The sequence below is a fragment of the Magnolia sinica genome, chromosome 9, assembly GCF_029962835.1.
Source record: "Magnolia sinica isolate HGM2019 chromosome 9, MsV1, whole genome shotgun sequence".
Classification (NCBI taxonomy): domain Eukaryota; kingdom Viridiplantae; phylum Streptophyta; class Magnoliopsida; order Magnoliales; family Magnoliaceae; genus Magnolia; species Magnolia sinica.
Genome location: NC_080581.1, coordinates 8,317,782 through 8,378,729, shown reverse-complemented (window position 1 = coordinate 8,378,729; position 60,948 = coordinate 8,317,782). Strand labels below are relative to the sequence as shown.

General features: G+C 41.9%; 3 protein-coding genes across 3 annotated transcripts; all 3 read left to right on the top strand.

Annotated features, from left to right (window-relative positions):
• The first annotated feature begins 6,312 nt into the window (after positions 1-6,312).
• On the top strand, positions 6,313-6,897 carry LOC131256421 (uncharacterized). Its single transcript, XM_058257325.1, has one exon. The coding sequence runs from the start codon at positions 6,313-6,315 to the stop codon at positions 6,895-6,897; it is 585 nt and encodes a 194-aa protein (XP_058113308.1).
• A 15,739-nt stretch (positions 6,898-22,636) lies between these two features.
• Positions 22,637-23,366, top strand: LOC131256812 (protein GLUTAMINE DUMPER 3-like). Its single transcript, XM_058257851.1, has one exon. It carries the CDS (start codon positions 22,692-22,694, stop codon positions 23,103-23,105), a length of 414 nt encoding a protein of 137 aa, XP_058113834.1. The 5' UTR covers positions 22,637-22,691; the 3' UTR covers positions 23,106-23,366.
• A 28,487-nt stretch (positions 23,367-51,853) lies between these two features.
• LOC131256123 (glutamate receptor 2.8-like) lies at positions 51,854-57,387 on the top strand. The gene is made up of 5 exons (XM_058257174.1): positions 51,854-52,112; positions 53,703-53,977; positions 54,226-54,538; positions 55,460-55,866; positions 56,704-57,387. The coding sequence occupies exons 1-5, from the start codon at positions 51,881-51,883 to the stop codon at positions 57,265-57,267; spliced, it is 1,791 nt and encodes a 596-aa protein (XP_058113157.1). The 5' UTR covers positions 51,854-51,880; the 3' UTR covers positions 57,268-57,387.
• The last annotated feature ends 3,561 nt before the right edge of the window (positions 57,388-60,948 follow it).

Genomic DNA, 60,948 nt, shown 5'->3' with positions numbered 1-60,948 from the left:
ATTTAATTTGTATTTTGTGGCACAATGAGAGATTAAATTTTTTTATTTTTTTAGTCTTAAGATCTATAAATTATTTTCAACATTATGGAAAGCTCAGATCTCAAACATATTTTCATATTTGCACTTATGCCTGCATGCGTGTAGAATTAGCAAAGCTCACGACTGAAATAAGAACAGAAAGAAGGAAAAGTTGGTGTCCTCACAGTGTCCGTCGACTGTGCGTGAGCCCAAATCTCCGACCATCTTCCAAAAAGAGATTTCAAAAATTCTTATTCTAAAAAATGTGCACACCGACTCTTCTGCGCGCACCGTCAGCCCAAAAGATGAAGAAAATAGAAGGGAGGGAACATGAACGGAGAATGAGTTTGCAAATGGGGGCCATGGGTTATTGATCCACACTGTAGATCTGATGGGCCCCACTACGGATGGCCCATTTACCAAAAATTTCCAATTTTGATTATTGAATTACCCCAACGTTGGCTAATTTTATATTGAATGAGGACCATTGCTGTTTTTTCACTTCAACTATTTGATAGAACAATTTTCTCTTCAGGATCGACATGTGGAATGGTAATCCGTGGTGGGCCATCATTTCAACGGTATGGATCATCTCAAAGTGGGTCACACTCGAGCTGAGGATCTTGGGCTAGACTACAAATGTTACAAATGTACCTTGTGCAGCAACTCATCCACTCTACATGCACGTGCATGATAATCAAGACCGTCCAAAAAGTTGGCCCAGTATTGATGGTGTACATCCAAAAAACCAACCTGTTGGATCATCTTAACCGCCAATCTTAAGGGGACGTTTGGCACATGATATTAGATGAGATTAAGCTGGATGGAATTGCATTTGGTCCGGTGCCAATTCCAGTGAATGATTGGGAAGAATGGAAAAGCTTGGAATTAGATTCGATGCAATTACATTGTCCCGTGCCAATTCCACTCAATGTTAGCAAGTTGTGTAGGTCCCACCATGATATGTGGGCTATATCCACGCTATCCATCTATTTTTCGAGATTATTTTAGAGCGGGGGCTAAAAAATCAGGTAGATCTAAAGTTCAAGTGGACCCCACCATAGAAAGTATGGGGATTGAATAGCCGCCATTGAAAACTTCTTTGAGGGTGTTTGGTGCATGGTATTAAGTGGGATTAGGTGGGACAGAGTTGCATTTGGTCCCATTCCAACTCAATGTTTGGGAAGAATGGAAAAGCTTAGAATTATATTAGATGGAATTGCATTGGCTCCAATGTAATTCCAGTTAATATTAGCAAATTGTGTAGGTCCCACCATGATGTGTGGGCTATATCCACACCGTCCACCCATTTTTTGAGATCATTTTAGAGCATGGGTCAAAAAATCAAGTAGATCTAAAGCTCAAGTAGACCCCACCATAGAAAGCAGTGGGGATTGAATACCCCACCATTGAAAACTTCTTTGGGCCATTTAAGTTTTGGATTTGCTTCATTTTTAGGCCTATGCCATAAAATGAAGTTACAAAACAAATGAATGGTTTGGACATAATACATATGTGTATCCTCAATAATTTCAAATGATGGTGAGTATATCCATTGAATGTTCCACCATGTTATAAAAATAGCATGAAATTAAGATTATCCCATGATAACAGGCACAATTCCTGCGCCATGTAATAATAACGTTTTTTGAATCCCATCCCACCTGATCCTTTCCAATACCATGCGCCAAACACTTGGATCGATTTCATTTTTAAGTTTGTTCCCATAAAACAAGGTTACAAAATAGATGAATGGTTTGGGTATAACACATACGTGTTATTCTCAATAATTTCAAATGATGGTGGGTATATCCATTCAATGTACCACCATATTACAAACATAGCATCAAATTAAGCTTATCCCATGATAACAGGTAACAATCCCTGTCATTATGTAATAATTACTTTTTTTAAAAATCATATCCCAGCTCGTCATTCCCAATACCATGCGCCAAACACCCACTAAGATTGCTAATCAATTCATTCTAACACTCCACTTATTAGGCAGCGCATCAGATCAAACGTCATTTCCAGGCCATGCTCAGTACACAATGAGATCCACGGATCGGATGATCCTGATCAGCGTCCACACTGCCACGTGGACGGCGGAAGAGTTTTCACAACTTAGCCAGAACTAACGAACGCACATTGTTAGCTGATGAAGAAAGATGAATTCTTAAAGCTTAAAAGCCATTAACGTTATGAGAGCTGAATCGCAACCCACGTGCGTATCTACAAAAACGTGTGAGATCAGAGCCATTTATCAGATAGATCTCTCTATTGAAGCAAAACTCACAAGGAAAATAAAAATCCATTCTACTCGTTTTCTTTTAAAGAGAAATTTATGCTGAAATAGGTCAACTGGTCATTTTCTTCATACTAAAGATAATCACATTATTATATTTTCTTTTATTTATTGTACATAAAGAAATAAAATTATCGGTCCAGATCTTAAACATGCATTTCAATTCTTCAGATGTTCCGCGATTCATGTCTACCATATCGTATCGCGCGAATATCTTGAAATGTACGAAAAGAACAGAATATCCGAGTTAGGGAGGTGGAGCGACTCAGCCGAGCCGCGTCGAGTCGGATGGGAAAGCAGACAGAGGTGGCCAGCTCGGAATGCATGATAGCGCAACGCCGAATGCGGATTGCGTGGACTGCAAGTTGTCCACGTCATCAGAACTGCTTCCATTCTTGGCTAACTGCCACGGAACTGCTCCGACGTACCCAGCACCTCCACCTTTCCTCCATTCCATAAATAACCATGACCTTTTTTTAAAATAACTCCTGTGTCCCTAGAGTAGCTTTTTCGGTGTGTAATTCTAAGGAAATTCGCGCGTGGAGAGATTCAATAAGAGAATCGCGGTACACGTACCCATATATCACGTGCATGCTAGATCTAGTCCGGTATTCAAGTGAATCCCAACCGTTAATGTTTTCTCACCCGTAATTCAATTTAATTGTCTCTTCATGTAGGCCATATATATGAGAAAATACTGAACGTTTAAATGAGTGGGCCGGGATTGATTTTGGGATAGGAAACTTTCACAAAGAGATATGTTTTTTAAGTTGTTATCTCTCGTAAACTGTGCTTTATTGACAAGTCTCCCGCGATTCACCCATTGGATCACTCCTCCTGCGAATCTCTCTTATCTACTACGAAAAGGTTCCTAGTTAATTCTCTATCCTGCACTGTCCTCCATACACGTAGCCTACATGTACAACATCCGTACCGTTCATGTACTAGATCCCTACCCTTGATGAAACATACTCTAAAGTCAGATCACTTGAATGATCTTATCCACCAATTAGATGATTTTCATTGATAACAAACGGACGGTTTGAAGAATGTCCAAACAGCAGCTGCAATTAAAAGTACGGGAGCGGATTAGGTGCAGCCTCGGCCTCACCCAAGATGGTGTAGCCCTCACCGTGGGACCCACCTTGACGTATGTATTATATATCCACACCGTCCATCTGTTTTGCCAGATCATTTTAGGATATGAGCCAAAAATGAAGCAATTCAAATCTCAGGTTGACTATACCATAGGGAATTGTGTTGATTTAACGTTCCACAATTAAAAACTCGTTAGGACCCACTGTAATCTTTACATCATGTTTAATTTCCATCCGAGCTGTTGATAAGATCACATAAACCTGGATGAAGTGAGAAAACAAATAACAGCTTGATTACGAAACTTATGTTGCCCATTTTAAGTTGTTAATGGTCATTCGCCACTGTTTCCTATGGCATGGTCCACCTGATTTTTAAATCTGCTTCGTTTTTCGATCTTATGCCCTAAAATGATATGGAAAAACATATGGATGGAGTGGATATAGAATACATGCATCAAGGTGGGCCCCACAGTAAGGGCAGCACCCTCTTGGGCAAGGCCGGGGCCGCGCCTAATCCGTTCCCAAAAATAAAATAAATGCTTGAGTGCTAGACCCAACAGATGAATGGATCAGATCTTGTCCCCGTGTCTCTCAAGTACCCATATAAAGAGTGCTTGATACCTAACTTGGATGTGATTATTTAGCCACGAATCTTTCTTTCTTTTATGCTTATTAATTGTAAGATTAAGATAACCATAGAAATTACTAATATAATCAATGAAAGTGATGGTTGAAAATTCCTAGTGTGGAATATGTTACAAATTGCTGATATCTTACACGTGATGTACCGACGCTTATAGCATAACATTTTTTTTTCTTTTTTAATTTGACTTTTTATATGGTTGCCACAGGTGAGGAATTTGTTAGTAAGCCACATTTAGAGATGATGAGTGGTCATTTTTTGAGCCGTACAATATTTTTTTTAAAGGGTCCAGCCAATCATGGCACCATGGTGTCACAATGGCACACTATCTATTTAGTTGCATGGGGGCATATGAACACTCTATTCAATCGATCAGGACCCTTCATTGGGTCTAGCCACTATTTATAGGTCAGCATGCAGAAAGAGCAGTGATCAATATCGGTGCTATCTATCCTATACATGTCTTCATTGTTTTTGTAACATATGTTTTCTAAACCATTAATGGAAAATTGATCCTTAGAAACCTAATCAATTTTGATGGGCTTAAACAATAGCTGGCATGTTTTTTAAGAACAATCTTGATTGTTTATTCATATAGGATAGTGGTTGGATGGTTAGAATTACCTGATCATTGTGGTGTTGCTCCATGGACTTGGAGAAGTGGCCGGACATAATGGACAATTCAGATTGATTGATTAGGTTGTCCACGTGTCAGGTGCAACTAGGAATAGTATTGTGCTTGAGGCGTTCACACATTTCACCTACATAAGAACTGTTATGGGAAGATCAGAGATGTCTCAACTCCGAGGTCCGAGGCTATTCAGAGCCGACTCGAGGCGCAAGACTAGGCTCAGAGTTATAAAAATAGTAGAGGGAAGGACTTCCAATTTGATATCAGTTGCGCTTTTGCTCCGAGGCCCTAGGCGGAATGATCTGGGGCCGGGACTGCCGACTCGGGATTTAGAGCGGGATCCTGGAATGATCTAAGGCCGAGGCAGTCGGTTCGGAGTGATCCGAGGCTTAGGCGGTCGGTTCGGGATTCGGATCAGAATCCACTAATGAGGAAAACCATGAGGTGTCCTACTACCACACGATTAGCGACGGTTACTCAACCACCCACGTCCGCATGACTACACGACGACTGGGTAGCCGATGTGGTAAATGCCCCAAGATGTGCCGAGTTATGCAGACATGCCCATCTCAAGCGAGGGGGTATAAATAGCATCTTGCGGGAAGGAAACAGGTACGCAATATTTCGTACTCTCCCTCCACAACTCAACTTAGACCCAAATTCCCTTAACCTGACTTAGGCATCGGAGAGTCCTCTATTTAAGCCAGGGTCTCCTTTGCTCACCATTACTGTGCAGGCTCAGGACTCTGAAGTGGCTCGGAGTTTGGATATCCGAGCGAAGGGTAGTTCAGATTTTGTCAGCAACATTTTTGGCGCCATCTGTGGGAATTCTTATACGAAAAGTCAGGTTCATATTCTCCAACACAGTGTCAAGAGGAAAGAAGAAATTCATAGCTGTGGAGTCGGAGCCGAACAATCAAACTCGGTCTTCCACTTCACGCCAAGTTGGCTCCAGGACCATCCCAGCGTTCCCGTAATCGGGCGAGTAAGTATCGAGCCATGCAGAACGAGATCCAAGCCTTACGTGATGAAATCAATCAGATGAAGCAACGATAAGAGCAGCAGTCGCATCCTGTCTGGGAAACGCTTGGACCGGTGGTGGAAGTCGAGTCCGCGCCATGGAGTATGAGACCCGAAGGGTCACAACATCAATCTGCACGGGTTCCAGCTTCAGTCTAGAACCCCCCTTCGACCCAAAACTAAGTTCCGGTTTGGAACACAACGGCTTGAGCTCCAACGAACGCTTCAATCACTTCGGCTCTGGCATCGACAAATCTCTGTCACGAGCTGGAGAGGAGATGGGGGGAGGACCCTTGAAGTAAAGGCTCCGTGGGAGATGGTAGCCGAAAATAAAGATCTGTGGGAAGCACGTTTCGCGAAACTCAACAATCGAGTTCTAATGCTACAGCAGAATCAGCAGCCCTCATCCGTTCCTACTGCCGTTCAGGCGATTATGGAAGAGACCGAACCTCCCTTCACCTCTACAATCATGAGCGAGGTGATGCCGTAGAAGTTCCGAATACCTCCCATCATCCAGTACTCTGGGTCTGGCGACCCGTCTGAGCATGTAGAGGCCTATCGCTCATGGATGCAAATCTAGACAGCTACGGATACGATGATGTGTAGGGGATTCTCGATCACCCTTACTAGATCCGCTCAAAGTTGGTACAGGCAACTCAAACCCAATTCAGTTGGTTCCTTTGCAGAGCTCAACAAATTGTTCCTTACCCAGTTCATAAGTGGTAAGAAGAGTCGGAAGCCGACTAGTCATTTGTTCACCATTAAGCAGGGTCCTAAAGAGTCATTGAAGGACTTCATCGCCCGCTTCAACGAGGAAGCATTGCAGGTGAAGGACTATGATGACAAAATGGCGCCCTTTGCCATGTTCAGCGGTCTGAAAGAGGGGAAGTTTACCTTCTTTATTGGAAAGAATCCACCTAAGACGTTGGCCGAGCTCGTCACCAGAGCTCAAAAATACACTAACGCCGAGGAATTCTCCAACTCCCGCAAAAATGTTCAAGTGGCAGAGCCGCCAACCAAAGGGAAGAGGCTGAGAAACGAAGAACCCCAGCCATCCAGCAAGAAATTGGATGACCATGTCCCTTGTGATCGTCCGCCGAGCAGGAAGCCTGAGGGTAAGTTCCGTTCCTACACTCCCCTCAACACATCTACAGAGAAGATACTGTTGGACATCAGGGGTTAAAAGCTCCTGAATTGGCTCATTTGCACGAAGGCCGATGCAGAGCACCGAGACAAGCACAAGTGTTGCCGGTTCCACCGCGACCATGGCCATAATACGAGTGACTGCATAGATTTCAAAGACGAGATCGAGACCCTCATCCGTAAGGGTCATCTGTGCCGATACACTAAGGAGGAGAGAACAGCTCAGAGAGAAGAGCAATAGAGCAAAGCTGCAGAAGAACCGGTTGAAATTCGTACAATCTTTGGTAGTTCGTCCGGTGGAGGAGACTCAAATAGGGCCCGTAAAGTCCACTCCCGGAAGTTTGACCCGGAGCACTACGTCCACATGACCGAGAGGCCGAGGAAAGACCTTCGAGTCAGCCCTTGCGGCCTGACCTTTATGGAAGATGATGCACATAGAATTCAACATCCGCACGATGATGCCCTAGTGGTGACTATGACCATAGCCAACCATAAGGTGTATCGCATCTTGGTCGACACCGGGAGCTCGGCTGATTTTATCTACTCGGATGCTTTCGAAAGAATGGGGATTCTAAGGTCACGCCTCAGACCTATGAAGACCCCTCTGCATGGTTTTGCCGGAGAAAGGGTGATCTCCGAAGGAGCCATCTCCCTCCCTGTGACCGAAGGAGAAGGACAGCATCAAGTCACCCTCTTGGTGGACTTCCTTGTCATTAATATGCCATCAGTGCACAACGTCATCTTGGGTAGACCCTACCTTAATGCAATGAGTGCGTCGTGTCCACATACTATCTAATGATGAAGTTTCCCGCCGATGGCAAAATAGGCTACCTCCGAGGTGATCAACGCAAGGCTTGAAAATGTTATGCAATAGCAGTGAAGAAAGGGTCGGTGAAGCAAGCTCTCACCATCAACGTCCTCGATCTTAGGGGACCTACAGAGGATTCATCCGTGGAAGACTTGGAGGCCGTGCCGTTTGATGAAACAGATCTGAGCAAAACTGTTCAGGTCGGAATGTCATTGAATTCCAAGCAACGGTTTGAAATATTGGCCTTCCTACGGGAACACAAAGATGTCTTCGCATGGTCACACGAGGATATGCCGGGAATCTCTCTTGATATCATAGTTCACAGGCTAAATGTGGATCCAGATCACAAACCAGTGAAACAATAGAGGAGATCATTCGACGTCGAGCAATATGCAGCCATAGCCGACGAGGTCTCCAAACTCCTAAGTGTTGACTTCATCGAGGAGGTGCACTATCTAGATTGGATCGCAAATGTGGTCCTCGTCAAGAAAGCGAATAGGAAGTGGCGGGTCTATGTGGATTCCTCGGACTTGAACAAGGCCTGTCCAAAGGATAGTTTCCCCCTGCCTTGGATCGACCAGCTGGTAGATAATACAGCTGGGCATGAACTGCTCACCTTCGTGGATGCCTATTCTGGGTATAACCAGATTGTGATACATCCCCGAGACAGGTAGAAGACTACCTTCGTCAACGACAAGGGACTCTACTTTTACCGGGTTATGCCGTTCGGCCTGAAAAATGCAGGGGCCACGTATCAAAGATTGGTGAATCAGATGTTCGCCAAGTTGATCGGACATACTATGGAGGTTTATGTTGACGACATGCTCGTTAAGAGCATCAAGGCGTCCAATCACCTATCAGATCTTGGAGAAACCTTCTCCATCCTCTAAGAATATTGTATGAAGCTGAATCCCACGAAGTGCGCTTTCAGAGTCGGCTCCGGCAAATTCCTCGGGTTTCAGGTTAGTCAACGGGGCATTAAAGCAAATCTTGACAAGATTAAGGCGGTCCTCGATATGAGCTCACCTCAGATGACAAAAGAGATACAATGTCTCACTGGATGAGTAGCAGCACTCGGGCGGTTCATATCCAGAGCCATGGATAAATGCCTCCCCTTCTTTCAGCAGTTGAAGGGTCATAAGAAGGCCGAGTGGACATTAGAATGTGAGCAAGCTTTCTAGCAGTTGAAGTAATATTTAGGCTCATCGTCCCTACTGTCTAAGCTTGAAGAAGGCGAGTCCTTGTTCCTGTATCCGTAGTCTCGGCCCTAGCCATCAGCTCCACGTTGATCAGAGAGGTGGGGGGTAAGCAGTACCCTGTGTACTATGTGAGCAAAGCAATGGTGCCTACCGAGACAAGGTACCGGGCTCTGGAAAAGTTAGCACTCTGTCTGATTGTCTCAGCTCGGAGGTTACGCCTATACTTCCAGGTCCATTCCATTATTGTCTTGACCGACTCTCCCCTCAAACAAGTCCTCCAAAAGCCCTAGGTGTTGGGTCGGCTAACTAAATGGGCAATTGAACTCAGGGAGTTCGATATCCAGTTCCGACTAAGGACTACAACTAAGGGCCAAGCTGTGGCCGATTTCATTGCAGAGTTCATTGCTCCTAATGAAGAGGGGACGAGCACCGAAGTAGAAGCAGCTCCTTCGCCCACTCCTCCAGCTAATTAAGATACAAAATCAGAACCGAGGTGGACCCTCTTCATGGACGGGTCATCCAACGCCAACCCGCTGGAGCAGGGATAGTCCTAGTTGCGCCTGACTCTACAACTATCTAGTACGCAATCAGATTAGGCTTCAAGGCCTCTAACAATGAGGCGAAATATGAAGCCCTATTGGCTGGGCTCAAACTGGTGGCCAGTCTGGGGGTCCAGTCCCTCGAAGTGCGGTGTGACTCTCAGTTGGTGGTGAATCACATCTCCACTGACTATAAGGTCAAGGAGACCAGGATGGTAGCTTATCTGGCCGAGGCCATAAAGTTGATAGAGAAGTTTTTGAGCTGCACTATCAATCAAATACCAAGAATAGAGAATTCCTGGGTCAACGCCCTCGCAAGGCTAGCCTCGGCTCTGGAGGGAAAGATTCATCGAGTTGTCCCTTTAGAGTTTATAGAGCATCCAAGCATTGACCGAACAGAATAGGAAGCGGTCAACCCAGTAAATGTCACACCGAGTTGGATGGACCCGATTTACAATTACCTCACATCTGGTGAGGCCCCTTTGGACAAGTTAGAGGTAAGGCGTCTAAGGGTCAGAGATGCACGGTACATAGTCTTGGACGGGATCTTGTACAAGAAAGGGCATTCATAGCCATACCTCAGGTGTCTTCGACCCGATGAAGCAGACTATGTGATTCGGGAGATTCACGAAGGCATATGCGGAAATTACTTTGGTGGCCGAGCCTTGGCTCTGAAAATACTCCGTCAAGGATATTTCTGACTGACCATCAAGGAGGACTTGAAAAACTATGTCCAAATGTGTGATAAGTGCCAGCGATATGCAACCGTGCCAAGGCAACCCGCGGAAGAGATGACCCCCATGAGCGGGCCGTGGCCATTTGCTCAATGGGGAATCAATATCATCGAACCTCTGCCCATTGGGAAAGGACAAGTCAAGTTCGCTATCGTTGTAGTCGACTACTCTACCAAGTGGGCCGAGCTGAGCCTATCGTAAAAATCACTGAGCAGAAGGTGGTCGACTTTGTCTGGAAGAACATCATCTGTCGGTTTAGATCCCACGCACCATTATTTCTGATAACGGCAAACAGTTCGGCAACGATAAGTTTTGAGGCATGTGCTGGGGGCTCGGCATTTCAAATGCGTATTCCTCACCTCGGCATCTGTAATCCAGTGGACAAGTTGAGGCAGTCAACAAAGTCATCAAGCATCATCTCAAAAAAAGTTGGAGAAAGCGAAAGGCAACTGCGCTGAGGAGCTCCCATTCGTCCTCTAGGCCTATAGGATTACGGCTCAGTCATCTAATGGGAAAACCCCATTTTCGCTATCTTATGGTTCTGAGGTGACGGTACCAGTCGAGATTGGTTTCCCTACATCTCAGGTCAAGAACTATCAGGAAGATTGGAACACCGAGCAGATTGCAACCAATCCGGACCTACTCGAGGAAGCTAGAGATGTCTCCAGACTCCAATTTGCTGCCCGACATCAGCAGGTGGCGCGATTCTACAACTCCAAGGTCAAGAGTCGGCGATTCCGTCCAGATGATTTGGTCCTTCGCCGAGTTTTCCAGAATACTGCAGAGCCAGGGGCTGGAATACTCGGACCCAATTGGGAGGGGCCTTACTGCGTGGTCCGATTGACCAAGCCATGCTCCTACCACTTGGAAGATCTTAAAGGGCGTCAGCTCCCCCATCCTTGGAACGTCAAACACCTGAAAATCTACTACCCCTGATGTACTGGCTGCTGAAAGCCCTCAATAAGTGTACACCTTGGAGCGGCTAACCTCTCAAGGCTTTCAATAAAATATATGTTCTACATATATACTTGAACGACTTGTCGACAAATGGAAAATGTTGCCTCTCACAAGCAGGGGCTGACTCAATAGACTGATCCTTGAGAGAAGGGGTTAGTATGTTAACCCATGAAAATTCACCAAGGGATCCCCTCATATCTAGAGGAAAAGCCCATGGACGGCCCGATCCCTTGATGAAGGGGTCGGCTCGTCGTACGAGCGACTGATCTACAAAAAGCCGCTCGCCATTCATGGGGAGGGTTGACTCGTCAAAGGGTCGGTCCTTATAAATTCAACATCACGAAATTCTACGAAATAACCAAGGGGTTTCCTGAGTACAGGAAGATGGCCCTGGGATGAGCTGACTTGCTAAGGAGTTGGCTCGTCAATCAACAACTTAACATCTAGCAATCATCGGTGTAATCATCATTTAAAAAATCGACTATGTTATATCGAGCCCTCTCTAGAGGGTGAAAAAGATCATCCACAAAATTATCCATCAAAATATTGTTTAAAAGAGTTAAAAGAGAGGGGATGTTAAAAACTATTCGGTCGGAGGAGGTTGAGAGGTGGGAGCCAGGCCCGGGGAGACGTCCTCAGTCGGTCTCTCCCCTGCATCCTTGGATGTAAGGGACTCAAGGTTGAGATCCGAATAGAGCTCCTGGACCACATCTATGCAGGCGTCATAGCCGCAGTTATAGGAACTTGTTAGCTTCAGTGGTCTTCTCCTCCGAGGACTTGAACGCATCCATCGCAACAGCAATCGCCAATGCCAGCGAAGCTTCATCCTCGGCCCGTTGTGCCTCCTTCGCTCTCGCCACTGCTCAACTCAATTCTTCCACCGCCTCAGTCTTGGTCCGCTCCAGTGCATCCCCCAGTCGGGCATTGTCCTTCGCGAGCGAGTCCGCGTAAGCCTTGGCTCCCGTCAGTTCGATCGCAGCAACAGCACATCATGATTGAAGGTCATTGAGGACCCATTAGAGCTGTAACTCTCGCGCCTTTCCATCATCAAGCAGTTGGTGCAGTTCGGCCTGCTGTATTAGGAGGACTGTAACCTCATCCCGGAGAGTCTCGACCTCGCCCCTGAGAGCCGCTATCTTCCTGTCCTTCTATGTGATCTCCCTCAACCTCTCCCGAGTTAACAGGAGCTTCGGGACGGACTGAATAAAAAAAAGAATATAAGCATATGAACGCGATGAGAGGAGAATCAAGACAGAAAAGGTTAGTAAAAATACTGAATAGAAGACAGAGGCTATATCGTTTATGAAGGACCCGTCCGACTTGTTAAGGAGGGTAGTAATCTCCTCCTCCGGAGCATGCTTCGCAGCTTAGCGAAATAAGCCCGACATATGATAGCCTGACGGAAGTCTGAATGCATTGGTTCCGACCAGAGTAGACTCTGTCGCTCCCCCTGCCTCCATCCTGCTGCCTGCCGAAGCTTGGGCCTCGGCTCTAGGATCATCTCCGACTTTGGGAGGAGAGAGCATCGGGTCGGCCATCCGAATGGCTTCCTCCCTTTCGGAAGAAGACGGGATGGCTATGCAGGGTTCGGGGGCTGGTGGAGACGGCCCCAACCCCGGTGTGTGCTGGAGCTGCAGTAACTGAAATTGGAGCTACAACAACATAAATTGAAGCTGTAATAGCAGGAGCTGAAACTGTGGCAATAGAAATTGGGGCCGAGGGGCCCCCGTCGCGAGGAGTCACCTACCACTTCTGATTCGTTGTCTTCGTCTGCTGTTCGAACCTCAACATCTCCTCGACTGACGTCGGGCCTTCCTCTTCTGAGATTTGGAAGCTTCGGCCATGCCTGCGCATGGGACAATAAATCACATTAATGTCCAAGTTGTGAGATCTTCAGTTTCGTCAAAGTAAAAGGTAAAGGGGCACTTATTGAATGAAGTGGGGAGCGGCTTAGACTTGCAGAGCCCGACCGATGAAGGTTGTCCGCGGTAATCAGGATCGACCAGGAGTGTAGATCTTTCGAACAGGCCCTGGCCTTGGCGATCTGATTCTTTTGATCTGAGGTGATGAGAGGCTGGCCTCTCAGGAAGTCTGCAAAAATGGAATGAAGACATTGATCAGACTACAACAAACAAGGAAGCATGACAAAAAGATTGTTCGGGATTTGACCTGGAAGAGTAAATCGGGTAGGAACCTAAGTCCTCAGATTCCTAAGCTTCATTGCCGGTGCTTCCCACTCGCTCGAAGCCCAAAACCATTTATTCTTCCAATCCTTGTTAGAGGGTGGAAGTTGCAGGACTAGCCCTGAGCCCTTGCTGCCGCAGGTTGCAAAGTAGTACCACGGCTCCTGACTATCGTGCATGATCAAATATAAAATTATCAAGTTTCGGTTCTTGACTTTGGCGTCAGATGATGTATGAAGATATTAAAACCCTCCAAGTATTGGGAGTAAACTGGCTTGAGGCCAGTCCCAAATAGGCTGTCAGGCAGAGTCCACATTGTAGGGCGCATCATCTGAGTCCACATTGTCAGGTAGAGGAAGATCGCTACTTCCCCTTCAACAGGAGCTCCAGCGGTGTCAAGGGGCTCTGACACTCATATCTGGACGAAGTCTGAGATCTCGAATTCTGATCGGACCCATTCCATCTGGGACTTAACCAGCACAGAGCCTCCTGGGATGGTCTCCACAGTTCACCCATTTGTGGGCATCTCCGTAAGCCCCCTTGTTGAATCTTGCGGAGCGCCCGAGCCCCAGCCTCTTTGTCCCTCCTGGGTAGAGGGTAGAGGGGTACTGCATCAACGGGGGCCTTCAGAGGCCTCTCGTTTACCATCCGAGCTCTCTGGCCCGGAATCATCTTCGAAGGCATAATCGCCTCGGACCATCTTCGAGTCGTTCGACATTTCATAGAAACGAAGAAAATAAGGGTAATCTGGAAGTGAGGGGGGACTCACCGGAAGCTGTCTGGAATGGTCATCAGAAATCGTTTCTATCGAAAACTGCTAATCGGTCGAAATCACCTCTCCTTCAGGTCACAATCGCCGAAAATCACCTTCGCCAGAAATCGCCTCCTCAGGCAGCTCATAGCAACGAGAATTCAGAAAATGAAAATGAGGGCGTCTCCGAGCGCTAGGGTTTTTTATAACCCACGAGTGATTCTCGCATTAATGGCGAGAAATGATGGTCGCAGCCGAACCGTCATGAGCCGACTTCAAGAGACATGTGGCTAAGTGCCACTGGCCTAGGCACTGCCGAGTCGCGTGCCCTTGGTATTGGGCGATGAGCTCCGATCAGTGGAAGCGTCACTTAGCTGTCCCTCTTGGCTCACGTGGCGACCCCTCATAATTACTCTTGACGATTCGAAATCCTAACCGTCGCCACGTGTCTGCCTGAGGTTAACCCGTAGACAGAAAACCCCGAGTACGTATCTTTTCGGATATGAAAACCATGACCATGGCTGCACGTGTTAGGGGCACAACGGTGGAGGCTGCTGATTTGCCGCATGGGCTTACTCTCTGAGTCCGTGTCTGAACTCGGAGAGTAGGGAGCTTCTGTTATGGGAAGATTAGAGACGTCTTAACTCTGAGGTCTGAGGCTATTCAGAGCTAACTCGAGACTTAACACTAAGCTCAAAGTTATGAGAATAGTTGAGGGAAGGACTTCCAATTCGATATCAGTTACGCCTTCGCTCCGAGGCCCTAGGCGGAATGATCTGGGGCCGGGACTGCCGACTCAGGATTCAGAGCGAGATCCTGGAATGATTCGAGGCCAAGGCAGTCGGCTCGGAATGATCTGAGGTTGAGACGGTCGGTTCAGGATTCGGATCAGAATCCACTAATGAGGAAGACCATGAGGTATCCCATTACCAAACGATTGACAATGATAACTAAACCACCCATGTCCGCACGACCACACGACAACTGGGTAGCTGAATCGCCCGTAGGATGTGGCAAATACCCCAAGATGTGCCGAGTTATGCAGACATGCCCATCTTAGGCGAGGGGGTATAAATAGCATCTTGCGGGGAGGAAACAGGTACGCAATATCTCGCACTCTCCCTTTACAACTCAACTTTGACCCAGATTCCCTTGACCTAACTTAGGCATTGGAGGGTCCTTTGTTTAAGCCAGGGTCTCCTTTGCTCACCATTGCTGTGCAGGCTCAGGACTCTGAAGCGACTTGGAGTTCGGATATTCAAGCGGAGGGTAGTTAAGATTTTGACAGCAACAAGAACAATAACTCACTTTGTGACTTAAGAATACATTTTAACACCCATGCATGAAAGTGTGTGTGTGTGTGTGTGTAGAGAGAGAGAGAGAGTCATGCTCACCTGTGCACCTTTGCACATGTGTCATGGGCGTCTAATCCGAACTGTCCATGTGATGTAGAATCCCATAAAACTCCGGGGAAAATTTTTCACCCAGATCTAAAATTCTAGTGAGTCATAGGAAAGAGAAATACAAATTAAGGGAGGAAATTATTTTCATCTTTCATAGCCCACCAAAGTTTTAAATCAAAGTAAAAATTGGACCCTGAGGGGGGGGGGGGGGTTCTCACGACGTGTTGCTCCATGTGGACCGTTCAGATTTTTGAGTCACATCATGTATGACGAGGTCTCAAAAAAGTTTGAATAAGTTCTGTGCGAACTGGTGCGTAGCTACAAAAGAAAACAATTTCCTCCTTTAATTTGAATCTCTCTTTGATATGGCCCACCAAAGTTTTTACATCAAGGTGAAAATTTGTCCCCAAGCATTTTATAAGGTGCCGCATCACATAGACTATTCGAATTTCAAGCCCATGACATGTGTGCACGTAGCTGAGGATGTCTCATATAACCCAATGCTCAGCCGTGAGCTGGTTCTTATGAATTCTCGTGAGAACTTTTTGAGAACTCATCAAATGTGATGTGAGCCCAAATTTGAATGCTCCACGTGATGTAGCACCCCATTAGACTCGTAGGGCCAAACTTTTACCTGATGGTCATGACAAAATAAAACAGTTTCCTCCCTTGATTTGCATCTCTTCGCTATGGCCCACCAAAGTTTTGGATCAAGGTGAAATTTGGTCCTCGGGGATTTCATGGGGTGTTGCATCACATGGACCATTCGGATTTTGGGCCATGACAACTGTGCAAAGGTGTGCATGTGCATAAGTGAGCATGAGGGCATGCCTCATATAGCCGAATGATGCCCAATGCGCACCACTTCTCATGAGTTCTTGTGAGAACTTTTTTTAAAACTCATCAAACGTAATGCGAGCCAAAAATCTAAATGGTCATGTGATGTAGTATCCCATGAAATCTTCAGGGCCCAAGTTTTACCCTAATTTAAAACTTTGGTCGGCAATGGCAAAAGAAAACAATTTCCTCTCTTAATTTGTATATCTCTTTCCTATGACTCACCAAAGTTTTGGATCATGGTGAAAATTGATCCAGAGGGTTTCATGCAGTGCGGTATCACATGAGTTATTCAGATTTCAGGCCTATGTTTAGGTGATCATGTGGCGCAGGGAAGGACGTGAGGTTGAGCACCGTCTTCCTCAAGAGGATAACTATTTCGAATCCATAGAACTTCTCTGGACTCCTTACAGAGACTTCTCGAATCCACGAGGAAAGAAAGCAAGAAAATAGAAATAAATTCAAATAAATTTGAAATTGATTAATTGAAATAAACGAGTTCACAACCCTTTAAATAGGGATACTAAGAAATAAGAGAGAAATCAGAAGCAAATTATAACTAAAACTCCTAAAATTCATAACTTACTATAAATAGTAAATTTACTTTTATAGTAAGTGTCCTATGTGGCTTAACTACATTATTCTCCTAATTATTATAAGAACTTTTCATGTTGGACGCAACTCCTAAAGCCTAATGGATGAAGAGTTATAATCAAACTAAAACTTATTATTTATAGTAAAAATGGAACTAATCATGGAATTCGGTCGTCGATATGATGGAATCTCGCAAATTCAGCATGGGTAACCGAGCATAGCCAGGTTGGTTGGATAAATTAGCTCGTCCTACCCCAAAATCATATATGGTAAATCAAGTAACTCATTCCGGTTTGCGAGATATACATGTTTTAAGGTTCTGACGGTCTTGATGACTTCTGCCTCTGATCGGGCCTCCTCTGGTCCATCTTGGACATGAAAGTGTCCGCGACCCGCTCTACATCAATCCCCTCTACTTTAAACGAACTCGTCCTCGAGTTCTCGTGCTACTTTGGTTCATAATACTCGGTCTAGTGCGCCGTAACGATACCCAGATCAAAAGTTATGATTAATTTACGGTTCACCTTTTTTTGGTCCAACCATACTAGGAATGTATCTGTGACACATTCTACATCAGACCCATTCGCTTGAAAAAAAACTTGTCCTCTAGTTACTCGAGGGACTTGTTCATGATTCTGAGATAACTTTTGATGCCGATGTTTATTAGCCCTTTTCTTGTACTTGCCATTAGGCTCTTGAGCTATCACAATATATGTATTCATGTTTTCCTTAACTTGACTAGTATCGATCAGATCCTTCACTCCTGCCTTTAAGATCTGACATTTTGTTTGACTCACCTGACAGTGAAGGCGGTTGGGCAAGATAGCCCCAGGGACAAGGCATATGTGATGTTGGATGTCCCTCATGGGGGGCAATCCATTGAGTAGATCTTCTATACATAATAACCTATTAAAACTAGAAAGTTCGGCCTTACCTCGATAGTGTCTTTCAACATGATATAGACGATCTCCTCTATGGACTGGTTATCGGGCAAAGTCGTCATCGAGGTCCTCATTGCTATAACTCGTATTATCTGGTAGTGCTCTATGAAAATCGGGGTTGCGTCGTACAGCAACCATGGGTGGTAGAGCAACCAAAGGTGGTGGAGCACTGCCTAGGGCTCGTGGCGGAATTAGCGTATCCGCAATACGGTTGAGGATTGCTTGCATCCCTTATATGGTCAACTGACTCTCTCGGTGGAAAGCTTCCATTGTTTCCGAAAGATAATGAATCCCTGGATCACCGTCTACAAGATTTTTGTTCATACCTTCGTTATTTGTCATCAACCCGAGGGGAGTCCTCGCTTTGATACTAAACTAACGCGGGGATGAATGTGATGAGGTCGAGCACCGTCTTCCTCAAGAGGACAACTATTCCGAATCTACGGAACTTCTCTAGACTCCTCACAGATACTTCTCGAATCCATGAGGAAAGAAAGCAAGAAAATAGAAATAAATTCGAAATTGATTAATTGAAATAAACAAGTTCACAACCCTTTAAATACGGATACCAAGCAATAATAGAGAAATCAGAAGCAAACTATAACTAAAACTCCCTAAAATTCGTAACTTACTATAAATAGTAAATTTACTTTTTATAGTAAGTGTCCTATGTGGCTTAACTACATTTTTCTCCTAATTATTCTAAGAACTTTTCATGTTAGACACAACTCCAAAAGCCCAACGGATGAAGAGTTATAATCTAATTAAAACTTACTATTTATAGTAAAAACGGAACTAAATATGGAATTCGGCCATCGATACGATGGAGTCTTGCAAATTCAGCGTGGGCTAAAGTAGCTCATCCTACCCCTAAAATCATATATGGTACGTTGAGTAATTCATTCCGGTTTGCGAAATATGCATGTTTTAAGGTTCTGACGGTCTTGATAACTTCTACCTTTGATTGGGCCTTCTCTGGTCCATCTTGGACATGAAAGTGTCCGCGACCCGCTCTACATCAGCATGCCTCTCTCTCTCTCTCTCTCTCTCTCTCTCTCTCTCTCTCTCTCTCTCTATATATATATATATATATATATATATATATATATATATGTATACACACACACACACACACAAATAAATACTATTATACATTAAGGGAGGTCCCAAAAATTTTGTGAATGCGAAATCTGATCATTCTAATAGGTTGGCCCCACCATGAGATGGATTAGATCATCCAATACCAATGTTTTGGTTTTTTTTTTTTTTTTGTTGCATGGTGGCCGTTAGATGCATTATGAACTTAACAGACAGTTGAGATCAATAAATTGATTAAGATTGATCATTGGACTGTCCAAGTAACCTGGTAAAACTAGGAACTCTGCAACCTATAGTGCTCTAAGAGCAGCGGAGCATTTCTTATATTTGAAAAGTTATTTATTAAGGAAAGGTCTCACAAACAACCACATGTAAAATAAAACAAGTTGGGGGTGTGGGGCCAGAGCGGTGTATGTGCATCCAGCTGTTCTAATATGAGTGACATGCCATAAAAATGGTATGCATGCCCTGAAAATCATCAAGCAAGCCACTGCGTTGTTGGGTGGTTGTTCATTAGCCCATATAATAATTAGATTAGCATGATTTTTGAGCCATTCTATTTTCACGACTGGGCAATAATTTCGGGAGGGTTGAATGACATGCATACACTATGATGGCCCCACCCACAGCTACTTACCACCTACAACTAGTTCCATGCAAGACATTTTCATTTATTATTATTTTTGGTACTTATTAAGTTGTAAGAGGGTGTTTTGGTACTTGACTTACCCAACCAAAAACAGAAGAAAACCTCTCTCTGGAACCCAACACCACGTAACTACATGTGTGAGGAGCGGAGGCCCCCATGATTTGATGTATGTGTTTTATCCACGCTTTCTGTTGTTTTGACAGCTGATTTTAGAGTATAAACTCCAAATGGATCAAGCATATCCCGAGTTCAAATTGTTCCCCCCACATGAAATGGTAAAGACAGTGACGTCCACCATTGAAACCTTCCTACGGCCCACCATCATGCTTATTTGTCATCTAACTTGTTTATAATGTCACATAGACTTCAATGAAGGAAAAACACAAATTTCAGCTTGATCCAAAACTTCTGTAGCCCTCAAAAAAATTTCAACGTTAGGTATTCAATCCCATCTAGTCCTTATAGTTTAGTCCATTTGAGATTTGGACATGCTTCAATTTTCAGCTTATGCCCTAAATTGAACTGGCAAAATAGATAGATGGTGTGGATAAAACACATACATCACAGTGGGCCCCACATATTCTTGGTATAACATGGCTGTATTAAACCGAGTTGGGCTCAGCACCCAAACCCCGTCAATCACTCTTCCTTGTTAATTCCATGCCCAAATGATTGCAATTTCCATCATCCACCTCTTCTACAGTGCATTTTTGTTGTGTTCTATATATATATATATATATATATATATATATATGTCTTAATTCCAATTCCAATAGGTTGGACCACAAGTTATGGTCTGCCCAGCGGATAAGTTGTCCAAAAGGCTGGCCCCTCACGAGAATTTCTATATACAAAAATTGGCCACTTTCACTAATTGAGTTAGTGACCCTTTTATTTCACTATTTATCAATCGCTAGGCATTGTTTTTTAGATGTGGCCCACTTGATGAGTAGATAGGAATGATTTTAGCAGTTGTTGATTCTCAAAGTGGGCCTAGCATATTCAAAGGGTTGGATGTCACATTCACTTAATAGTTTGAAAGATCTTGTGGTCCAGCCTATTGGACTTCACTTGAAAAGGAGGAGAGAGAGACCTTCCGGATAAAACCAACGTAAAAGCAAAAGAAAGAAATACTCACACGATGACAAGTTGTTGTAAAAGCCCAAATGAGAAAATACAAGTACTCCCTTAGAGTAGGAAATTTTGATTATTGTACTTTCTCCTACCGAGTATGATCTGTAAAGGAACAAAGCTGGCTCCAAATGACTGAAACAATAGTACGGTGATGATGATGATGGTAGAGCAATGGGCCATGTGAAACCATGGTAATGTAAAAGATAACATGATTTATTGTCATTGTCATGGAGATGGTTAGCTGGTGACCCCACTTTTTTTTTTTTTTTTTCCTTACATATATACACCCAAACCCGCCTTAGTGGGATTTCACCACCTGTGTGAGTTTTGAACCCAAGACCCCATGTTGAAACTCCTCAGAGTCTACCATTAAGGCCGGGACTGGGACCCCTACCTCAATGAAGGACCCAACCTTTCCATCCATGGTCCACTAGTAAATGGATTAAAATTAAAATTTTGACCATAGACCTACTTGGATAGAGAAATCCAAAATGTGAGCACAAAAAACCTACCGGAATTTCTCAGCTAATGAAAAATTGTAAAATCCAATTTTCATTTACATTATAATTTTTCTAAAAAATTGTTAAAAGACTAATAGTCAAACAATAAAAAAATGTCTCCTATGGCTTTAGAAACCATCTTTGGATGACTTTTGTTAAAGTCCCTTGTACACGTTGATACACCATTCTTTAAGCTTTCAGAGCAAATGGTTATTTGTTGTGGTGTGAGAGTCCCTTTACCCTTCTCTAATAACCAAAAATAAACTTTCTTACGATGTGAGTGTATCCTGTAGTATTAAAGTTTCTTAATATACGTTGACACACCATTCTTTAACAGTTTAAGCTTTTAGTGCAAGCGATTATTTGTCGATGTGATAATCCAAAAGACCCCTAGAACATTACTTATCACCCTTGGGCCGGAGACCGAATTGCTTACCAACTTACTCAGAGCGACTTTTCTCCCACCGAGGAAACTCTGCCAGGCCCACCTTGAATGTATGTGGTTTATCCACTGCCTTAATATATTTTTCAATCATTGAAGGGGTTAAGCCCAATATTGAAGCATATACAAAGCTCAGGCGTACCACACTACACGAAACGGTGGGAGTAATGATTCCGATTGTTGAAACCTTGCTAGGGCCCACGGTGATGTTTATTTGTCATTCAACCTGTTTATAAAATCACAAAGACATGGATAAAGAGAAAAGACAGACATGGATAAAGAGAAAAGACAAATGTTATTTTGATCAAAAACTTCTTCCGCCCCCAAGAATTTTTCAATGATAGATGTTTAATTCACACTATTTCCTGAGGTGTGGTCCACTTAAGCTTTGAATATATATTTCATTTTAAAGATCAAGCCCTGAAATCATCTGGTAAAATGGGTGGACAGAGTGGATTAAATACATAAATCATGATGGATCCAATAGAGTTTACTCAGTACGCAATATCCGCTTCAATTAACACACCTGATCACTTAGACATGCACCCATGGGTTGCAAATTTTATAGCTTCTTTTCCAACGGTTAGGATCACCTAAAAACTGTATGATCGTGCATAACATATCGATGATGGACCTGCCTCCTTACATAATCCAATCACCACCGTCCACATGGGTTTCAATACTCCCTAACACTACACCATCAGTGCGTAAACACAAAAATCCTATTAGTGGAAAAAAGCGTACCTTTCTCTCAAACCCACTTACAAAAGCTTCCATAACAAATGACGACATAAGCACCAAAATCAAATCAAATCAAAACACTCACAAAATAAAATCCCTCAATATTTTTTATTTTTATTTTTTAAATCCACCTACTTTTTTTTTTTTATAAATACCCACCACCTCTTCTCCCATTTCACATCTCTCTCTCTCTCTCTCTCTCTCTCTCTCTCTCTCTCTCTCAATTTTATTTATTTTATTTTTTTATAAATACCCACCACCTCTTCTCCCATTTCACATCTCTCTCTCTCTCTCTCTCTCTCTCTCTCTCTCATTTCAAAGAAAATGAGGCCTGTCAGCAATACCTTCAACACAACCGGTGCTCCGGCACAGCACTCCCCATGGCATTCGCCTGTACCATACCTCTTCGGTGGTCTCGCAGCCATGCTCGGCCTCATAGCATTCGCTCTCCTCATCCTGGCCTGCTCTTACTGGAAGCTTTCTGGGTACTTAGAGAACGGAGACAACAGCGAGAGAGAAGCTGAGAACAGCGACGAGAAGCCTTCAGATTCTCTGAAAATCCCACCCGATATGGAGGCAAGAGTGGTGGTGATAATGGCGGGAGACGAGAAGCCGACCTACCTCGCGACGCCGATTTGCAGCAGGGCGTCATCGTTTGCAGACAAGAAAGAGAACGAGAAGAAGGAAACTCAGAAAGAGGGAGATGAAAATCAAGAGACCCAGAATCAGAACCCATGAAATTCTTGGGTCTGTTTGGATGTTTTCTGATTTGAGTTTCTCCCTGTTTGGAGCTCGAATTCCAGGTTTTGGTTTTGGGCTGCTGAGACGAGCTCTGTGTTAGATGGTATGGGTATTTTGGTCTTTTTACAGCTCGTGTTTTGGTTTTTTTTTTTCTTTTCTTTTTTCTTTTTGTACTCGGCGAATGTAAATATGAGATGGAATGGAAGTTTTTCGTAAATTTTCTACTATTTGTTTTGACATTTCACCCCCTTATCGAAATTATAATTAGACCCTTGTTTCTTTTCTAGTTTTTGGTGAGACGGTGCGATTGTATTACCCAAAATGTTACATCCTATTTATTTGATGCAAACACCCCTATTTTTCTGCTATGGGTATTAAAATGGTAGAAAAAACAAACGCTTATCTACTGTTAGTACCCACAAGTGGGACAGATTATCTTATGCTGCAAAAACTGGGGGTTTGAATTGTGGGTCCCACCTACTTTATTCTCAAAGGAGTAGTGCTTCTACAGAAACTGACATTTTCACCCCCCACTTTTGATTGATACAACGCAGGCCTCTTTTTTGTTCACCTAAAGCAAGGGTCTATCATCATAATTCAGGGACCAAAATGTCATGTTTCTCTTTTTTTTGAAATTAAAATTACACCCTTCATTTTTTAAATCTTTTTCTTGGCATGCAAGGAAGGGGGTGAAGTAAAAAGGAAAATGGTGACACGTGGCAGGATTTTGTTGGATGGAGTTAGTTACATTGACAGGTGTAAGCTTATTCATGCTGTTTGCCTCTTGCGTGCGGCGACGAGGAGGCGCGTAAGACTCCGTTGGCGACTTGGCGTTGCCACGAGTAAGAGTAGCCGCCGGACTCCGATCTCCCGCATGCGCTAACATGGCACGTGCGGGAACGAGATCCATGCCGTTCATCACGTGTGCCTTGGCCTGAAAGTAAGGGCAATCTATTGATCGGATTGGAGTCGCATGATCGTCCAATCAGACCGTTTGCTACACAGTGGGACCCACCGTATGGATATCAGGATTCATAGGTAGGGGTGGGCACCTAGCCGAGTCGGTCGAGGTGGGCCAAGCTCAGCTCAGCTTGTCCATGCTATACTTGAGTTCGAGTTTGACTTTAAGCTCGGCCTCGAGCTCAATATTGTCGCTTGGCTTGTTTGTCAAAGTTGTCAAGTTGAGGTCGAGTCGAGCTAGTCGTTCGAGTCGAGTCAAGTTTACCTTGAGTCGAGCTTGAGTCTATTAGGTGAGAAAGTAATGAATTCTGTTTTTGATTATCCTTTATTGATTTAGAAAAGAAGTTAAATAAAAATTTTTAAAGAGACATTTTACATGACATTCTACCAAGCAAAATTGTTTTTTGATTTGGCTCGGCAATCGAAATAGGGTGTAGTCCATCTTTTAGCAGTTCAGAAAATCCATCTATGTGGGCCTTATGATAGAAGAACCATGAGGCCAAAAGCATCCTCAATTGTATATTCTGAATTACCCATCATCAAGGCCATACTTTCTAATGAATATGATTTTGAACAGACTTGGGACCACAGAAAAGTGAGACCTACCTGTATTGTTGTTGGTAAGATAAAAGCACAATTTCCGTTACCTTGCAGATGATTTGAGGACTTGTAGCTCACAACATATTTAGGAATAATATGTCTATTCATGTGAGTGCTCCATATAATATACCATTTTGGATTCAAGAGATCATCAACATTAACATCAAACTCTTCGCGGTTGGGGTGAAAGCAAAGAGATTTCATTTCAACTTTCTCTATATTCCCCACAACTTTAATATATTAATTAATCGAGCCGAGACGAGGTCGAGTTCGATCTTCGATTCGAGTCGAGTTGAAATACCCCTGGCCGAACTCGGCTTGAACTCAACTCGAGCTTCAAATAATTAGCTTGAACCGACCCGAATGGGCCATTCAAGTCGAGTCAATCCAAGTTGACTCGAGCCGAGTCGAGTGAGTTTTTGAGCTAGCTCGACTGGTGAACAGCCCTATTCATAGGGCTGTCAACGTGCTGGGGCTAGGTTGGCTTGGCCCAGATTTTGAACTGTTTCGGGCCAGGCTATTGGGCCAGCCCTATACAAAATTATGATTTTTAGGCCTGAGGCGGCCCATTGACACCCCTAATCAGGAAGCTAGCACACACGTGTACGAGTGCACTCTCGCACCTCGGAGCCATCAGATCTCTTCACTTCCCAGCACTGAATGTCAACCGTTGTTAATTTTGTTTTCCACCACTGCTTTGAAAGCAGCTCTGATCAGATGGATAATATCATCCATTGTCTGTGTATTTTTAACCATTTACAATCCACATTAGGTGAAATTGGATGGACGGTCCGGATTGGAAACTAACCTTTCTACGTATACTGTAGAGAGGGGGTGAGTGGTCTAGATTGCTACTCGCGATACTTTCTGCGAGTAGCTATTGCCTCTATCCGGTTAAGGTACATGACTCTCGCCGTTGCCGACACGGAAACGGATTTGTATATTATACACTCTGTCCATCCATTTTATTAGATAATTTTACAGCTTCAAACCAAAAATGAAGTGTATCCAAAGTTCAAGTGGGCCTCGCCATGGGAAACAGTGTGAATTGAAATTCTACCGTTGAAATTGTTTTGGGGGCCACATAAGTCTTCGATCAAGATGTTACTTTTTTTTTTCCCTTCATCCATGACTGTGTGATCTTATGAATAGGTTTGATGACAAATCAACATCACTGCTGGCCCTAGAAATGTTTCAACGGCAGAAGTCATTATTCAAAATGTTTCTTGTGGTATGGTCGACTTGAGATTTTTATATGCTTCAAATTTCGGATCAACCACTAAAATAATATGAAAAAACGGATGGACGGCATGGATGAACCCCCATACATTCACAGTGGGCCCTACTGAGTTTACTCAGTACGATAAAAGCGTAATAAGTAACTCAGTACGAAATCCAATTTCTGCTGCCACCGCATTTACTACATGAGATTCCCGAAATTACCCTTAATGTCATCTGTATTAACGGGCTGCACCAAGAGGTGGTTTTGAAATTTTAGGCTATTGGGTGGGGTTTTTTCTGACCATAAATGGCGACGGATGGGAGCAGTTATACACGTGGAGGGAAATACAGTCGGTGGATCACAGGATCTATGCTGCTGACGGCAATTTTCGAAGGAAAGGTGATGGTTAGTGCACGTGCAGAGATGACACACATGTGAGAGATAGCGACCCCTCATCAGATACATGCCATAGAAAACGTCTACTCGCTAAAAAAAAAATATAGCAGTCCACACATCAGGTGAAATGACATGGTAGGAGCTGCCTGTATAAATATGATGATGGAGTCATCTTGCACGTCCACGTGGAAGTCTAGACGGTGAATCAGGACAATTCACCTAGGGGGTTCTGCCCCATCCGTGGCTCTCACCTTTTGGCCCGTGAATTGCAAGGTTTACCGTCCGTTTGGAGGGCCACCAATCTTGTGTATGGAAGCATCATTTTGGGGGGGAATTTTAGCCATGGATCAACCATGATAGAGTCCACTAGATGTACGGTCCTGATCCACGGGTTTGTAAAGATGAGTTTGGTGACCTGGCACGTTTGCCGCGTTTTCATCTTCAGTCTCGACTCCCGCGAAATTCTGGTGCTGAGAGACGCGGCGAAGGTAGTTGATATCATTAATCGCAGTATTATTCCTTGAGTTCGTTTTCCTCTGTCGCGACTAAGCAGGCATAGTGTGTCGCTGCCGACAGAGGCCCACATTCTGCGTAGGTCAATGATCGAAACCGTTCATTGTGTGGAATATATAAAATAGTTTCTAATTTATAATTTAAACAGATAAGTGTGACCAACACTATCTACAGATGTATTTGAAACGACGAAAATAAAATTTTCAATGGGTCATATTCATCTCTAAAATTCAAACGGTGGGATCATCTCTGAAGCTTTATTATTGAATAATATCTTTTTTTTTTTTTATAGTAAAGAGAATGTGAATCGCTCAAATCCTTGAACCATCTCAGATTATGGACCCGGTACGTGGCGACACACGCTGTAATCTGAGTCGCGAGAGACGCGACAGTAGCTCCATTTCCGTCCGGTTGCTTCCCGTTTTAAAATTTATGTTCGCACCCAAAAAAATGGGGATATTTCTACCCTATAGGGTACTTTCGGTAAATGTAATTTACCTTTGTGGGGGTGGAACCTACAATTTAAGGTGGAAATGTCAATATTTCGACGCCAAGAACACGATCGGTCCCAATAGGTACATGCACTGGCAGGTAATGTGAAAATCCGCGCCGTCCATCTATCTAGGAGATTGATCTACACCGTCCATCTGACGGCTATCCAACGAATGATCCTAGCTATCAGTTTCTATCGTCGAATTCAATCACATTTTGACCGTCCATTCAAAGGCCACTATTAATGTGGATGGGATTGTCTGTGTTGTCATTTTCAACCGCAGGCCACCTATGTAAGGGAGCCTGTAAATGGAAGTTCTTGATCTGCTGCTCGACCTTGTGTGTCAAATAGGCGGAAACGGATTGGTTACTCCCCCTGCCTCCAGCCAATGGCTAGTGGTCGGTGCCCTGTGGGCTCCACCATGATGTATGTGTTTCATCCATTCCGTCCATCTATTTTTCTCGATCATTTTAGGGTATCAATCCAAAAATGAGTTATATCTCAATCCCAAGTGGACCACATTGCAGGAAAAAGTGTTGAATGAACGTCGACCATTAAAAACATTTTGGGGTCATAAATGTTTTGGATCAAGCTGACCTTTGTTTTTTGCCTTCATCTGGGTCTGTATGACCTAATCAACAGATTGGATTTCAAATAAACAGTATAGTGGGCCTTAGGAGGATTTTAATGGTGGATATCCAATAGCTATTGTTTTCCTGTGGTGTGGTCCACCTGAGATTTATATCCCTCTCATTTTTTGCATCAGGCCATAAAATGATCTGTAAAAATGGATGAACAGCATGGATGAAACACATACATCATGGTGGGGCCCACAGAGCCCCGACCATCAGCCACCGGCAGGGGGAGTAGCCAATCCGTTTCCCAAATAGGCTGGGTTGGATGGCATGTACAGGCTACAGTGGGTCCCACACAACATCTTTAAGGGACGCGGATTTCCTGCGAAAGGCTTTCGCAGGAAGTTCCTGCGCTGGGATATAAAGCGGGGTCCGCCGTGATGTTTATTAGAAATCCAACCCGTCCATCCTGTTTTTGAGCTCCTTTTAGGACATGTGGCCAAAAATGAGTAGGATCCAACACTAGAGTGGGCCATATGAGATGAAACAGTGGTGAAAGGAATTCCTACCGTTGAAACCTTCCTAGGCTCCACCTTGATGTTTATATTCCATCCAAACCATTTATAAGGTCATTTTCATTGGGTTGAAGTAAAAATACCAAAAATTAGACCAATATAAAACTTTTGTGGCCATATAAATGTTTCAACGGTGGTCACTAAATCTCCACTTTTTACTCTCGTGTGGCCCATTTGAGTTTTGGATACACCTTATTTTTGGCCGCATGTTCTAAAATGAGCTCTAAAAACAGATGGACGGAGAGGCTTTCTCACAAACATCGCAATGGGCCCCACCCAAATTCCTTGCGCAGGAACTTCCTGCGAAAGGCTTTCGCAGGAAATCCGCGTCCATCTTTAAAGTCTTGTGCTGTTGTGGGTCCCAATTCCATTATTCCCTGTGGTTTGGTCCACGTGAGTTGTGGCTTCGGATTGATTTTTTGGCCCCCGGACCTACTTTGAGGGTGCACCTGATAGACAATGGACGGAGTGGATGTCACACGTGTGTGTTCTCGAGAGTGTTTGATTGTTTTGTTTTGTTTTTTTTTTTTGTTTTCTTTTTTAAGATATAATTGGATATTATATGTGGTCCACCTGAATTTTGAAATGGCCTAGTTTTGGTCTCCAAGGAGAGGGCGGGCACCAGATATAGATGGACTGAATGTCCTTCCCACATCATGGTGGGCCCTAAGTACCAGCCTTTCAAGTTGGTATAATGGCCATGACGTTGCCGCACTTTGCGCGAGATAGTTACGGCTCCCAAATCTAGTCTCATTCGCAGCCACCCCATCATTTGGAGTAGTCGATTTCTCAGCAACATGAAATCATAGACCATTAGCTCTCTATACCTCTCATACATGAACCTTGTCATGCTTACTTGCAATTGGCAACCATTCAAATCGTGCTTTCTGCATGTGGCACCATGGCCATAAATCAAGTGGGACCTACCATGAACATGCCTTCACCCACAAGTTAGGCATGTCCATTCATCATGTGGGCCGTACTGCACCTCACATTGACGTCACATAAAAAAAATGGATAAACCATAGTTATTATTAAGTGAGTCGTATATATATATTTCGTAATAAAAAAAAAATTGAATATTAGTATTATATTATATTATAAAATCAATGATTTTCTTTATAATTGAAATAAAAAATAACTTCAGGTCCTTACTCTTACTCTGGTGGTGGATTCTCAGGAGTTTAACACCTGGTTGAGGATTCCAGTGCCCATAGGTGGTGAAATCCTGCTATGGCGTGAGTGTGTGGTGGTGTGTGTGTGCGTGTAAAATAAAAAAAAAAAAATATATATATATATAAAATAAATATATAAAAAATTACTTAATATAATAAAAGATACTTTTTTTTTTCAAAAATTCAGCAATCAAATCTCTAATGCCACTATACATTCGAGTATCACCCGGTGGAAGAGCCAACTTCGGAGAATTTAATGGGCTGTCCTATGTGATTTGAAATAAATGTTGGGTGTACATTTCTAATTATAAATATAGATAGAAGAATAAAATTAGAAGAAAATCATACTCCGTGTGGTTGGAGTGGCCATGCATGACTTTGAAAAAGGATAGTACATTCTCCCATTGCAGCGACATGCAGCACTAGGTCTGCATCATAACACTGCCTACCAATAACGTCTGCAAAAAAGGAATGATTACCACTTTTGATTGGAATGATTAGTGGTTCATTCAGAGAGATTGTTACTAGCACTTGGATTTCTTCCTCTAGAATGTGTGGATCCGAGTGGGCCAAATAGCCTAATTTGACTCTATGAGATATCCACTTGTCAAAATGAAGGTGGTACACGTGTAGATCACTAGATGACTGATCACCTACAACCGGTTGTAGGTTAACCTACGAACTGTTTTCTACAATCATGTTACCATTTAAACAGGTGGTCTGAGGTCGAACTAGTTGGACCACAATTTTTTCGGCCTGCGATTTTCTCTGAAGTGTTTGGACTTTGATTCTTTTTTTTTTTCTTTCTCAGAATATTATTGGAAAAATATCACTGATAATAAAATATCAAAGTATTACCAGAAAATAATAAATTGTTTAAATTTTTTTAATATATAGGTATAAAATAAATCATTTTAGCTTTCAAATAATTTTTTTTTTATTTAAATCATGATAATTTCACAATAATAATAACAACAACAACAACAATAATGATAATAATAACTACCAAGATTTTGAATATCTTATGATAATTGTGATAATATCATTTGACCAGTTTTACACAAAAAAGATCTGGGCAATATTTGTGAGCATGCTAGCAAATTAAGCAAGTGGAGAAAACCTAGTTTAAAAATCCACTAGAATGGCTGACTCAATGTTAGCTGCAAACCCAATAGTTAAAAAAAAAAAAAAAGAAAGTAAAATAGAACTTTTAGCAATAATAAAGAATTTAAAATAATCACATCTCATTTAACAAAGGAATTTTGATCATACTAGCCTTGTGGTATTGAGAAAAGCTCTGAAAATTTGCTTTCTTGAATATATTCTTTGGTTGGTCTTCTGGTCACTTTTTGAAGATTTTGTAGATGAAAATGCCCTTGTTTTAGAATTTGGTCCCATATGGAGTTTCTTTTTCTTATTTCTTGTTGTTTCCATGTGTCTTTTTTTTCTTTTCAAACATGTCTTCTAAGGAAGTACTCCCATTTCGATTGCATTTTCCAACATAGGTTCACTACCATCAATTTCTCTTGTGTATAGGCACCGCTAACAACTTTTAAAGCCCTAAAAAAGAATTGTTTTTACCTCAATGATTACATTTCTTATAGATAGAAGCCATGATACGTGGAAGATATTTTAAATAAAATTTTTATTTTATTCTTTGTAAACTAACATTCTAATAGAGACGGAAGACACTTTTGGTTGTAGATAGAAAATATATATGGTTGTAGTTGTTATTATCATAAGAAGAAGTGACTATTAGAAGGAATTTAAGGTAGATAAAGATGGTTGTGGTTATCATGTGGAAAACAATATTGAAGGTGATAAAATTTACATTTTATAATGTATTGCCTTAGTTGAAGTGTTTGTCATGTGTTAAGGGTCTGGGTTGTCTGTGTTAAGGGTCTAGGTTGTCATGTGTTAATGATTTAGATATGAGTTGTCATGTTTTAAGAGTTTAGGTTGTCATGTGTTAAGGGTATAAGTTATTATGTGTTAAGGGTTTGAGTCTTTGTTGTCATGAGTTAAGGGTTTAGGTTATCATATGTTAAGGGCTTGGGTCATGGATTTCATGTATTAAAGGTTTAGATTGTCTTGTGTTAAGAGTTGAGTTTGACACAGTAACCTAGACCCTTAACACAAGATAACCTTGACATTTCAAAAACAATGACTACGGACTAAAATTCTAGCTATTGCTTTTCGTTACAGACTGATTTATTTTTGATAGTGAATGCATGACAACCTTGACCTTTAAGACATGACGACTTCAACTCTTAACAAATGACAATTTCAACCCTTCAAAAGTAATAGATAAAGAACTATTACCATAGTTATTTTCATAGTCTTTGCTTCATTTTTGGTAGTGAATGCATAACATGCCTCGACCCTTAACACATGATAACCTCGACCTTTAACATATGACAACCTTGACCCTTAATGCATAATAACCTCAACCCTCAATACATGACAACCTCGATCGACACTTAACACATGTCAACCTCGACCCTGACCTTTAACACTACAAGGAAGTTGTTTGTAGGGCCCACTATTGAGTATGTGTTAGGGGACTAGGTTGCCGTCATGTGTTAAGGGTCTAGGTTGTCATGTGTTAAAGGTTGTGGGGCCCACCATGTGATATATGTCAAAGATTTACTTCGTCATTGGATTCAAAATTTATTTAATGCCATGGTAAGTTTTTAATCTCACTATTTTTTTTTTTTTTTAAATAACCAAAGAATGAGTTATATCCACATATTGGTTGGCCCCACCACAAGAAAATAGTTAGGAGTAAATGACCATTGACCACCATTATTGGTTGTTATGGGCCATCATGATGTATATAATTTATCCGTGCCATCAATCTATATATCTTAACAGAACAATTCAGAATATGAACCCCCAAAGGAGGCAAACTAAAGGCTTAAATGGATTACACCATAAGAAACAATGGTGATAGAACTCCTACCCTCGAAACTTTCTTAAATGGACTACACCAAAGACATTCCCACACCGTTTATAGGGTCCACCATCGCATGTGTGTGGAATCCACTCCATCCATTTACCTCAGAATTTTATTGAAGGCCATGGTTAAAAGCATGTTTAATACCAGCAAGTCACATGGACCATATCACAAGAAAATAATTCTTATCGAATGAACACCATTATATGATATTAAGTTTTGTGGGCCACATAGAAATCATGTGAGTAAGAAGTTATCATCTTCCTATATAAATAGAGAGCTACAAAGAAAATGAATGGCTTGGATTTAGGTTCTAGTAAGACCAATAACAAATCCCGTCCGTGTCACTTTCTCGGTTTGAATACTATGTAACTTGCTCTTCACTCAAAATCCATATAGATGCTGATTTAAGGACATGAGCAATTTAGTCTGAAAAAATTTTAAAAACTTATTAGTGGGCTAACCTCAAAATATTTGAAACTTTTCTTTCTTTTTAGGATTTTGACCTTATGACAATGTTAGTATCGTCAAATCTACATGGCCAAATTGGGCATGGTTTTTTGGGCGGGAATATATGCAATGTGAGTAGAGGACATGAGCTTAATTACCATCTTGTTCTTTTTATATTTATTAAAAATTACCTTGACATTGTGAGTGACTTGGACTGATTCATCGTGAATCAACCGGGTCAGGGCTGAGTCACTATCAGCATCGAGTTTCCTCAAATTAAACTCAGCTCAAGATTTCATTAAGTCGAGCTGACGCATCCAAGTTTCAAGCCGAATGAGTTTTATTGATGAATTCCGCAAGTCGTTGAGTTATCAAATTCTCTCAAATTTCCATTTGATATTGTGCCAGATCACTAACACTCATTAAGTGGGGCATACCACCACTATTAGGTGGGGACCACACGAGTGGCCATGGTTCTTCCATACCTCCTGCACGATGAGTGGGTCGGTTGAATGTTAGATTGTTTGGCTGTCAATTTGTTGGGGCTCGCTTCTCATGTGGAGGTGGACCCACATGCAATTTACTCAAATCAATGGGGTTAACCGTATAAAAGATTTAATAGATGACAATCACTTCAATACCTATCTACTCAATTTTCTAAGAAATTTGGTCCATTAATGATAGAAATGACCTGATTATTGGTAGGTAGCATTTTAGTTTGGGATCCACAACTATGGTTTATAAATATGTGATCACTGTAAATGAGTTTAACTAATGAATTTGGATGACTTATCACATTCTCTCAAATTTCCATTTAATATGTGCCAGATCACTACCACTCATTAAGTGGGGACGTACTACCACTCATTAGGTGGGGACCACACATGTGGCCATGGACCTCCAGTGCGGTGGCTCGATTGTATGGTAGACTGTTTGGCTTTCGTAGAGGTGAGACCCACACATTTTTCTTCTATGTGTAAGTCAATGGGATTAAATATAAAAGATTTGATGAATGACAATTACTTCCAACACTCATCTATCAACTCAGTTTTTTAAGACGTGAGTAGAATGACCTGATTAGTAGTAGATGGCGTTTTAGTCTGGGACCCACAACTATGGTCTAGAAGTATGTCACCATCGTAAATGAGTTTTAGTGATGGATTTCAGTCAGTTATCAAGTTTTCTCAAAATTCCATTTGATATTGTGCCAGATCATTACCACTAATTAAGTGGGGGTATACTACCACTCATTAGGTGGGGACCACACGAGTGGCCATGGTCCATACATACATTGTGACAATGAATAGCTCGGTTGAAGATTAGACTGTTTGGCTGTCTAACTTGGTGGGACTTCCTACTTAGATGGAAGTGAGACCCACCATCCTATATGCAAATCAATGATATTAGCAGTATAAAAGATCTAATAAATGATAATCACTTACAAAACAATTATCTATTGGCTACTACATGTGTTCAATTGACCGGTAGAATGACTTGGATACGGTTGCATGGTTGATGTAGAGTAGGTTGCGGATAATTTCATGGCTAGGATGGACCAGAAAAGGCTTGATCGGAGACAGAGATGATTCAAACTGTCAGAATTTGAAACGGACATATCTTGCAAACCGGAATGAGTTATCGGACATAAAATATATGATTTTGGGATAGGATGAGCTACTTTAGCCACCCAACCCCAATATGCGGGGTTGCACAAGCCAGATTTGCAAAATATCATTGGATCGACGGTCGTTTCTATGTTTAATTCTGTTTTTACTATAAATAGTAAGTTCCAATTTGATTATAACTCTTCATCCGTTGGGCTTTAGGAGTTGTGCCCAACATGAACAGTGCTTAGAATAATTAGGAGAATAGTAGGAAACTATTTTTAGCCGAAGAATGTCTGTAAATAATAAGTTTACTATTTATAATAAGTTGTGAATTGTAGGAGTTTTAGTTGTATTTTGATTCTCAAATTTCTTTTATTGCTTGGCATCCCTATTTAAAGGGCTTCGGAGGAGTCCAAAAAAGTTACGTGGATTCAGAATAGTTATCCCTACAAGGAAGACGGTGCTGGACCTCATGTCCTTCCTGCATCTATGGCATTTTAGTGTCTGATAAACGACAAACCCTAATTCGGGACCCATCTATGGCATTTTAGTGTCTGATAAATGGCGTACCCTAATCCGGGACCCACCTGATAAATGGCTCCTATCTCACACGTCTTCCTTGCATTTAGTGTCTCTTCCAAACAGATGCATGAATGTAGAGAGGAATGTATAAGCAACAGGCATACATGAATTTCCATTATATCTCTACCATAGAAGCTTTATGTAATGGGATCAAGACCATTGGCAATGTACATTTGGGTGGACTGATACTGAAAAGTTATTGAGATGGCAAAAACAAGAAAGAAAATTCTGCCTGGGAATCGAAACCACAACCACATGGTTAAAAGCCATGCGCTCTACCAGCTGAGCTAAGACGGCAGACGTTTAAACAACCTAGTTTATTATATAAATAGTATTGGAATCTTATCCACACTTGTGTCAGTCGGGAGGGTCCCAACATATGAACAGTACATCTGAACGATGTTCTTGGGATGGACGCTGGCCCAAAAGTAACACTAATGAAATAGTCACCCATTCCTGGCCGTTGGATCTGCGGCCTACAAGGTACTGATCTGTGATAAAATGAGCAACCATCCGTAGCCAAAGCCAGTCCCTTAACCGAATGGTTTTTTGTAACAAGCGAAATCGACATCCCATGGCCCATTTTTCAGAAATGGACATGATGAACGGTCTAATTATTTGCACGTGTACCATTTAAGTGTCTCACGTCCAAGAGCTGTCCTTACTCTTACCGTTTTTTAGAACTCATCTCAAGTTCCCAAGTCACAACATCAGCTTGATCATGTGTCCACGTGCTAATTTTCGTCTCATCCGCTCGTTCGGAATCTACGCTTGAAATTCTGCGCCATGACATCAGACGCAAGCAAGGGGCGCCATGTAAACTAACAGCTAGTATCACGATGACTCATCTCTCGAGGGAAGACAGGAACATGCACACCATCGATCCCCACTTGGTTGCACGTGATCCTTCATGCCGTGCCAGGACTTGGTAGACTGGTAGTTAATTTGCTAGAGACATGGCGATTACACTCGGCTCGGATTCGATAGTGACCCCTCTGGCACCAATGTCAGTGCTCGAAAAGTTCTGTGGGCCAACCAGAATGTATGTGTTTTGTCCATGCCATCCGTCCATTTAACCAGATCGTTTTATGGCATAATTGAAAAAATAAAGCAAATCAAAAGCTTAAGTGGACCATATCACAGCAAGTAGTGTAGTCCACTTTTGTAGTGGACCATATCTCAGGAAGTAGTGTAGTACACTTGATATTTGGAGTGGGAATTTCACCTCTATAGGTAGAGTTGGGCATTGAGTCGAGTTGGAACGTGTTATGGCTGACTTGACTTGATCCGATTTTGAAATAGGCCTGACCCAAACTTGATAACTCGATACCGAGTCTAGCATGCTTGACTCGATCCGAGTCCGGTCTAGCTTGGATTGATCCGGACTGAGTCCGATCCGGTCAGAAGTACCAAGTTGGGTCGAGTTGGCACCGAGTTGGTTTGAGAGATGAGGGAGGGAGAGACCAAGAGTGGAGAGGAGAGAGAGGAGGAGGAGGAGGAGGGTGATGGTGGTGGGTGGTTGCCGGGCTTGGAAGATGAGGAGGATGAGGGAGGGAGAGAGAGATTTTGGGTTCGGGTCGAGGTGGGGTGCGATGGGTAGGGTTAGAGAGTTGGGTCGAGTTGCTAAGAAACTTGAACTCGACTCGGTTTGAGTTCGGATTGGGCGAAGCCTACTTGGTTCAAACTGACTCACCCATTCGGTTCGGGTCGAGTCGGATATGAACGAGTCGGACAGGTTGAGTTAGCTAGATTGAGTCGTCCAATGCCCACCTCTAACTATAGGTACCCGAACCCTTAACCTAGTGTTGAAACTCTCGTGAGTCTATCACGAGAGCAAAAGTAAGGTAAGGGTATATTAAGTGGGGATCTATATTTAAAGGGGGCAAAAGTAAGGTTGGGATGTATGCAAATATTTTGCTTGCCACAAGCAGAAAAATCCAGCTTGTTGCAATTTAATTGGACCACATTATCACATATTGCATGTAATGCAGTAGTAATGACAATGTTAGTGATGAGGTAAACCAATCACAATATAGGAAAGCAATATTTTCTTGCTAGTGGCAAGCAGAGGATCCGAATTGGATTTGGATATACTAGAGGAGATTTATATTTAAAGGGGAAAAAATTCTTTAGTAGTTGGATATCCCTCATCTAAGGTGAGGGCCATCACGGTTTGGATCAGTCAAGATTTAGGGCATGGACTTGTCTATGAGTCACACCTCCAATTACCCCAGATTTCAGGTGAGTCATGACTCGACTCGAGGCTAAACGAGTTGGGTTGAGTTTCCAGGTTTTTTTTTTTTAACCATGATTCAGGGTCGGTCAGATGGGACCCCGATCTGACCCGTCTGAATCCAAGTTCGACCTATACCACACAAATAAGGATCAGGACCTTTAAATTCTATTTGGGTCCATGTATGGTTGGCTATCAGGTCCTATGGTTCAATGCCACTCTAACCTTCTAATTCACATAGTAGACTTTTCCCTTTTGAATATGGACTATTAGGCTGCATTTAGTTGCACCAAACACCAAATATCACTAGGAATTTCATGGTATTTGGTCCAATGGGCCTGCTAGCCCGCCCCATGTGAAGAGCCTGACCAGGATTTGGGCCAGGTTTGCATGGATGGTCTAATCAATTTTCAGGACAGGGCTGGTTCAAGTCATTTTACCCTAACCTGACCCGACCTAACACAGCCCAACTAGAGTTTATATGTACATGTGTTATACCATATAAATATGCTACTCTCATCCTTAGCTAGGCAACCATTTATCTTGAATGTGAACCCTTAATTTCATTCATCTAGAATGTTTATTTCTTTGAACATGTCTGGCCCACTTGATTAATGAATAGATTACAAAAATTCAAAAGGGAAATAGAGATTTTACGAATTTTCAAGTAGGTCACATAGGATCAGGCCCGACCAAATTTTCTTTGGTTGGGCTTGAGCCTACTATGTTAGCCCATGTTGGGTTCGAACCTTGGGTCTTAAGTGTCAGGTTGGGCCAAAACCTAGCTAGGCCTAACCATTACCACCCCTACTTGTTATCTACGGGTAAGATTTTTATTGCGCGGCACATCTATGGTGAACCTCCTTAGATGAAAGGTCTGGGTCATCACATGGCAGGGTAGAAGTGTGAGCAGATCGAGCGAGCCGCCTCCCCAAAGCCAGGCTAGACTGGGCTAGAGCTGACCTGCAGGCTCATCCCACAAACTACAGACCTCAAACCAGGCCCATTCTAACCCTTGAGCCAAGGAATTGGGCTCTTGCTAAACTAATCAGTCAAATACATATGAAGCTTGAGAAGATTTGGGCTGGCCTCACTTATTGATGATTTTGGTATGTGAGATGTCGCACGCAGCCTAATCTCTCATCAGACCTCAGACCAGGCCTGATTCAGACCCATTTGACTTGTGAATCGTCCAAACATGGCTACAGTCGATTAGATGACATTCCTCTATGAGACCCATCTCTTTCTTCGGATTCTCCATCTAATTCAGAAATAAAGATTCATATTGAACTTTTGATGGAAACTTCTTTAAGGCAATGATATGTTGATTGGGTTGCCACGGGAGCCATAAAGGACTGGACGCGGATTGCGTCCTACCCCCGCCCGGACGGTAATCCGTCCAGACAACGCTTTGTGGGGCCCAAAGTGATGTGAGTGTTTTATCCACACTGTTCATAATTTTTCTCAGATAATTTTAATATATGATAAAAAAAACTGAGATAGGTCCAGGGCTTAAGTGGACCACAAAGTAGGGATTTAACTTCCACCATTAAAAACTTCTTGGGAGTTGGAGAAGTTTCGGATCAAGCTGATATTTGTATTTTCACTTCATCCACGTCTGCATGACATTATTAATAGGTTGGATGGTAAAAAAACATCATGGTGGCCCTTATAAAGGTTTCAACGATGAGATTCATTATCACTGCAGCTTTCTTTGATGTGGTCCACTGGAGCTGTGGATCTGCTTCAGTTTTTGTATTATAATTTAAAATGATCTGAAAAAATCGATTAATGGTGTGGATAAAACACTCACATCACTTTGAGCCCCACAGTATCCTGCCCGGACGGATTACTGTACGGGGGGTAGGACGCAATCCGCGTCCTAGACTATGTAAATCGATCATTTCTACCAAAGTGCTTTTATAGTGGACGCGGATTGCGTCCTACCCTCGTCTGGGCAGGGCTCTATGGGGCCCAAAGTAATGTAAGTGTTTTATCCATGCTGTTCATCACTTTTCTCAGATTATTTTAAGGTATGAGATAAAAACTTAAGTAGATCCACAGCTCCAGTGGACCACATCAAAGGAAGCTGCAGTGATAATGACTATTACCATTGAAACCTTTCTAAGGGCCACTATGATTTTTTTTTTTTACCATCTAACCTATTACTAATGTCATGCAGACGTAGATGAAGTGAAAACACAAATATCAGCTTGATCCGAAACTTCTCCAGCTCCCAAGAAGTTTTTAATGGTGGAAGTTAAATCCCCACTTTGTGGTCCACTTAAGCCTTGGACCTGCCTCATTTTTTGTATCATATACTAAAATTATCTGAGAAAAATTATGAACGGAGTGGATAAAACACTTACATCACTTTAGGCCCCAAAGAGCCCTACCCGGGGGTAGGACGCAATCCACTTCCTTTTATAGTAATGTTTTGATGGAAACTTCTTTGAGGCAATGACAGGTTTTATAGTAAGGTTTTTCGTTAATTCAGAGTTTACCAAAGTGCTTTTGGATGTGTGGAAATTACCAAAATGCCTCATTTCTTTATTTATTATTATTTCTTTAAATAGTATTGAAGTTAAGAATTGTGAGGCTTAATTGGCATGTGGATGATATCCAAGGCATCTAATAGATGCACCCTGCCATGATAATTAGATGAACGGAAAACATAGGCGTCCAATAGATGCACCCCACCATGATAATCAAATGAACAGAAAATATGGTGGATCCAATCATTAGATGGGCCACACCGTAGATTTTTTTCTTTTTTTTTTTGGGCTAGCTTCTTAGTACACACAACTCTTAGTTCACGCTCCACTGTTAGCCACCCCCACCAGGGAATCGATACCAAGACCTCGGTGTTGAAACGAGGGTATCTTCACACAGTCTGCTACTTGAGCTATGTATCAGCACCCAAAAATATCTAAAATTGCTTATAACCCATCCAATAATTTGATAAGCTATTTTTTTTTTGGGTGATTATCATGTTCGAGTGCATATGGTAGGTAGGTTTGATGTCATACACAAGCCACACGGACCCTACAATTGTCAATTTTATTGCTTTTTAAGAAAAAAAAGTTAATTAAGAGCATTTTGGTAATTCCCTCCCACTCAGACTTGTTTGCTAAATGCATGAAAATAAGTTCATCTTATTTTAGTTAATCATAATTATGTGTTAGAGATTATGATTCTTAATTTTATTTTCAATAAATCATGCATTATAGATCACAATCTCTAATATAAGATTACAATTACCTAAAATGAGATAAACCCATTTTTAGGTGCCTGCCGAACAAGGTCTTATGTTTATGGTCCATTGTTTCATTTTCATAGTTTTTCCATGAATACTCTATACTCTTCACCTTTTGGAAAAGTTGGTCTGCGCCATTTTTTTTCTCTTCATGTTTTTCTTTGTTTCAATAACTTAAACTTAGGATCTCTCTTTCCCAAAACACCAGAATTATGAGATGATAAAACAATGAAATAAATTAAAGCATAAACCATACGACACAAGAGATTTTTACTTGAAAAATCCTTAAAGAGGAAAAAACCATGGGACCTAGTCTAGAGTAACAATCCACTATGAAGTAGAATGTTACAACCAATCACAAGCACACCTTGCTTGGATCAAACCTTCTTCACTTACACAGAAGTGGATAAACAATAAGAGAATAAAGAAAAATGAAGAGATCTCACAGATTACGATGACGTAGAAGCGCTGAGATATCGAGTGCACAGTAGATCACTTCTACGAACAAAACATCCCTTCCACAAGCTTCCTTTCTCTCTTTATCTCTCTCTCTCTCTCACACCTTTGATAGCCCTAAACCCTTTAGCAAACTCTTGAAAAGCTTTAGAAAACTGTTTTGCATTACCTAGAAAAGCCCTAGGAATCCCTATTTATAGTTTAGGCAACTCCCTTTCGCACATCTTGCAAAACCACCTCAAATTTACGCAGTCTGCACAAAATCTAGACATGAATCTGCGTAACCTCAACTAGTCGAGCAGAGTCCTCGATCGGTCGAGCGGCCCACTCGACCGGTCGAGCACCTCCCTCGACTGGTTGAGCACCACAAATTTCCAAACTAAATAACTTGCCGGACTTTGAGTCAAGCACTGTTCGACCGGTCGAGCGGCCCACTCGACCGGTCAAGCTGTGCCCTCGAGTAGTCGAGTAGCGTGGTAATGCCAAGCTTTGTGGCATTCGAACTGCACCACATCTCCTCTGAACTGAGGAGGAAAACCCCATAAAATCTTCCCCTTTCCGACTCAGGAGGAATTTATCTTCTTCAAGCCAGCTAGGTTTCTACAAACCTCAAACTTGCCCTTGAGTAAAGCCTTGGTCATCATGTTTGAGCCATTATTGTTCGTGTAGACCTTCTCAAGCTGTAACACCTTCTGCTCTTGCTCAAGTGTATTGCACTTTAACTATCATAATAGACCACGTGCTGCTCCTGCTTCAGGATAAGTTCCTATAGGAACCTCTTCATCCAAAGCATCTCTTTACATGCCTCTGTAACTGGAATGTACTGGGCCTCTGTCATCGACAATGCTACGACCTTCTGTAACTTGCTTTGCCAAGAGACTGCTCCCCCTGCAAACGTGAACCTGAACCCCGATGTAGACTTCTTAGAGTCTATGTCACTTGCCATATCTGCATCTGTGTAGCCCTCTAACACAGGTTTTCCATCACCATAGCATAGGCTCAACCTGGATGAGCCTCTTAGATACCATAGTATTCATTTTACTATATCATAGGTGTGGTTCTTATGCAAGGATCACATTTCCTCTTGCATAGCTTTCAACCACTCTCCCTTATATATGCTTGTTGGCTAGGGCCTCAGAATAATCTTCTGGCTCTCCCCCATCAGTGAATATAATGTACTCATGTGGTGAGTACCTCTTGGATGGTTGTTTGGCCCTAGATGACCTCCTCACCTGTGGCTCAATAGGTGGATCAGGTGGGGGCTGCTCCCTCGATTAATCATCTATAGGAACTCCCTCGTCCTCTGCACCCTTGTTGTACTCCCCCATCATCAGGCACCACAGGAGGAATAAATAGATCCATATCCTCTAGCTCACTTGAATTACGCTGGTTCTTCTTTGGCTTATCAATGTGTAAATTATCTCATCCTATTATGAGTAGTATCACGATCTGGTTACCACAACTGACCGAGTAACATATGATATGCCTATATATCAGATACATCATATACTACTTAGTCATTGTAATGTTTACCAGTTGAGAAAGAAATAGTGATTTGTTCAGTTACCTTCATCTCTCTGACCTTCTTAATCTAATCATTTGTGTATGGGAATGAATGTTCTTCTGTTTTCAGTTGCAACTTCTCTACCATGACTTTGAAGATGATATTCTCGCTACTTCCACTGTCTATAATCATATCATAAATTTTTTGATTCACTGTAAACCTTGTTCAAAAGATGTTATGTTATTGTGGGTGTACTTCCTTCTTTGGCGTATACAATAGCCTTTTCACTACTATAGATTCACTATGATCTTACGGAACCCAATTTCCTTCGGCTTCATCATCCGTTGCACGCTCAAATTCATCAACATCTGAGTCTTCCTCTGCATTTTCAATGCTACCATCATTAATGGTGAAGTTAGCCACTTGTCGCTGGGGGGAAATCTTTGATAGGTGACCCGATTGGCCACATTGATAGAAATGGTCGGGCCTTGGCTAACAATAAGGGTTTAAGATCCTACTTAGACCTGTTGTAGTAGTCATGCCCCTTTGGGGTCTAACTTTCCCACTTCTTGACTCTAGGTTCACGGGTATAGGAGGTTGAGGGTGTTCCCTTATAGGTTGTTTCCTCTTGGCCTGTGAAACTCCCTACGAATGACCCACAACGGCTGCCTTAGTGGTAGGATGGATCCGTGTGTTGGAACGCTCAAGTTTCTCTTCTGCTTGGGTGGCCAGCTTGATCATCCAAACAGGCTGCATCTGAACCCGATCCTGTATCGCACACAACTCGCCGTTGAATCGGGTGACTTGCTGTGATTCAATTTTTACCAAATCGTTTTATACTACCAAACGGTAGAACTCCTCAACATAATCTCTCACCATTTAACTACCCTACCGATAATTTTATTACTACTGGAACAACGCTTGATCGTAGTAGCTGGGGAAGAAATGTGCGCACATTAGTTTCTTCATCCTCTGCCACGTGCGGATTTGTGCTTTCATTTTACCTTGTCCATGAGAGCTGAAATTGCTCCAACCAAGTCGAAGTTCCACTCTTCAACTTATATGCCACCAATTTGACATTTTTCTCTTCAGGGTTTTCCATATAGTCGAAGAAACGCTCGACTTCAAGTAACTAGAGGAAGTCCTCGATGTGGAGTTGGCCATTGAAATTGAAAAGATCAACTTTCATCCAGAACTCTCAATCCGTCCGATCTACCCGATCGCCGCTGCCTCATTCGAGATGCTGGATGATCATGTCATCGATCTCCTCATGGCTGAACCCCACCTCCTTAGGTGTGATTCTACGATTCACCGTCGGCATTGGCCTGCGATCAGCGCGATTGCGAATTCTAGCTCCTACCAGATGTGGATCATCGCCACAAACATTGAGTTGTCCTGGATCCTCCATCATGCGATCGATGGCAGCCTGCAACCCTTTCATGACTTGTCGTTTCTCTCATTGTGCTTCTTTGAAAGTCGTTGTTATTAAAAGACAATTCCTTAGAGCACCGTCCATGGGATTGTTGCCCAACCTGTCACTAGAAGCCATTAATTTGAGGAAAAACCCCGCTCTGATAGCAACTGACGTAAGGAAGGATGTGATGAGGTCGATCACTGTCTTCCTCGATCGATAAACACCTTAAATCCAAAAGGCACTCTTGAATCCATAAGAGAAAGTTTTCGAATTCACGAGAAATAATAAAAATTGCTAAGAAATAATTTTGATTGATAGATAATAATAAAAATGACTTTAGCATGCTTAAATAATCATAAAAAAACCTAAAAACGTAATAAAATAGAGTTCTAATTGAATAAGGAAAAAAAAAATCTTGAAAAAGCGCAAATTCCTTTGTCCATTAACCAATTGAGTTGATCGGTGGAACGGGCTAAAAAATGTCCAGATACTTAAGTTTAAACTTTTGTGAATTTTGACCTGTCAACCAGATCTGTCGACTTGTCGAGACACGCATAAATTGTCCATAAAAAATTCTGAAATTTTTATCAAAATTTTGACCTGTCAACCCAATTGGTTGGTTGATCAAACTATGTTGAATGATGTTGATCCTTCTTGGCTCTTTTTCTTTGGTCCATCATAGTCATGCATGAACAAATTTACGGCCGTTATACATGATTTCATCGGTACTAGCTTTTTTTCGATGGACCCGTTCTAGAAAAAAAAAAAAAAGTAGGCATATCATTTTTTATTTTTTTTTCCAGGGCTTATCTTGGTTTTTTTTTTTTTTTTTTTTTTAGTGGACCCATTCAAAGCCCTGGCATCTACATGCCTAAGTGCTATCAGTTATAGAGGAACCAAATCAAGCATGTCTTTGGAGCATCTGTCCACGAAGAGAAACCACACAAATTATCTTCGGGCGCTTAATAACAATAACGAGCTGTTATTGCTCATTGGTGGGCCTGGGCCACATAAGGGTATTGAATGTGGACCATGGTCATTTCTTATTATTTATCACCTTCAATACGGTGGTCCCGATGTTATTAATGGACCAGCCGTGATTTTTTGAAGCCTTGAGTTCTTCATCATGGGCCCACCTGATGAATGGCTTGGATTTCATGCATGTGCAGGGACACAAGCAAGTTGAGATCTTGCGAGTGTACATCAACGGTGGTCAATAACTGGAAAAGAGAAAATACTGTCATGAGGACGCCATTGGCTCGCCTGCAGGTTCGTTATTTTCCGCGAGATGTCTCTCGAATACTACGGAGGTTTATTATAATATGATATATCCGGGCATTATCTATTGGAATTGGTATCTTCTTTTTAATGACAGAAACAATTTATTATTTATGTGATGGGGCTCCCCTTGGACGGGATAATTTCTGAAACGTTTATCTGATTGATTATGTCAACCCTTCCATTACACAAAAGTTATGGTGACCGTACATTTTCAAATTAAAATTTCCAAATTCCAAAAATGATTCAAGCAGATTAATTTAAGAGATTTTACTTGTTTTCTGTCCACCATATAAGTTGAGACTCATCATATAAACATTTGGGATCATTGTAAGATGATCCAAAGTGAAAGGCTAACGTACGTTTCCGGTGGGTCTCTACTCATGGCTCGGTGGTAGATTCACAAGAGTTTCAACACAGGTCATGGGTTTGAGTACCCATTGTGGTGTGTGGGTGTGAGCGTGTGTATAAAGATTTATTATTATCATTATTATTTTAAAGCCTAATGTACCTTTTAAGTGGTTTGCTCCATCTTTTAGGTTTTTTTTATTTTTTTTAAAAAAGATATTGAACATGTTGTTTGATTCATTATGTAGTGTGTCAAACTGGCTAACAATGATCACTATCATAAACTGTAGTTATTCGGTCACTCACTGACAACAACGGCCTTTACATCATATTCTAAATTATTGTCAAACTCAATCCATACCTGTCAAGAGATGGAAGAAAAATTTCATGCTCAGTTCTTTTCTAAAGATAAGGAAATGGCAATGGCCGATATCACACATTTTTGGCTGTTACCAGGAGAATCTTGCAAAAGTTACATTACTTGATTCAAAAGAGCAAAGAGCCGGTGTAAGGCCGTCATGACTGAGGTCAAATTTGTGCAACTCACACAAAATGATCTTGAATACAAACTCCATAAGAAATTTACGAAGGTCTCTAGGTATGATTCTTTAAGAATCGGCTAGGCAAAAGAATTCATCAATAGGGACATATTATCATGATCCTAACTACGAAGTCACGATTGCTGAAGAAGTGGCAAAAAAGTCACTCATATGCTTAGTACTGGTCAAGGCAAAATTGACCGCATCAGCAATGCAAAAGGCTCAATAAGTATATACTTTTGACATTACTTGGGTTGATGAGATATTCAAAATCCTATTAGCCGAGAATTTTATTAAGATTCCTAGTAATCACAAAATACTCACAGCTAACAATTTAAAAACGATTGAGTATTGTAAATGGCACGAAACTTGTTTCCATTTGACTAACAAGTGTTGTATTCAGGAACGTCATTCAGGATAATATATATTAATTGGGGATTGTTGAGGTTTTATGAAAAGGACGAAAGTAATATTGATCAATACCAACCCATTCCTGCCTAACTTGATGTCAATATGGCTACAACAAATCTACGAAAGGTGGTTTAACTGTGACAAAAGGTTAATTTCGATCCAAGTAACCACGATGGCACATCACGATGACCAAGATGAGGGTGGTATCAGCCTTCTACTACGACCACACCATAAGGTGGCTAAACACGGCACAATATGATGGTCGAGGATCGCAACTATACGACCAATGTGCCAGAATGACCGCCCAAGGTTGGGGGGTCTGCCTTGACTAATGAGATAGGTTCGATACGCAACTCTGATAATGGCTGAGAGGGGGAATCTCCATCAGACATAAAGAATGTTTTCATTACTTGATTGCTGGCCTCAGGAGAGAGCTATTAGTTAAAGGATGGTCAAGCCTTCATCGACTCAGAAAAGAGCCTAAAAAAGGGTCACACATCCCAATTTTCCAACGCCCCTAAAACAATGACCCGAACTCAAAAACAATGTTGGCAGTGGCATTAAGCGGCTATGAGGAGGGAATTAGCAAAGGCTAAGAGCGCATCTCGGTCAAGAACTATGTCGTCATGCCCATTCTGGAGATCAATTCCTTAATTGGAGGAATAGTTGACCATGAACATGGTTTTACACCTTGTCATGTACGATCAGGGCATGGAAGATGCTACCTAGCCCAACAGTTCAACAAAACAGGGAACCACTAATAACTGTGATAATTTATCTGCTTATCTCAGCAATAAATTCTTCTCAGAGGATGATTGGTTGATAAAAGATCTAATATCAAAGGCTGAAGTGTTACAAGCATCTTCACTTCTAATCATCTAGATAGAACTGTCGACGGAAATGTTGGGCGTACCGATGTGAATTCTGATGAGCAAGTCAGTTCAAAAACACTAAGGGGGCAATGTCCAAGTTTATAAATTAATTTTGGGTCATTGTTACTGTAGTGTTCCATTGCAACATGGTACTCACTCTACCATCTAGTTTTCGGGCCAAGTTAGCCCAACCAAGTGAGATGATAGGCAACGTAAAGGAACTCAATTATCCTGTGGTAATACAGCACGCTTCCTTTCATCCAGAAGATCATCCAGAATATGTGATTGAAGGAGCTAGCACCGGGAGTGAGTGAAGTGCCACAGGTAAACATTGTCATAGGGTAATTAAAGGCAACATGTGAAATTGTGATCCTAGAAAGGCCCACTTATGGCATGACACAACATCTTAAATCATTCTATATATCGACTCATTTCGAGGGTTGCCAGGTCACCACGATTTTGGTCGACAATGGAGATGCCATAAACAATGTCCCAGCAAGATTGATGTCAAATTTAGAAAAAACCCACTCCATATGAGGTAACGGTACGTAGCTTCGTCCAACACGTCACATATTCAATTTTTTCCATGCAAGCTGGGATGCTTGGCCATGGTGGGCCTAGGCCTCATAGCATTGTGGGCTCGAATGCCTGACTGAAACGAGTACGCGGTGCTCGGTTGAATACAGCACACTAGTATCATACTCAGGGGGGTGCGGATTAGCCGTTACCTGCGTAACAACTTAGTGGGTGTTAGGCTTATCTCGTGTGGGGTCCACATTGATAAATATTTTTCATATACATGTGGTCCATACGTTTTTACACTTCATTTAAAGCAGTTATACCAAAAATTAACCGAAACCAAATCTCAGGTGGACCAAACCACTGGAAAAAGTGGTGAATGACTGTTAAAAGCTTTTTGTAGGCAACAAAAAATTTGGATCAAGTTAATATTTGTCGTTTCCTTTCGTTAAGTTCTGATTGATCTTATCAATGGCTTGGATGGAAAGTAAACATTATCGATTTTCTTATGGTGGGCCTTGGGAAGTTTTTAATGGTGAACATTCAATCATCACTGTTTATCATGGTGTGGTCAACCTGAGATTTGGATATGCTTAATGTTTGGTAATGTGTCCTAATATGAAATGGAAAAATGGATGGACAGAATGAATATACAACACATCATTAAGGTGGGCCTACGGTAAGGGTAACACCCACAAAGTTGTTACCCTGGTAACACCTAATCCCCGCCCTACGCTCAGATGGAAGGAACGGATGGATCGGTTATGATGATCTGTTATTGAAGTGAATCCGGTGGGGCCCGCTATTAGCAGAAGAAGAAGTTGTCTACCTGGATCAAAGCTCACAACTCTCAAGCGGTCTGGATAATTGAAATTACGGGATGCCTGGAGATCGACGGCGAATGTTGGAGTGGCTCGGATGAGGCCTGCCTCATGGCCCATCTGCACTGGACTTAAGCAGATGAATGGTCTGGATCACTGAACCATGGGCTTCCACCATACAACCAGAAAACGCTCTAGAAATCCTCTAGTGGACAACGTTGACTTCGTTTGTGTCGGCCATCCTAAATAGGGATGCGAATTTCTCGGAAGCGGCATGGATAGGTACGTGTCATGCGAACACGAGTGCTGACGCTCCTCGAGCTCCGAGTTGTACGACCGGTTCGAAGGAGATCAAAATTACGTGGGCCCCACGCTGATGTATTTATTATATCCACACCGTTCAACCATTTGGCGAGATCATTTTAGATCATGGCCAAAAAATAAATCATATCTAAAATTCAACTAGACCACACCACATATACCACATATAGCAGCTGGGATAATGATTTTCACGGTTAAAACATTAGTAGGGCCCACCATAATGTTTATTTTTCATCCAATCTATCCGAAAGGTCACAAAGGCCCGGATGAAGAGGAAAAACAAATATCATATTGACTCAAAACTTGTGTGACCGCAAAAGGGTTTCATTTTTAGACGTTCAATCTCCCTATGCTTTTTTCAGCGTGGTCCAATAGATCTTTAAATCTGTCTCATGTTTTGGCTTTAGCCTTACCATGAGCTCAAAATGTATAAACGGTTTGGATATAACACATACCTCATAATGGGACCTACAGAGCTTGCTGACGTATACACCAGCTATATAACTGGTGTGGTACACCAGCCAATCCACTTCCGAATTTCCTGGAACAACAAGGCGGGCCCACCTTGGACGTGGGGCTCTGTGGGGCCCGCCATGATGTAAGTGTTTTATCCATGCTGCTAATTGCTTTTCTCAGATCATTTTAAGGTATGAGACAAAAATTGATCAGATCATTTTAAGGTATGAGACAAAAATTGAGGTAGTTTAAGGGCTTAAGTAGACCACAAAGTAAGGATTGAACGTCCACCATTAAAAACTTCCCGGGAGCTGGAGAAATTTCGGATCAAGCTGATATTTGTGTTTTCACTTCATCCAAGTCTGCATGACCTTATTAATAGGTTGGGTGGTAAAAAAAAATCACCATAGCCCTTAGAAAGGTTTCAATGGTGGGTGTTATTATCACTGCAGCTTCCTTTGATGTGGTCCACTGGAGCAGTGTATCTGCTTCATGTTTTGTCTCGTACCTTAAAATGATCTGAGAAAAGCGATAAACGGCATGAATAAAACGTTTACATCACGGTGGGTTGCACAGAGCCCTGCCCAGGGGTTAGGACGCAATCCGCGTCCGCCCACCTCACTGGGAAGGAAAAGCCGAGTGTAATGGGAGCAGATTGGGTACTAACCCCACCGGCCACCACGACCTAGCAAGAGACGGACGGTCCTGACAGGGGTTCCGGGGGGACCACCGTGATGTATGTGTTTTATCTATTCCGTACATTTATTTTGACAAATCAGTTTAGGGCAAGCAGAAAAAAGGAGGCAGATCAAAGGCTCGATTGGAGCACACCAAAATAAAAAAAATGATTACCATGCCGCTAACTGTTGAAACCTTCCAACGGCCCACCTGATGCTTATTTGCTATCCAACCTGTTCGCAAGGTCACATATACATGGATGAATGGAAATCATAAATATTAGCTTGATCCAAAACTACCGTGGAAGTTTTCAATGGTAAGCTCCACTGTTTCCTGTAGTGTGCTCAAACTTTACCATTCGATCTACCTTATTTTTGGGCTCATATCCTAAAGTGATCTATCAAAATGGATGGATGGCATGGATAAAACACATACATTATGGTGGACCCTACAGAGCCCCTGTCAGGGCAGTCCATCTCTAGCTAGATCCCGATGGGTAGTACCCAATTCGTGTCCGAATATAATAATCCTGATCCTAAAATTCGGTGTCCTATCCTCAATGGTCCGGGCTTGGACAGAGCTTGGCGACCTAATTAATTGGGCCCGTTGACGAAGAGAGACATTCATACTCCGGTAGAGTGTGATTGATGATACGCAGGCACCTGAAAATTGCAGAGGTGGCATACAAGTAGCCAGCTTAAACAGTCCAATTCACGTACCCTATGTGGACGTATCATGGACATAAATTATGCTTATTTGAATATTATTTCATTACCGGCCGGATAGGTGTACATTTTTCTAAGGTCAAAAATAGAGAAATATTCAATGATATTATTTCCACAAACAAGTTTCCATGAATCAGAGGTTAGGATTGTTCAAACAACCCAACCATGGGATCTTCACTTGAAGACAGTGGCCTCCACAATCTAGATGGTTTTCTATTAATCCACGTCTTCTACATTTCTGTGTGCCTGTGCATCAACGTCACACGCGGAATGAGCATGCTTTGGATAGAACAGTGAATCGGGTGTAATGGTGGGGCCCGCAGAGCGTCGACATGATGGTGGGGCCCGCAGAGCATTGACACCAGCTAGCTGGCTGATGTTGGGGGGTCAATGACCAAACCGCGTCCAGCTGTGGTGTGGTATAACACGAAAACTGCACTAGGAAGATGATATTAACTATCTGACTTTTTCTTTAGCATTTGGACCACTCATTCTTTCACTAATAATTGGATGGTTAGGATTGCTTAATCAGTGTGATTTTGGAGACAAACTGCGTCCAAAATGGGCCCCACAATTTGGATGGTCTGGATAGTACACACATTTGAGGATGAGTCGCCATGTGGATCCATGGGACGGGAAGAGAGAGAGAGAGAGAGAGAGAGAGAGAGAGAGAGAGAGAGAGAGAGAGATTGATTCTTTCACGTAACCCACACACGGTTAGCCATGTGGTCAAAGTCAAACTTCTACTTTGACCAAAGCCGAAGTTCCGTTGTATATGTTCATGTCCGAACCGTCGAAGTAGATAGGACAGAAAACAGGCTCTCTTCAAACGAAGAAATGAAGCTCCTTTACATGAACTTCTTCTCATTGCTGCTGATTCTTCATACAACATCGATGGTAGTGGACGTTGCTGCCATTGAGTCTACGAACATCGATAACAACCAAAACGTTCGCAATTCCTGCATGTCCGTGGCACTCCATGATTTCTACTCCATCGCAAGCAATGCACCGCAAGCGTCGAAAAGATCGTGTGATTATCAGAGCAATGATACCGGAGCTACCTCTAACGGTATGATCTGTGTCCCCCATCTCTCTCTCTCTCTCTCTCTCTCTCTCTCTCTCTCTCACTTACCTGTTTTCTCTAAATATCTGTGTGTGATCATACAAGTGATATTACAACACATCGAGTTGCACCCCTTTTTTCTCTTGCCAATCTATTCATCAGGTGGGTACACGCAAAAATTTTGATGGTGTGGCCCACCTGATGACTGGACCGTAATTTTAATTTCGGCAGCTGCTGATCTTCGTGGTGGGGCCACCCTTTGGGAAGCGGCTTGGGTGGTGACCCCAACACTACCCAGTTAGGTGGTGTTGGGTCTGTAGCACTCACTGTGGTGTACGTGTTTTATATCCATGTCATCCATCCATTTTGCCAACTCATTTTAGAGGATGACCCCAAAGAATGAAGCAGATCTGAAGCTCAAGTGGACCACACCACATGTAACAGTTGGTATAATGACACCCACCATTAAAAACTTCTTAGGGCCAACCGTAATGTTTATTTGTCATCCAACCTGTTGATAAGATTGCACAGACCTGGATGAAGGGAAAACATAAAGATTAGCTTGATCCAAAATTTTTGTCGCCTCCAAGAAGTTTTTAATGGTAGGCGTCCAATCACCACTTTTTCCTGTGGTGTGGTACACTTGAGCTTTTCATCTTCTTTATTTTTTGGCTCATGCCCTAAAATGATCTGGAAAAACGGATGGAAGGAGTAGATAAAATACATAGGTCATGGTAGGCCCCACAGTACCCAACACCACGTAGCTGGGTGGTGTGCCACCAGGTGATAAATTGCCTCTTTAAATGTTCCCTTCAATAATGGGCCTAAAGGCCCAAGCCCAGCATTAAATGGTTAAACCTGCGTAGGTTAGGGCTTGGTTTGGGTTTGGTTTGGGTCTCAAAGAGAAAATGTTGTTATGTATATAACCAGTCCCTGCCCATTGGCTCTACAAATCTAAACTAGGCCCGCAATCAGCCCATGGGCGTACCCAAATCATGGGCTGGATGGGAGCATGGAGATCCATCCCACCCCATTGTCGGCCCTACCGTTTTTCGACAGAGACACTCCTTAGTTCTACTGTTGTTAAAAGTGGATATGGTTGCACAAAATATCATGAATTTTATTACTAAATTAGACTGATTAATTGTGATCTCTGGTGCAGCCAAACGCACCCTAAAACAATAGTGAATATTATTCTGTTTGTATTACCCAAAGTCGTCATTTAATGGTCCACATTTGATGGGAAATTGGACAATATGATTCCAATCATCCGATGATGGCTGCGAGTAAGCTCTTAAAAAAAAAATTAAAAAATAAAATAAAATAATAATAATAATAATAATAAGAAAGGTGGGCTGCAAGTAAGCTCCATCCAGAGCTGCATGCTGCGTCTGTATGTATTGTGAGCATACAAAACGAACTCATATACTTGGGGTGCATTGGGTTGCACCAAAAATCATGATATTTCATGATTAATTGCCCTAATTTGGTTCAAAATTTCATGATATTTGGTGCAGCCAAACATGCTGTTTACAGACTTCCAAATAGGAAATTATAGAAATTCTGGTTCAATGACGTCTGGCTAACTGTTATCAGGTGTTCTATGGTTGGAAGGATCCACGAAAATTTCTAGAGATAAATTGACCAGTAAGAAACTAAGGATTGGTGTACCTTTAAAAAACGGATTCCAAGAGTTCATGAGGGTGGATTATGAAGATCAACGGACCATCGCCACAGGTTTCCCTATAGACGTGTTCGAATGGACGATGAAGAAATTGCCATATAATGTCTCGTATGAATTCATTCCATATAAGGGCGATCAAGACGATCCTGTGTACTATGATGCCCTAATTTCTCAAGTATACTACAAGGTGAGTTGCAGCAGTGCCTGGCATTTGGTTATAATAATACTAATGCTACTGCTACTACTACCACTAATAATAATAATAATAATAATAATAATAATAATTATTATTATTATTAGTAGTAGTAGTAGTAGTAGTAGTAGTAGTAGTAATAGTAGTAATCGTGATTTGAGGGCTACTTCTTGCATCCAAACACTGTCAAAGTGTGTTTTTGTTTCTCAATCAATTTTCCTTGTTCTTCATTTTTCGAGCAGGTATTCGATGCAGTTGTAGGGGATACCGCTATAACAGCAAACAGATCAGATTTTGTAGACTTTACATATGAGTATATGGAAGCAGGAGCGTCCTTAGTCGTACCGACTGTGGATGACGACACCATGAGCGCTTGGTGGTTCATGAAGCCGCTAACAACAGATCTGTGGCTGACCACACTCGCTTTTGCGGTCTTGAAGGGGATTCTGGTGTGGGTCTTTGAGCATGATGAAAATCCAGAGTTCCAAGGCGCATCTTCAGAGATGGTTGGGAAGATCCTCTCCTTCTCCTTCTCTACGTTCGTGTTTGCAAACAGTAAGTAGTAAAAATTCTCCTGGGTTGAGTGTCTTCTCTATAAGTTAACAAACTCTCGAATTCACGTAAAAAAATTTACACCAGATGTGCTTGGTTGCACCAAATATCATGAAAATTTACACCAAATTAGACTGATTAATCATGAGATTACATGATATTTGGTGCAACCAAACGCACCCTCATATAATAACCACATGGAGAATCATCCAGATTATTAGGTTGGCAATGGGCCACGTTGGTCCATCAGTTTTACTGCTCCGGCCGATGTGGTTTGGGCTTGGGGCAGCAATATGAGCCAATAGGGCAGGCCCAATCATAGTTCCAAGGCTCGTTTGGTGAGGATTGAAGGATGAGTTTCAGAAAATTTTCTACTAAGGCCTGTTCCTTGACCAAAGTAGGCCCATTCATGACATCAGTGGGCCCGAGTAATAAATGGGCTGGCCCATGCCTGATTCTTAAGCCCTCTAACATTGTTTTAAGGTTAGGGGGGTGTTTGGATCGTAAGTTACTTAAAATAAGTTAATTATGCCTTAGAAACAAAAAAGGCTAATTATGCCTTAAGTAGCTTATCTTGGTTTTTACTTATTCAGCTGAAGTGATTAAGTTATCCTTACGTAAAAAAGTTACTTATAATTGATCTTAAACCAAACTTACTTATCTCAAATAAGTTACTTATATATTGCTGTAAGTAGAAAAAGTAACTTATTTGGTGGTATCCAAACGGGCCCTTGATGACTCAGACTGACTCGTCAGTGATAAGTTGAGTTGCGACTAGGCCAAGTCGAGCTGAGTCTCACCACTATTTCCGATAGTCACGGTGTTGAGCGGATAGGGCTCGAGCAGGTCCAAGTCTATAATTTCAGCAAGAAACCTTGAAATGCAAATCTCTAAGTGTCAAAACTCAGTTTTTGCTCATTGCAGGTGAGAAGCTACAAAGCAACTACTCGAGATTCATCCTAAACCTGTGGACGTTCCTGGTTTTTGTACTGGTGACAGCTTATGCTGCAAACCTGACATCGATGCTAACAGTCGAGAAGCTGCAACCGACCGTTACGGACGTAAAGACATTAATCAAGAACAATGAGTATGTTGGGTATCAAAATGGATCGTTTGTATTTGAGCTTTTAAAGAATCTTGGTTTCAATGAATCAAGGCTCAGGTCATACTCCACAGTAGAACAGTACGCCGAAGCATTGGAAAGAGGAAGCGGCAACAATGGAGTTTCCGCCATTATGGATGAGATTCCTTATATCAAAGTATTCCTAAAGAACCATTGCCGCCGATACACCATGGTCGGTCCGACTTATAGAACGGGCGGGTTTGGCTTTGTACGTCTCTCTCCCTCTCTCTCTCTCTCTTCCTCTCTAACTCCTAGATGGAAGTTATTTTTTCATGGAATCCATCATTGTCGTAATCATCACCACCACTAGCATCATCATCATCATCATCATCATCATCATCATAGATTTATCCCAACTACATTGAATCTTGTTTTGCAAGAAATCCTGTCCAAGACTCTCATCTTCATAAGTGAATCCATGTAAAAGGAAAATATTTCTCATTGATTTTTTTTTTTTTTTTGCAAAAGAGAAAGGTGGGTTCTACAATAATTTCCTACCTTATTTGGAATTATGTCAACGGTCATAATTTAGCGGTTAGACATGAAAACTTTCCATTGGATACGGAATCCAAGATTTCAGCTTCTGCAACATGCATAGCCCTAAAAATGGAATTCATTTTTTGAACTTACATATGTTTGCTTCCTATATCTTGTCGCTCTGTTGTTTCATAGACGATATCAAATGAGATGGTGTTTGGAGAAGTAAGGGCATTTCCAGCGTTTATTAAAAAAAAAAAAAAAAATGGAATTCATTTTCCAACAGTGTCAACGTAGATAGTATTATTATTTTCATGTAGTATACAGTTTGTCCCACTTGATTAGTGGGCCAATCTGAGTTTTAGGCTAGGGCGCAGCTAATGGATACTGGATGTGTGTTGCAAGTAACATTTCTCAAATCCAATTAGGGCACAGATTATATAACTGTTGTTTTTGGGTTTCTTCCCTCCATATTTTCCATTCGGAAACACCTGTTGTGACAACTGCTGTTACTACTAGACGGTGGGTTAGTTCATTTGCATGACCCATTTCCATCTACATTTCACAGGTGTTTCCAAGAGGCTCAGCTATGGTTCCTGACATTTCACGTGCAGTTCTCAATTTAACCCAAGGAGAAAAGATGCTAGAAATCGAAAGGAAATGGTTTGGTGACAAAACATGCCTGGACTCAGAAGCGCAAGTGACTAGCATAAGACTGCCCTTATATAGCCTACGTAGCATCTACATTATCAGTGGCGTTGCTTCGGCAATCACAGTCTCCATTTTCTTCATTCGGTTCTTATACAGACGCAGGCGATGCGATGCATTGAGGGAAGCGTTACGTGCAAATGGGCTATGGATGAGGATCTTAACCATTGGCCGGTACTTCAACCGGATGGGAACGACACTTGGGAACCCCGGGGTTGAACTGGGACCGGAAACATCGGCAGAATTTAGCATTATTGGTGAAGAACTGCCGGATTCTTGTTCCATCGAAATGACTCAAAGTCATATGAATGATGAGGATGATCATGATGTGATTATACCACATGCTCTTTCCCTAGACACGGTATATGGGAAAATTTCGCGCACTCGAAGTAGAACTACAAGAAATTATAGCACCCGATATTGATTCTCCATCATGTTTCCAGCAGTTAGATTTGTTATAATTGTACATTATATATTCAAGAAAATCATTTTTTCATCTTCTTTCCAACCATCTCAAATGTATATATTACTTACGAGGCTAGTGATTTTTATTTATTTATTTATTTATTTTTTTTGTTTTTCTTACGAGGCTAGTTCCCCCACAAGTAGTCCACCTGTGTGTAACAAGTTGTGTGCAGAACTTATTCACATTCTTATTCACCTGCGTATTGGGGCCACTATGTTGTGTGTATCCCATCCAACCTGTGCCCCACCATGATCAGTGCGAGAGATTGCAGATTGAACGATTTGAACCCTTCAACTGTTCAAAGGTTAGGAAACCGACACGTCTAAATGATTAAAGAATTAAAATATTCCAATGCAACAGTTTTATTTTCTTTGGTCCACTCATATGATGAGGCCCCGGTACCGAGTGGGCTGTTGATACATTCCTATCACAGCTAGATCAAAAGAAGGCCGAACAAAAGCATAAGTAGTCTGTTAGAATTGGGCCAAGTCTTATGTAGGGCATGATATAAGTGGGCCCAAAGCATGTTTGGTTCGAAGTAATACATTCAGGATATAAAGAAATTGTTGTTCAAAATATTGATAGTAAAACGGTTGTAACTTTTGATCCGGGCATCGTCACAAAATGCAAGACTTATCGATATTTATATAACGGTGCCTCCGGGGTCAAGTGACCCACTACACTGGTTGAAGATGTCCATTTCATGAGAAAGTATATGGTGTCAAAATTCAGATTTTAGAAAATTTTACTACTTTTAATCATTTCTGTTTTAGTTGTATCGACCTATTTTTGCTATTTTAGGATTTTTATTTATTTTTTCTTGTTTAGAAGTTGCTTGTAATAATATTAAGAATACTCCGGTAAGGTCCTATTGTCGTTTTTACTTTTGGCAAATTTAACCTTCAGGAGAGATTTTGCTATTTTGGATAATTCCTATTCAAATAATTAGGAATCATGCAAATATTACATTATTATACAATAAAATACTCAAAATTTATCTCTTACTACTTATGGACTCAAGAACTCACTTTTTGGGTTCAAAGTCTTGATTACTTGAGGAAGATAGTGATCTTCTTGTCATTTCACAGCTTTCCTTGCATCAATTAGCATCAAAACGAAGCTTTTCTTTGGCTTGATGACATCTTATAACAATGGTTCAAGCAAAAAAACTATAGACGATGCTCCAGAAAACAATCCTATGATATATGGTGGCGACATTTAAAGCTTCCCAATGGAAGAATCTATAGGCCATGCAAGGACTACATAAGGTAATCGACAATTCGATGGAGGCCTTAGGGTAGACTCGTGTTCATAATGATGAGCAACCTAAAATTGATAATAGAGCTCACGATTGTCAGGCTCATGGCAGTAGTGATTAATCACATACCACTACTTGATAGTGGTGAATGGAGAAGAATGAGGAGGTGTGAGGTAGGAGCGAGCTAGAGGTTATAGGATGAAGATTGACATCCCTAGCTTCAATGGCCAACTTCACATTAAGGAATTCCTCGATTGGCTTGAAGTTGACTGATTCTTTGACTATATGAAGATTCATGAGTTAAAGAAGTCAAGCTCGTGGCCTACAAATTGAAAGGTGGAGCCTCAACTTGGTAGGAAGTCTTTCTTATAGGTTGTATCCTCGTTAAGTTCAAAGTCTTGTTAGTCGATGATGTGCTAAGCGTCTTTTTCACACTTTTGTAGCATTGATATATGAAATACATTATAAATACTAGCTAGCTGAGGTGGCAACACAAGATGATAAGTCATAACTCCAACTCCTTCCAATATCTCAAATGGACCTTTGAATTGAGGAGCTAATTTTCCTTTAATACCAAAACACATCAGCCCGACCCTTCATTGGTGAAACCTTTAAGAACACATGGTCTTTAACCAAAAATTCTAAACCACGCCTACGGTTATCCGCATAACTCTTCTGTCTAATCTACGTTGTTGGCAGTCGCTTCCTGATAAGTTATACCTTATCCGTGGCCTCTTTAACAATGTCGGGTCCAAGTAACCCTTTTAATCCTACTTCAATCTAACAATTCAACACACAACATGGCTGCTTATAAAGTGCTTCATAAGGTGTCATTCCAATACTTGCTTGATAATTATTATTATTTTTTTTTAAAGAAATGTATATTTCATTTCTGGACAAAAAGGTTACAGATTTTCGGGTCTTTGTAGGAAAAGAGGACCTATAGAAGACCTATTGTAAAGAAATCGGGATCCCCTGGCCGAAAGATACAAAACAAAGAAACAACCAAAGAGACTAAGGCCTTAATTCTTCCTCTCTCTAATCGACCCGAGACCAACCTTGTCAAGGAAGAGGAAACCCCTCACTTGCTGAGGCAATTCCGCCATGCAAGAAGTAAGAAAACGAACTTGGGACACTTCCATCACGCGTGAGCGCATAGGCTGAGGCATTACCTTCTCTAAACATGTGTCTGAACTCCACCGAGGCAAGATTCCAGAGTCTATCCGTAATGGTTCTCCAACCATTCCATTGCCAATCGATGTTTGCTTCCTCATTAAAGACCTTGATCACCAATTCCGAATCTGACTCCACCACAATTTTGGAGAAACCTTTTTCCAAGCATTGAAGAAGCCCATCATGAACCGCACGAATCTCAGCTCCAATATTGGACATCACACCATAACCAAAAGCGAAACCAAACAAGAAGTCACCCTTGTCATTGTTATTATATGCAAATTTTGGAGAAACCAAACATGAAGTCACCCTTGCTTGATAATTGTTGTTATATGCAAATTCTTTAAAATGTACATTGTCGTCCCAAATACCCTTAAAGTCTAGGGCACATGTACACAAAAGGTAATCAAGTATTTGGTTCACATGCTCTGTTTACCTATTTAATCGCGGATGATATGCCGTATTATAATATAATGTAGTGAAGTAAAACGCGGGTCGCGATCTGATACAATAGAACTCGGAACTCCATCTAGCCATACTATCTTAATTATAATTTTAAGAAAAATTGACACATATTTCATATTGAGAAAAATACAACGAACTCTACATTCGGGCCGGACCTCCTCCGCTAAAGGGGGTAGCCTATCGAGGGGCTATACCTGAACATTAAGAAAGAAAAAACCTATAAATGACCCCTAATTGAGACAAGGCCCGATCAGTCTAAAACTAATTCCCCTCTAATAAGGGGCGTAAGGTCTGAACCGACTGTGAATGTCCTATCCATTTGAGTGGTACTTCCTATATGAGCCAGGTCGTTCGCTACTTTATTCGCCTCCCGAGGAATGTGCTTCATTTCGATGTTGATGCCAACCCGAATCCGTACTACCTTAATATACATAATTTTTCAAGCACATTGATACAATAATTAATATGAATGGGAATAAAATGCGCTGACTTCATTGGTCGATCAACGATCACCCATATTGAGTCATGCTTCTTCTTAGTCAAATGAAATCCAACTAAGAAATCTATCAAAATGTGGTCCTATTTCCATTCAGGTACCTTTAGGGGTTGCAATAAACACAGGGGTTCTGATGATTAACCTTCACTTACTAACAAGTAAAACATCGAAATACATACTCGGTTATGTCCTTCATATTTTACCACCAAAACAACCCGCTTTACATTCTTATACATTTTAGTTCCCC

Coding starts and splice junctions, on each gene's coding strand:
- LOC131256421 (XM_058257325.1), top strand. CDS start 6,313: ATGTGTAGGGGATTCTCGATCACCCTTACTAGATCCGCTCAAAGTTGG.
- LOC131256812 (XM_058257851.1), top strand. CDS start 22,692: ATGAGGCCTGTCAGCAATACCTTCAACACAACCGGTGCTCCGGCACAG.
- LOC131256123 (XM_058257174.1), top strand. CDS start 51,881: ATGAAGCTCCTTTACATGAACTTCTTCTCATTGCTGCTGATTCTTCAT. Junction 53,978..54,225: donor TTTCTCAAGTATACTACAAG/GTGAGTTGCAGC, acceptor TTTTTCGAGCAG/GTATTCGATGCAGTTGTAGG. Junction 54,539..55,459: donor TACGTTCGTGTTTGCAAACA/GTAAGTAGTAAA, acceptor TGCTCATTGCAG/GTGAGAAGCTACAAAGCAAC.